The 72,089-nt window shown below is 40.9% G+C and overlaps 2 protein-coding genes across 3 annotated transcripts in view; both read left to right on the forward strand.

The window, feature by feature from the left end:
• Positions 1-6,121: 6,121 nt before the first annotated feature.
• On the forward strand, positions 6,122-47,297 carry shcbp1 (SHC SH2-domain binding protein 1). 2 transcript variants are annotated; one of them, XM_035155618.1, is made up of 13 exons: positions 6,122-6,454; positions 7,309-7,512; positions 7,624-7,739; positions 18,113-18,321; positions 18,756-18,851; positions 18,951-19,181; positions 19,297-19,474; positions 19,894-20,014; positions 21,449-21,580; positions 30,159-30,277; positions 44,870-44,956; positions 45,871-46,009; positions 46,356-47,297. In XM_035155618.1, exons 1-13 carry the CDS (start codon positions 6,322-6,324, stop codon positions 46,682-46,684), a joined length of 2,094 nt encoding a protein of 697 aa, XP_035011509.1. In that variant the 5' UTR covers positions 6,122-6,321; the 3' UTR covers positions 46,685-47,297. The 2 variants fall into 2 exon arrangements, with proteins under 2 accessions (XP_035011509.1, XP_035011510.1); XM_035155619.1 differs by having other exon boundaries at positions 46,446-47,297.
• Positions 47,298-65,485: 18,188 nt separating this feature from the next.
• The window catches only part of LOC118106041 (anoctamin-9), a 207,854-nt gene continuing 201,250 nt past the window's right edge, over positions 65,486-72,089 (forward strand). Inside the window, exons 1-2 of the mRNA XM_047339454.1 lie at positions 65,486-65,709; positions 65,820-65,925. Coding sequence (XP_047195410.1) covers positions 65,905-65,925 — 21 coding nt within the window. The 5' untranslated portion in view covers positions 65,486-65,709; positions 65,820-65,904. The remainder of the gene's footprint in view (positions 65,710-65,819; positions 65,926-72,089) is intronic.

Genomic DNA, 72,089 nt, shown 5'->3' on the forward strand with positions numbered 1-72,089 from the left:
AAAAAAGAAATGCCGTTTGTATCACAAAAAGATGATGAGATGAATGAACGTGAACGAATGACAAATGAATGAGAACGTACACATAAATCTGCTCGGAAAAAGTCTTCTTTGTATCCTACAATGCCTCAGTGTGTCAGTGTGTGGACTACGATCTCGACTTGGTCCTGTTCCACCCAAAGAAAGTAGTCAATTCATACACTCCATTGGCGGTTCTGGCAAAATTGTTAAAGAAATATATTCTGTTCCTTTAATGATGGAACATTAATGATGATCGAACTCATGTTGTCCTATTAACTTATTAGGACGAGACCTTATGTGCTGTCTAGGGATAGGATTAATGTTAAAATCCTGACGGCCTGCAGGTTGTGACAAATTTGGATCAACTAAATTGCAATTTGTTCAACAAAAGGTAACTTTTCTAGCTCATGTGATCACAGCAGAGGGCAAATCCCTCTCATTCAAACGTATTGAGACTATACAAAACAAAGCAGACCTCTAAGTTCCTATGAGCAAAGAGAAACATAGATAATGACCTTTGACTGGATCTGTTTGATGCATCCTCCAATGTTTAATCCCATTTTTTCTTAATAAGGCTGATTACAGACGTCCAAGTATGTAAGTGTGGCTGATGAGATACCCGACCCAAAGCCTGACACTGATTGTATGTTTCACAGGTAAAGGTAAAGGTAAATTAAATTAATCTTTCTGAGAAGATGAGGAAGATAGCAGGACTTCACCCCTGTGGGTGGGGCCATCAATGTTTGTCTCACCTGAGACAAATCCCTAATGCTTTCATGATTTGTTACAAGTGTGAATTCTAGTAATCAGACAGTGAATTTTTAGTCTACTATTATTAGTGTTTCTGTTGCTTTAACAACAGAACCCTAATAAGAGATAATTAAGACTTTCTAAATGATTTACAGGACTTACCTTTTTGTGATTAATTGTATATAATAATTTGTATTCAATTCAAATATTTGATTCCCAGGTTAACTTTATGTTTGAGCATATCTTTTGATTTAATAGATTTTTGTGTTCCTATTTGATGTAATTATTAAAGTGTTCTTATCCCAAGTGTGAAGATCTAAAAATCTCCAGGTCAGTTAGTAATTGTCCCATAGTTTTGTAATTGTAGAATATTAATGTTTAGATTTTAACGATTCAGAGAAGCAGTTTACTGAGCTGGTAACATATATCCTGTGTCAAATGTTTTATATGTATTCAAGAGCAATGTTTGTTAACAGGGCTGGAAAGTCTGTTTTATCTGTTGTTTTAGTTGTGAGTGGTTTGACTGGTCGGATTGAATGTTCTTAACAATTAAGTTAATTGATCTTTGAAAAGGTTAAATTGCATAATTATGTAAATGTCATGGTCACCATTTCCTGCTGCATGTTCTATGTCACTTCCTGTTTTATTTTTATACTCACGCTTGTCTCTGTTTCTTCTAGGTATCTTCACTCCTACTACTACTGACTACACTAGTTTCATCATCTAAACCAGAGGTCACTAACAGGCGGACCGCGGTCCGGGTCCGGACCCAGAAGCCGTCCCGTACGGACCCGGACCTACAGCCAAAACAGAAGGTTATGATTTAAAACCTGACGGGGCGCTTCTATTTGTAACCGGCGCAGCTTTTGTAGTCTTTACGGTAGTGGTTTAGCGGATGAGGAAACACACAGACCAATTGCATGCGAGTTAAGCCATCCCACGTGATACCACTCAGCCAATCAAGTCTGTGCATTCCAGGCGGTAAACATTGCGACTCTACAGTGCAGACAGATGAGAGAGTTAGAGGCAAGTTACACATGAAAAGACGGTAGAAAGAAAAAGAAAGATAGAGATACAGGTAGAGAAAACAAAGGGAGAGATACAGAGGAGTGAGACGGAGAGGGTTGAGAAACAGAGGAGTGAGACGGAGAAAGGGAGAGAAACAGGAGTGAGACGGAGAAAGGGAGAGAAACAGGAGTGAGACGGAGAAAGGGAGAGAAACAGGAGTGAGACGGAGAAAGGGAGAGAAACAGAGGAGTGAGACAGAGAAAGTGGAGAAACAGGAGTGAGACGGAGAAAGGGAGAGAAACAGGAGTGAGACGGAGGAAGGGAGAGAAACAGAGGAGTGAGACAGAAAGGTGAGAAACAGGAGTGAGACGGAGAAAGGGAGAGAAACAGGAGTGAGACGGAGAAAGGGAGAGAAACAGGAGTGAGATGGAGAAGGGAGAGAAACAGAGGAGTGAGACGGAGAAAGGGAGAGAAACAGGAGTGAGATGGAGAAAGGGAGAGAAACAGAGGAGTGAGACAGAAAGTTGAGAAACAGGAGTGAGATGGAGAAAGGGAGAGAAACAGAGGAGTGAGACAGAGAAAGTGGAGAAACAGGAGTGAGACGGAGAAAGGGAGAGAAACAGAGGAGTGAGACGGAGGAAGGGAGAGAAACAGAGGAGTGAGACAGAAAGTTGAGACACAGGAGTGAGACGGAGAAAGGGAGAGAAACAGAGGAGTGAGACGGAGGAAGGGAGAGAAACAGAGGAGTGAGACAGAAAGTTGAGAAACAGGAGTGAGACAGAGAAAGGGAGAGAAACAGAGGAGTGAGACGGAGAAAGGGAGAGAAACAGAGGAGTGAGACGGAGAAAGTTGAGAAACAGAGGAGTGAGACGGAGGAAGGGAGAGAAACAGAGGAGTGAGACAGAAAGTTGAGAAACAGGAGTGAGACAGAGAAAGGGAGAGAAACAGAGGAGTGAGACGGAGAAAGTTGAGAAACAGGAGTGAGACAGAGAAAGGGAGAGAAACAGGAGTGAGACGGAGAAAGTTGAGAAACAGGAGTGAGACGGAGAAAGGGAGAGAAACAGAGGAGTGAGACGGAGAAAGTTGAGAAACAGGAGTGAGACGGAGAAAGGGAGAGAAACAGAGGAGTGAGACGGAGATAGTTGAGAAACAGAGGAGTGAGACGGAGAAAGGGAGAGAAACAGAGGAGTGAGACGGAGGAAGGGAGAGAAACAGAGGAGTGAGACGGAGAAAGTTGAGAAACAGGAGTGAGACAGAGAAAGGGAGAGAAACAGGAGTGAGACGGAGAAAGGGAGAGAAACAGAGGAGTGAGCCGGAGAAAGTTGAGAAACAGGAGTGAGCCGGAGAAAGGGAGAGAAACAGACAAACAAAGTGGGGGAGTGGGATATAAGAGGGGAAGAAAGTGATTCTAAAACTGTTCAATTGTTAAGATGTGTTGAGATTTATTATCTGTAAAATTGGTTGAGACTTTTGAGTCAAGATGTGAAACAGAAAAAGGGAAATTCAAGCTTTTGCTCCCTTTATTTTATTTTTCTCAAGTTAAGCCCTTTATTTGAACATGCACAATTTTCACATTTTATTTATTTTGTCTTATTTTGAAATGCAGCCTTACTTTTATTTAGTTAATGAGAGAACATTATACATATCTGCAATCATACATATATGTTCAGTTCTATGTTACGTGACAATAAATATTGTCAAAATGTTTTTGAATCGTACTGACTTCATTTGATTTGACAGTCAGGTATTTAGTACATGCAGATATTGATACAACTACTAGGCTACTTAAATATATATCACACTAAATAGTTAGACATTATGATCTTCCGGACCATTGCTTCAAGAAATTTTCTCTAACTGGACCTCTTTAAATTTTAGTTGAATACCCCTGCTCTAGATAGTCAAGTTTGATCGTCTTCTCGGCGCTCCGCCAGGGCCGTTACCGACTCCGGCAGGGCCGATCCGAGGACCTCACTAAACCATCCAATGGGTAGTAGTGATGTGTGTACAAAAGGCGTTAATCAACGCGAGCACATTCCCCATCCATTTATTCCCTTTAGAATGATCCAGGTGCTCATGCAGGAGCTCGGTTCAGTTCAGTCTTTATTATTTGGTCTGAAATTTGGCCTGCAGCAAAACTAGATTGTGTCCAGTGATTTTTTCTTCTCTGTACTAGCACTGTGCAGGTTGTTAACAAAAGAGGAAAACTATCCTATTATGTGTGCCTCGAACTTGTTTCCTTTTGCTGAGTTCTCATAAGGGGCATTATGTGCCATTCCTGCTACTGATTAGAAAGTGAAAGGTCCATGTTTAGTGATATTTACAGTTAACAATTTTTTAGTGGTTATACTGTGGTCTATTAGTGTTCTTAGGCAGACACAAGAGGCACTTGTTTATTCTGTTGTGTTGGTTCTTTGTTGTCCCTAGAAGTTCAGATGCACTAGTCCATTACTATTTGAACCTCAGCATCTGGGGTTCAAAATTTGTAAAATTATACATTATATGTATATTTTTGTTATAGTTAGTCAGTTGAAATAAATCCTGAAGAGAACAATTTTGGGTTGTTTTGTGTCTGTCGAGGCCTACTATAAAAATCACTTTGCATTTTTATGTTTGGTACTTGTACTTTTACTTTTGATACTTAAGTACATTTCAACACCAGATACTTTTGATACTTAAGTACATTTAATATGAGCTACTTTAAGACTTTTACTCAAGTAATTTTCTTACGGGTGACTTTTACTTTTACCGGAGTCACTTTCAGGTAAGATATCTGTACTTTTACTCAAGTATGGCTTTCAAGTACTTTATACACCACTGGTTGTATTTAAGTGATTTCTTGATTCAACAGGTCTGGCAGTAATCAGGCCTGGGTGTGGCTAGTGAAATTGAACTCAGTTTTCCAAAAAATGTGGTTAATCACAGTTCATTCATGATTTATCAAGGGGGGGCAATTACTTTTTCCCATAGGGCCAAGTAGGCTTGGATAGCTTTTTTCCCTTAATAAATGAAATCATCATTTAAAAACTTAATTTTGTATTTACTCGGGTTATCTTTGTCTAATATTAAAATTTGTTTGATGATCTGAATCATTTAAGTGTGGCAAATATGCAAAAAAATAAAAAATCAGGCAAATACTTTTTCACAGCACTGTATATATATGAATGTCACTGAAAACACAAGAATGAAAACTTGAGTTTAAGATGCCAATTTTACGATTGTTATATATATGTTATATATACACTTAATTCATGCAGGCTGGAATCAAACAGCTAAAGATTACTTGTATATCACTCACTTACTCAGTCATTTGTTTCTGTAAATGTAATACTTGTAGTAACTATTCATTCGGTGTATATATATCCTTATTAGCTCACCTCTCGGAAAATGACCTCTGTAAGGAATAACTGCTTCTCAGCTAAAGTTCTGGGCACAGACAGGATTTTTTTAAGTCACTGGATAATGTCTTTTGTCTGCCATGACAATTAAGAAGAAACATGGAAATAACTGATTTATATATCATGCTGACAGTAGAAACTAACAACACACGACTTTGGCAAATTGTGAATTCATCCCTTTCTCTGTCTTCTGCCTAAAAGACTTGGAATCCAACTGAAGAGTAACACCATCTCTCCCCTGTTCATCAGTATTACCATGATCAAAAGGCTTCCACTCCCAAAACTGACAATATAATTGCTAAATAAATAGTTGACAATAACAAATTAAATATCTTTGAAGGAAATGCTTGTTTATGTGTGTTAAGCAGTTGTGTTACATAACTGAAAAACTAATACAGTTAAATTAATCTATTTCATCATTCTAATGTGTATGTGTATCACATTCCATTGTTTAGGATCATTTGACAACCTGGGATTCTTTGTGGAAAAAACAACAACAAAAATAGAATACTGTAAGTACCTTCATGTCATTAAATAGAGTGAAATGTTCTCTGTAATGTTTTTGAAGGGTGGGATCTAATCCTCTGTGTTTCCACAGATATATTCTGTTCGAGAGAACTATCATACTTTGCAGGTTTCTTTCTAAATCCTATAATATTGGGTTTAAATTCAGATGTTAAGTTTTTACCAGCCTCAAATCGCGTCAACTGCCTTTATAAATCTGTTGCAGTTTCTGTTGCGACCGGAAGTGCCTCTACGAGCTGCCGCTGCCACGATTTGAGCTTGCCCTTACTGCAACTTGGGGCTTACACAACATTGCTCTGATTGGTTTGACGCAGGACTTGTCTTGTTCTACCCATGCTCAACACCTATCTCATTGGTTCAGACGTCTTTAACTGTCATCAGGGGCGGAACATCCGGTGGATTTTGTGTTGTGATTGGTTTCGGTTGCGCAGACCGGGAATATTTTGAAAGGAATAGGGCGTGTGCCTTTCCGTTTAAGTTAATTTGTTAAACCGAGTCGCCACTGCAATGTCTCAGGCATTCAGTCCTTAATGATAAAATAATAATATAGTACTCGATACCAAGTAGCTCCTTTAAACTCTTCATAAAGCAGGAATCTCGGGAAACCACGTCTTTTTTAAGGATGGAACCCGTAAACACGATGTCGGACGCGCTGGGGGCAGATTTTTCGTCTTTCGTCCACGTTGATCTTGACGACGTGGAAAACAATAATAACGATTCTGGAGATGTACATTGTGTGTCGGCCTCAACTCAAGGTTTGTGTCAGCAATAACCTGTTGAACTTTTAAAATATGTAAAACGGGGTGGTTAATGTAATGTGTTCACTAACGTGGTTATGTTTATCCGTAAGCCTCCAAAAGTGGTCGGCAACTGTCAATAATATCTGGGCCACCAGATAATTTTGATCATTAGATTTTTGTTTCTTTCACAATATCCAACGGAAAAAACATTAAGGAGAGACGTAAGTGCCAATCTCCATCATGGCAGCAACATCAGTAGAATCACTTCCTCTTCATTTGTTTGCAAAGTAAAAGCACAACGTTCGTTTTTACTTGAGTGCTTTGTTACGAGCTGTGTTATATTGATTTTAATCCCGAAAAGCTGTGAACTACCGATTGAAGATTGTATTGCTTCCTTAACAGAGCTCGGAGTTGTGGTATGAAAAATAATACCAGTTAAGAAGTATATCATTCAAACTTATATAAACCATACATGTGAACATTGACAAAGTCAAATAACTGAAAATCATTGCAAAAATGAACATAAAGTTGCCCAACTTCCCTCTGCACACAATGTCCAACACGAAAACAACAACAAATCTTTGGTAGGTCTATATGCACATATGTTTTATTTTATTAACTAAAAGTTACCATCCCCTGGAATAATGTTACCTAAGTGTAGTATTTCCTGAGGTAACATTAACTTAAGTTAGGGTTAGGGGTTAGGGTTAGCCCCTAACCCCCTAACCATTTGCATCCCCCCCCCCTGTTATTTTTTTTTTTATTTTTTTTGTAGTTTTTCCTTACTCTTGTTGAGACAAATTGTGATTTGTGAATATAGGCTATACAAATATAATTGGATTGATTGATTTTTTTATTTTCCACAACAGCTCTGTTTCAGAATGATGAGGATGGTGAAGATGAGCGTGATACTGATGACAGTTGCACAGACAACTCTAACGTTGAAAAGTCAGGCACTACGCTGCAGAGACGTGAACGTCATGGAGGAGGGACTTTAAGTCTTCCCGACACCTTTCAGACAAGCCACCTGCTCTTCTATGAGAGGTTTAAGGCATATCAGGACTACATGCTTGGTAACAGCACATACATATCATCATGTCTAACTCAAATACCAAATTATAATTATACTCTGTAAGATTCATTAGACTGCTGCTCTTAGTTTTTGAATTTATATTTGTGTGCAGGAGACTGTAAGCCCTCTGAGGTAAAGGTCTTCACAGCAGACTACCTAGAGAAGGTCGTGGAACCATGTGATTGGTTGGCTTTGTGGTCAACTGATGTCTTTGATGTTCTTTTGGAGGTGAGGCTCACTTGCACCATACACGTTACAACATCAGTCCTGAGATATCCGTTCATACCATAGATTGTATATACAGATCGATGATGCATAAGGATGAAATTGTGACTGTTTTCATGATAAACAATTGCAAAAAGACAGATATGTTGTTGTACAGTTTCAGTCTTTAATTACCGTAATTAGGATTCGGGGCTAAACATTTTATCAAGATAAAAAATGTCACATCAGTCGATATTGATAATTATCACAATTCCTTTCTAGTATAAAGACTGCAGGGGCTTTCCACAATCATATTGAGTTGCAAGTGGGAAAAGTAGCCGACTTGAGGGTCCGAAGCATTCATAGTTTTGCGTGTGAGTGTGTGTGAGTCGTGCAGAAATTACACCGTGGAAACGCTAGTGGCGGTAGAGTTTTTATGGTGATCAACTTATTTCAACTTAGTTCTCTGGTGTCTCTGTTTACTTCAGAACAATGGCAAGTGTTACTAAGCGGATCGTGTTGGAGCTGATAGATGTTGAAGAGCAATTACGTTTTGCGTTGTCCGCTTTCGATCCTTCAACTCAATTCAAAAATGGCGTTGATCTCCCAGAACAGCTCTTGCGGTCTGCGTCGCCTCGCTTCGTAGTTACATTTTTGGGGAGGTGCATGTCAGGGTACGGCGCAGGCCTCTGCATTGGGTACGCATCTATGCATAAGGTACAGCATAGCTTCGACGCAGAAGCATGATTTGGGTTTAAGGTGGGGGCAGTAAACCAGCCAATCCCGTGCCTTGTTTAGCTTAGATGACGACACAGTCTCCTCAGGAGTAAACAATTGAAAAATGGCGGAGGCAAACACCGGTAACGGTGCAGCAGAGAATTGTTATCACAAGTGTGGGAACACTTTACATTAAAGCCTTAAAAGGCCGTTCGCTGCAAACTGTGTAAAGCTGATTTCACATGGAACAGCAGCACAAATTCACTGTGGTATGAACATGAAGAGAAAACGTGTCTCCTTCTTAACTCAGTTTACTGACAAATCATAAATGACTAGGTTCTCTCTATCTCTGACACATTCAGCAGGTGATGCCGTTTTAACAATAGTTAAACAAGTGTGATTATCCAGAATTGACTTCACATATATCAGTAATGTAATTTTGACTAGTCGTACTTTCACTGTGACTAGTACGAATTTTTGTATTATATATATATATATATATATATATATAACATCATTCTGACTGTCAAAACAATATTATTCATTCTGTTTTAACTACCAAAACTCCAATTTTCAACATCTGTAGAACATAGTAAGATTTAAACTACGTCTGTCATTTGTGTTTGCAGTTTCTCATTATTTATATCTACAATTCAGTTTAATTATTATATTTTATAATTATGTTATTTTATAATCTTAAATTCCAGTTTCAGATATCTGCAATTTAATTCTGACTCGTCATAATTCAAGTTAATGATATCTACAACACCACACTGCACTGATTCTTGAGACATGGGACAAAACACGTCCAGCAGTTAAAACTGATATTGGGTTTAAGAATGAAAATATTTTCAGTCGTAGATGTTATGAGAGATTAATGAGAGAATATATTCAACACAATTATCCCCTTCAATTTAATGCAACAATTATTATATAAAATCGATGATACTTACTGTCTTCCCACTACATCTAAAACGGCAATGTCCCCAGAGAAAGATTAAGTCATTCACGTGCAATAAAAAGGATATCAATATTTTTTAATGATTTAAAAAGAGCTTGTTAATAATATCTCATATTTATCTTCAGATTTTCAATGACGCATGCATATTACATAAGGTTTAAAAGTTGTGGACCCACTTTTTACCAACACCTTCAGACATTCAAATAAAATCAGGCAATATTAGGGGCAGCAGTCAGATACAGTAATTTTAAGCTTGCTGCACACGGACTGCCCCGCAGTGTACCTTGATGAGTTGACCAACTTATTAAGTTGTGGGCCACGAGATTTCAATCTGTTCTTTGCTAACAAGACCTGGTGAACTGAACTGAAACGTTTCAATTAATCACATGATGTAGCCTCTTTAATGAGCTTTAGTTTGAGACACACTGTCTGCACTGACTCTGATTGATGCCACACTGTTGTGCAAACGTTTGCAATTATGAGTCAATGAAAACATTGTAAAGGGAGCGTGACTGTGCACATTTGGCACTTGGTTAAAGGATGCGCCTGGCGCATCTTGAAACAAGGGGATATTGAGATGGGTGTCTTAGGGGCGGGGATTGACTTAACCAACCAGACATTGTTTTATACTTTCCTTATCCTTCCCTTAGAGTGTGCACTAAAAAACAAAACTTGCAAGCAAGTATGAGCGGGAAGTGTCGCGACCACTTCCCGGCCAACACGCTCACTAAGAGGCACTCGCTTGGGACTCAACAGGAAGGATGTTGGAGTGGGTCCATCGAGTGGCACTGGAGAATTCTTGCTTTTTATGTCGCATGATACAGCTACAAGGTCTTGAGCCGGCTGTGAAAAATGTAGGTTTTTCCAATGAAATTTTAACCAGAGGGACTACTTAGAGCATGTGCAGTGACGTTACAACTAGGGGTGTGCGATATATATCGTCTACAGTAATATCTTAATTGTTGTTTTAACGATGTGCGAGCTCACGCTATCGAGTATTATCGATAATGATGATCATGCGCCACGCTTTCACGCTCTGCATGTCAATATATTTGGCTGCTTTAGATGATAAATGAAAGACATTCAGATCATTGACGGGTTTTTCGATCAGTGAATCATTGTCGGAAAAAGATAACAAGAAGAGAATAGAGAGAAAACAGAGAATTTGAAAACAGAGATTTGACGTAGCGACGCGGCTCCGTCAAACCTCGCTCCGCCTCCTCCGACTAAATTCTACTGTGGAAACTTCTAGTGATCACGTTTGTCCCGAGTTAAATTCATCACTATGAGCGGTTGATTATATAAAAGAATTATGAAGCTTATTTATGATCCCAGAACCTGAGGGAAGTAACAGCGCACACACACTGACTCCGCTGCTCTGTGTGTGTGTGTGTGTGTGTCTCTCTCTCTCTCTCAGCTGACGTCTCTGACTCGCTAAAGTTTAAAAGTTGATTTGTTTGTCGCCACAATATCAACACTGCTCATCACATAATGATCGTTTCTTTTAATAATGAGTTAAATCTTTCTTCAGAGCAGCGCATTCAGCAGCCGCTCGCTCGCTCTTTTCCTCTCTCTCACACACAGAGATTCACAAACAAACAGTGTGATCGGGCACGTGTATAAACTCAGCCTGGGTAAAAACAACAGACTTTATAAATTTGGAGGAGGTGGCGGGGAGTGCTCCGTTTGGTTTGACACAGCACGAATAATGGAGACACAGAGGAGCAGTAAATTACTGTCAGAGCCGCTAAAGACTGTAAAAAACTTTTCACGGTCCAAACATGTGTGAAAAGACCCAAATTAACACTGTAAGTGGACTTAGTGGAGCTGTGCATGGCTCCCTGGTGTCTGCCGCGGACTTGCTGGCGCTGGGACCCGGCTGTGTGCCTTCTCCCGCTAGTTACAACTAGGGCTACACAATATTATGAAAACATGCGATATCGATAACATTGTTTAATATCGCGATGATGATATGACTGCGATAAATAAACAGTCCCTGGTTATGGATGCAGAGACCATACACAGCTCCACAGCCAGGAGATGGCGCACAGCCTGGTCGCAGCGCCACCAAGACAGGGCAGACACCAGGGAGCCATGCACAGGTCCACTAAGTCCACCTACAGTGTTAATTCAGGGCTTTTCTTACATGTTTGGACCGTGAAAAGTTTTAACGTCAGTAATTTACTGCTCCTCTCTTGTGTCTCATTAGCGCTGCGCCAACTGCCAACTGACATTCAGATCATTGGCGGGAAAAACCCGCCAATGATCTGAATGTCTTTAATTTATTATCTAGGGCAGCAGGGCTCCGTCTAAGAGGCCAAATATATTGACATGCAGAGTGTGAGTGCATGCTGCATGGAACACCAATTATCTCCGTTTTTGCTGTCATTTGTGATACGTCTATCGCACACATTGATATCGCGATAACAATAGATTTTCGATACATCATGGGACCTCAGCTACAACCACTTCCTGTTAGTTGCAAATTTCCCTATTGTTGGACAAATAAAGGATTATCTTATATATATATATTATTGATAGTTGGAATCAATCAGACCTTTTCATATGTCTTTCAGACAATGTATAATTCATATACAAATCTTCAGATGTCTATTTTACGTATTCTCATATAGGAGAAAAAATATATATAACTAGGGATTGATCTATTCTTTACTGTACGTTCATCGATTTGCGAAAATAAAATCAGGTCTATTGGGTGTTACATATTTAACCCATTTTTGCCTATATGACAAAATTTGTAGATGACAGATGCTGATATCTTATCCATTTTTTAAATGTCTATTGTAATGTACATCCATGTATTCAGAGTGGGATTCTCTTATGACAGGATTATCTTATCTTATCGTACCATCTAGGGTTGTCACGATATGAAATTGATTATTGTCAGAGGAAATATCACTATTATTGATACTATGGAAGGAAAAAGACACACGACAAGCAATATATAGCTAATAATATAGCTAATGAACTCAAATATATAACTATATCCAGTTAGTTTTTAAAGTGGCAATATGAAAGGAAGTAATTTTCCTTACAGTACAAACGCTGGTGCCCCTTTTTGCACAAAGCTTCACTGTTTACCTCAAAGTTCAGTTTGGAGTCCACAATAGTCCCAAGGTATTTATAAGATTCCACACATTCCACAGTTTGACCTTTGATAAATGTGTCTACGTGTGTTGGCAAGTTTTCTAAAATCAATTACCAAATCCTGGGTTTTTGATATGTTTAGTTGGAGGAATAACTCCTCGCACCACTTAACAAAGTGCTCAACAAGTGGTCCATGGCTGTTCTCATTTGCCTGAAGCAGACAGACTCACAATCACAGAGTCATCCGCGTACTTTAAAATTATCCTATCTTTAAATGAGCTCTGACACATATTTGTATAAAGGATAAAAAACAAAGGAGGGAACACACACCCTTGTGGTGAGACAGTGGAAGAGCAAACTTTATCTGGTAAAAATTCATTCACTCTCACTCTTTGTGTCCTGTTCGTTGGAAAATCTAAAATCCAGCCCACAAGATTAAAACTGACGTCAAAATGTTTTAAAATCCTACGGGTTAAAATGTAAGGTTGAATTGTGTTAAAGGCAGATGAAAAATCAATAAATAAAAGCCGAGCATGACAGCCCTTTCCCTCTAAGTGTTTGAAAAGCAAATTGAGCAGAGTGAGTGAGGCGTCCTCCACTTCTCTCTGAGGTCTGTAGGCAATCTGCAGTGGGTCAAGGGCGTGCTCAGTGTCTTAACTTTTCAGACTACACAGTTTTTTCTCCACTTTTCATTAAAATAGAAATTAAAGCCACAGGTCTGAAATCATTAAGGGTTTTTGGAGTGTTTATTTTTAGGTACAGGGAACACAGCAGCATCTTTCCAGACCGTGTGACCGTGCTGTGTCTCTAAAGATTTATTAAAAATTTAATTAAATTAAATTAAAGACTGGGCTCAGTTCTTTTGCACAATATTTAAAAAATATTTTCTGGCCCATGGCTCTTGTTCACCTTTGAAGAACGGAAAGCCTTTTCAACATATGCTGATTTTCTCGAAGTTTAAGACTCATTTCTAAAATCAATCACGTCAAAACGATTATAAAAGCAATTAAGAGCATTGGCAAAAGCAGTGTCTCCATCAAAACAATCTTAAGTGATTTGAGTGCTTTTAGTTTTTTCTTCTGGAGGCCTGCAATAGTTTTCATGCACGACCATGCTGAGCCAAGGTTGTTTGCAGCCATTTTCCTCTCCCGATCTGATTTAAAGTTTTGTTTTGTTCTTAAAATTCCTGTTTTAAGCTCTTTGGTAGCAATTTGCAGGTCAGACGTTTCCCCCATTTTAAAAGCAAGTTTCTTTTTCTGTAATGCAGATTTCACCGTTTTGTTGAACCAGGGTTTATTATTAAGGTACATTTTAACCCTCTTGCTTGGGATGGTCATGTCCCTGCAGAAATCAACATAACTGGACTGCTGAAACATCTCTCGGTCACTGCACTCATAACATTCTTTTAAAGACAGCACAGATATCTAAGACAAGCCTGGACTGGCTCTAACTATAAGCTTTATCAAAAAGGAAGGTTTTAAGCCTACTCTTAAACGTACAGATGGTGTCTGCCTCTGAAAGTGGGAGATGATTCCACAGGAGAGGAGCTTGATAGCTGAAAGCTCTGGCTCCTCCTCTACTTTTAGAGACTTTAGGGATGACAAATAAGCCTGAATTCTGGGAGCGCAGTGCTCTAGTGGGTTGATAAGGTACTATCAGCTCTTTGAGGTATAATGGTGCCATATTATTAAGGGCCTTGAAGATGAGGAGGAGAATTTTAAATTCTATTCGAGATTTAACCGGAAGCCAGTGTAGCGAAGCTAATATAGGAGAAATGTGGTCTCTTTTCCTGGTTCTTGTCAGGACACGTGCTGCAGCATTTTGGACAAGCTGCAGAGTCTTTAACGACTTACTGCTGGAGCCTGATAATAAGGAATTACAATAATCAAGTCTGGATGTAACAAAGGCGTGGACTAGTTTTTCTGCATCTTTTTGAGAAAGGACATGTCAAATTTTTTTGATATTACGCAAGTGGAAGAAGGCGGTCCTAGAAATTTGTTTTAAGTGAGAATTAAAGGACAAATCAGGATCGAAGATCACTCCCAAGTTCCTGACTGTTTCATTGGAAGCAAGGGCAATGTCATCTAGTGCAGCTATATCATTAGATAATGTATCTCTAAGGTGTTTAGGGCCAAGTATTAGAACTTCTGTTTTATCTGAGTTTAACAAGAGAAAAGTGCGGGTCATCCAGGTTTTTATGTCCTTGAGACATGCTTGGAGTTTAGTTAATTGATTACATTGTTCAGGTTTTATTGACAAGTATAACTGGGTGTCATCCGCATAGCAGTGGAAATTTACAGAGTGTGTCCTGATAATGTTTCCTAGTGGAAGCATATATAATTTGAATAAAATTGGGCCGAGCACAGAGCCCTGTGGAACACCGTGGTTAACTTTGGTGCGCACAGGGCATCATTAATTTGCACGAATTGGAATCGATCTGAAAAATATGATTTAAACCAGTTTAGGGCGGTTCCTTTGATGCTAATTAACTGTTCTAGTCTCTGTAATAAAATTTGATGGTCAATTGTGTCGAATACTGCACTAAGATCTAACAGAACGAGGACAGACACAAACCCCTGATCTGAAGCTATTAGAAGGTCATTAGTGACTTTTGCCAAGGCTGTCTCCGTGCTATGATTAGCTCTAAACTCCGACTGAAAGTCTTCATATACATTACTTTCCTGGAGAAACTCGCACAGCTGATTGGCTATAACTTTTTCAAGGATTTTAGACAGGAAGAGGAGGTTGGATATCGGTCTGTAGTTGGCTAAAACCTCAGGGTCTAGGGTGGGTTTTTTGAGAAGGGGTTAGATTACAGCAATTTTAAAGGACTGTGGTACATATCCTGATGATAATGACAGATTGATTGTGTTTAGTAACATACTATTAATTAGGGGCAGAATTTCTTTCAGTAATTTTGTAGGAATGGGATCTAAGATACAAGTGGTTGGTTTAGAACATGAGATTAATTTGGTCAGCTGATCAAGGGTGATCAGAGAGAAGCTGTCTAAATAATTGGTAAGATTCTCAGCAGTTTCTGAGATTTCTGTTCTTGATAGGGTATTAGTGCCAATTGAGGGCAGGAGATGGTTGATTTTATTTCTAATAGTTAGAATTTTATCATTAAAGAAGGTCATAAAGATATTGCTATTTAGGGATTGAGGAATACTGGGTTCAGTGGAGGTGTGACTCTCTGTCAGCCTGGCTACAGTGCTGAAGAGAAACCTGGGGTTGTTTTTATTGTCTTCTATTAATTTGGAGTAGTAGGCAGCTCTTGCTTTGTGGAGGGCCTTCTTATATGCTTTAACACTATTCTTCCAGGCTAGGAGATATTCAACATGGTTGCTGGAGCGCCACTTCCTTTCTAGTTTTCTTGACGCTTGTTTTAATTCATGTGTCTTGGAATTATACCACGGGGCTAATTTACTATGTTGTACACGTTTCTTTTTTAGAGGCGCTATTGAGTCTAATGTTAATCGTAATGACTTTACAGAGCTATCGACGAGATGGTCAATCTCAGTGGAGCTAGGGTTTTTAAAGAGTTTCTTGGTTATATTGATGAATAGTACAGGTTTAAATGTAATTGGAATCATTTTCTTAAATTTAGCTACAGCACTATCAGGTAGACATCTAGAAAAGGAGTTTTTTATTCGTGGCATATATTCTGATAATGAAAAATCGAAGGTTATTAAATTATGGTCTGATAGAATTGGATAACGCGGAAGTACTCTTAGATGTTCAATTTTGACACCGTATGATAATACAAGGTCAAGTGTGTGGTTACAACAATGAGTAGGTTGGTGTACACACTGACTGAAACCAATTGAGTCTAGTACTGAAATAAATGCTACGCTAAGGCTATCATTATTATTGTCAACATGAATATTAAAGTCACAGACAATAATAATTTTATCGGTCTTTAGGACTAGGTTTGATAAAAACTCAGGGAATTCCGTTAAAAATTCCGAATAAGCCTCAGGAGCACGGTAAACTACAGCAAATATGATTGGCTGTTGGTATTTCTTGGATGGGTGTGGAAGACTAAGAACAAGACTTTCAAATGAGTTGTAGCTTAGTTTAGGTTTAGGATTAATTGATAGACTGGAGTTAAAAATAGCAGCAACTCCACCTCCTCGGCCAAATTCTCGGGGAACGTGTGAATTTACATGACTGGGGGGGGAGTAGATTCATTTGCTGACATATTCATCAGGATGCAGCCACGTCTCAGTGAGGGACAATAAATCAATTTTTTGATCTGAGACTAGTTCATTTACTAAAATAGCCTTTGATGATAATGATCTTATGTTTAAAAGTCCACATTTAAAAGTTATGTTACTTGAGTTGTTGCAGAGGCTGTGTTAATTTGTATTAGATTTTTGTGTAGAATTCTCCCTCTGTTATTGTTTGATTCACATAATTTAATGGGATGGTGGACAGACACAATCTCTATGGGTTTGTGGTTGTGTGACTGATCCAGAGGGAGTGCAGAGAAGTGTTTAGCTCTGCGTCCTGGTCCCAACTCTGGGAATATAATTTCTGAGAGAGAGAAAAAACATAATCAAATAAAGACTTAAGTCCATTCCCATATAGTATATAATCAGGACTCTTGACAGATAAACAATGTAGGCCTACAGAATATAATAGGTGTGGACGCTCTATACTGCAACCTCAAAAACACAGAACGTGAAGAGACTAGAGGTTATGCTGAGGATCTGTGTCTAATAAGCTGTGTAAAAGTATCCTAAAGTCTTTTAATTAGGGCCCATGTACTAACAGTCCAAGGACCCTATTGGAATTGCTCCAATTATTAGGGCCAGAGCACTAACAGTGCGAGGACCCTATTTGAGGGCCTAAACATGCTGCCTAAAATGCAGCGCTTAGGGTCTCGTTTTACAGATTTTTACAGAATTCGGCACACGTATCATGTCCAAACAAACAAAAAAGTGAAATACGCAAAAGAGTTGACGTTGGTGCCTCTCTGTAAAAAAAATTGTAGATAGACAGCAATAATTTAATTTGATAATAATTGACCAAATATTTTAAATAAATATGAAATTGATGCCCTTTCCTCCTCATCAGCTCTATAAAAACCTGCTTAATTCATATTTATGTTTCTGGATAAACAGGGCCACTTCTTCTGCAACAATGAAGCTAAAACACTGCGTTAATCTGTGGAAGGAACTTCTCTTATTTAATTAGTTATTAATCGATGATGTCGGATCATGACTCCGGATCACTTTAACCCTGATGTCCTGACTGTGTGCATCATGTCTCGTGTTGTGTAGCAGATTTAAACATGTGAGTTCTCATAAACTCTGGAGAATCAAACAAACACAAAGTAAATGTCAGTCCTGTACGTGTCCTAATAACTTGTGATCAGTGGTGGTGTTTATTGTTAAAGTGTAAAGTGAGCGGTGGTCAGAGGGAGTGAGGAGAAGTTGAGTTTCTGTTTCAGAAATTTACTAAAACTGTTGTATTATAATGCTGAATTTTTTTAAAATGACTATTTGGAAGTGAAGATACACCTGAACAGGAACTAAAAAATGTTAATTACAGTTATGGGTGCTGAAGAGTTCAGGTGTGAGTGCTGAATAGCTGTTGATGATTTCAGGTGCATGATGTGGTCCTGAAGGATCTGAAGGCATGTGTTAAACTGGTGCTGCCTATGCAGTGTGACACCAGAGGATGTGAACTCAGCGAAGAAGCCATGAATTCTCTACTAGAGGCCACCCAGCACAAAATCCCACTGCAGGAGCTGCATGTCGTGTACGAAGAGTCAGGGGACTTTGATCAGACCGCCCTTGCTCTGGAGCACCTCAGGTGAGACTGCTGTATGCTGTACCTGGAGTTCACTTGTTTGTCCACATATTTTAAATTACCTGCCCACATGTGCCATTCCATAAAGCCAACAGTGTCTCTTTGGCCTCAAAATTCAAAGTTGACGAGACATTGTTTTATCATCGTGAGTCTTTGCTCACTTACGTTATAGTTACAGTTACAGTTATACATATTAATTTGTTACCAACCTCACAATTCAGCTAACTAGAACCAATATATTCAAACACTCCTTTATACCACCTACCATTTCCCTCCTAAACCCCTTTGAGGTAGTTATTTGCATAGTTATAATTAGTTGTTTTTCTCTTTGTATGTTCTGATTGTGTGTTTTGTATTATGGTGTCATTTTTTTGCCTTGTGTTTTATATGTGCTAATTCTATGCATCCCACTGCTGCATAACCAAATGCCCCTTCAGGTTTTTCTATAAGCACATCTGGAGGCAGTGGGATGAGGAAGATGAAGATGATGACTTTGACTACTTTGTTCGTTGTGTGGAGCCCCGTCTCAGGCTGTGAGTACACAATGTGGTTCCGTGATTTGTTTCCTTGTAATCAGTATTGTGTGTTTGTTCATTCCTATTAATCTTGCTTGAAAATGTGTCTTGTGTCAGGTACTACGATATCTTAGAGGATAGAGTCCCAGCAGGCCTGGTGGCAGAATACCAGTCCTTATTGGAGAAATGCTCCCAGTGCTTCCAGCAGTTCTCTGTTCTGCGCAGTGTCCTTAGCCCCGACTCAGACTCTGAGCTTGACAGTGTGTCAATGGTGGAGGGTCTGAAGCTCTATGACGAACTGGAGAAGTTCAAACGTAAACTGCACATAATTGAGAACCCTTTGTTGAGGTAGATCTGTGTCTCCACACTACATCTCACAAATACTCTGCAACATCACCACTACTGTCTCTTTGTCTCTCTCATCCAGCCTTTTTTACTTTTGCACATATCACCTCTTGTCTAGGTACGTGTTGGGCTATAAAGGTAATCCGAGGCAGCATTGTGTGGAGAGTCGCGGACCCAGAGCATCCGGTGTGAAGGTGATCCACGTTGTCACAGCCTCCTGCAGCACCGTCCAGCTCCAGTCCCTCCTCACTGCCAGACTACTGCCCCTGTGCTCCTGTGGGGACACTGAGATCCAGGTCACAGCATTTACTTTCTCGCAGATACTCTCCCATATCGCGTTTCTATCAGTTATATTAGTATTTCTTTGCTGTAGCTCATCAACATGTTTGTCTTCCACTAACACTTCCAATTCCATGGCATTAAATTTCGCTTTGCACCTGCGGTCACTCTGCTCTCTGTAATGCTCCATGGTGGAAACCAGTAACACTCATTTAAATACTACTGCCTGTACCATGTTTGCACCTGTTATCATTTACACAATTATTTTTAGTAGATCACCAGCAAAACACCCACCACCCAAACGTGCAATCTGTTATAATGCACACTCAATTTAGCACTCTTTATTATTTATATATAGTGCTAAGCTGTACTGTATGTATGATGGTGGGTAAGTTCTCTTTGTGCATCTGTCCTAACCTCTGAATTATGTGTTTAGTTCCACAGAGAGCCAGTATCAGCGGTGGACTCATGTCATCAGGGTGATGTGGTCATTGTTCTCCCAGGGATCTACAATGTCAATAGCTCCATATTCATACCAGACTCCATAACTGTAGAAGGTTGGAAAAAAACTTTATCGTATTTCCAATGAGATCATATAATCTTGTTCTTTTATTTTGTTAGTTCTCTTTTGTTATTTTCTCACACAGTTAGGGTAGTCAGGAACATGTGGACTAATGCCACATATGTTTTTTCTTACATATAAATGTATTCTAATCCAAAAATTAAATAGCTGCAATTATCAATTTTTTGTTTCTGTTTGATGTGCTCAATAGAATGTAGCAGCTTAATTAAAATAAGGCAAAACAAAGTCACTTTACCTAGTTTTAATTCTGTTTTAAGAAGGCATGAGATGAAGATGAAACATCATTCCAAATCCTGCAACATTACAATAATTATAGACCAAACGTTTTGCCATATATCTGCCCGTTATCAGATTTGAATGTATGCATGTATGCTCAGGTAATTGTGCAGAATGTTTTCACCAAGTTTAATCAGGATGCTCTACGGCATTTTGAGTTATGAGGAAATATGTAATAGGCCATGCCCAATGAATACAGCAACTAAGACTTTGGTTAAACTCATGAGAACCTGGAGTGGTCATAAAGGAAACAAATTATATTGAAGCCACATTTTACTGCATTTGAGCGCTTGAAATTATATTGTGTGTAGCAGTATGAAAATTGTGAAGACAAAAATTGCATCGTAATCCTAAGGTCACGGTGAAGAAAAGGAAAGTTTTGTTAATCAAAGAATGTTTAATTATTCTGTTCAGGTTGTGATATAGTTGGAGGATCATACACCATCTTATTGATCATACCACAGATTCACTGTGAAGCCACATATTGCACTTTCAATATTCAGGAAGGTGCTTTGATGTAGAAAAGGGTATAAGGCAAATGATACTGTCCTAGCAATGAGTAGTCCTTATTCTACTGCTAGATAATAAGCTAACAATGGGAATTCCTCCTATAAACACAAGGTACAACTTCTTACTCCACACTTAGCTGGTCTGCATAAATTAATTAAAAGGTGGGGACTTTTTGTGCCTGGGCAATAATATTTCAAGCACTCAGTGTAGTAAAAACTGGCCTCAATACATATTTGTTCTCTCTATTGGCCACTTCATGATTTCATAAATGTCTAGTGAGTATTTAAATACGTTTGTAATACGTTTATTTTATCCTGATCAAAATACTGGAAAAACACTCTACTTTTATGAGACATAATCCGTCCTACTTTATACTTTGCTGGTTAACTGCATCGAGGCATTAGCATTGGGAGAGGAAGGCTGTTGTCTGCCGGGGTACAACTCCGTCTGTGGCTTGTGACAGTGTTGTACAAATTACTTACTGTTACAGTGTTTCAACCTGACAAATATGTTTCGCTCACCGTTCCAGAAAAATCAGTAAATGACAGAAAATATGTGGATATACCAACCTTTGCCATATACTGACAGATTTATTTGTTCCTGTGTTGAATGTGTGTGCCAGGCTTTGGTTTTCCTGACGATGTGGTGATTGAGAAGACAAACAAGGGCGACTCCTTTGTCGAATCCTCAGGAGCGGATGTCAGACTGTCCAACATTAAGTTTATCCAACATGATGCTATCGAGGGCATTCTTTGTGAGTATAGATGAAAGTAAACGCACATCCATCACTACGATGGCACCTCACTGAAAACCTGTGTAGAACACTGATTCAATAGTCCGATCAATACCCCAGTGTAATCTGAATCATTACACGGAAGTGACTACTAATGCTTGAAAAGGCGCATTTTAAAGTCACTCCTAGGGAGCAGACACCTTATCTCAGCATTGAGGAGATAAGTCCAGTGAATTGTTTATTTCCCTGTGACGTTTCCCTGGAGCTGCCGGTCTTGACAGAGTTGAAGGCTGACGCCATATGCCCGTCTGTCTGACTGACTGACCGTCGACGGTACCATGAGTGCCCTGTACATACAGTATATTGTATATAAGAACGCTGTTGTTATTTAACTGCAACACGAGGGATTATATTTCTGTTGAATATCCTGATCTGTTGTTTTGTTAAGATCCACGGTAAAATCCGGAGCTGTTTGTTTTGTCTGGATTTTTAACTGGATTGGTTGCAGCAAGTCTTAACTGGCGTCTTACATGTCATTATACAGAGATGTTGAAGGACATTTAAGAGTTAATGACCACAGTCGTGCAAACAGTAGATCCCCTGCATGATAATGTGTGGAAATTGTCTCAGAGTACAGATTCAATGTCACAGGAAATGGTGACAATGAAACAAACACTGAACATATCTGCACTTCTAACTGTCCCTGTTCAGGCTGCCCCAAAGCTTGATGAGCTGGGGGAGGCTCAGAGGCAGTGCCTTCAATCGACAGTAATGGTGGATATGGCAGGTGTGTTACAGTCCCCTCAGGATCCTCCTGTTCTTCCCTCAGGCAGAGGACGGTTGATACAAAAATGCACTGTCATCCTGGGCCACCCAAACTTCAATGCTCCTTTTGTTGTCTATACTGACACCAGTGAGATGGGGCTTAGTCATTGCTTTTGCCAGACCCAGCCTAAATCCAGCTGAGAGAAACTTAGCAGCCACTGAGTTGGAATGCCTGACTGGTGTGGGGCAGTGTAAAAGTGGAGGACCTTTCTGAATTGTTGACTGTTCTCTGTGGTGACCGATCATGCTTATCTTCTGTGGGTGTTTAAGAACACCAAACCCAGCATTTGGCTCATCAGGTGGGCGCTCAGGCTTCAGGAGTTCACTTTCTATGTCAAGTACAGTAAAGGAAAGTACAACACTGTACCAGATGCCCTATTTAGAGCCCCAACAGTTGAGCCAACCATACCTGTGTGTGTTACCATCAAGTCTGATTCCCCAAAACATTCAAAAGAGCTTCCCATCTCCATTGAGGCTGTGTGGACGGCTCAGCAATAAGACTCTGACTGCCAGACCCTGTACCAAAAGATTGTAGAAAATAGAAAAGTTGTCATCAAGTTAAACACCTCCTTCACCATAATGGAGGATCTTATCTACCGTGTTGTCCTGGTCTACTAACTGAAGCTGAGCTGGGTGGACAGCATGTACACAACTTCTAAATTTGTCAACTTTATTAACAAAAAACAGGCAAGTAAACCTCAGCAATTCATGTTCTAACAGCCCTGGGAGATGTTTTTTTTTACTCTCGGTGGGTGGAACTGTTCCCCTTGATAAATGCCATTGCAAAACCACACAATTTTTCTCTCCGGTCTTCGAAACCATGTGCCGAACCTGTAAGGTGGGTCACAAATTGACATGCGCCCATCACCCCCAGATTAACCTCACAGAAGCAGTTTTCAGACATGACCTATGGGTAAAATACAGAGAATTGGCTACGGAGTTTACCCGTAGTCAGGGACGTACACAGACATTTTGGGGGGCAGGGGCTCAAGTGAGAAAAAGGTCACTTCTCATATTTATAAAAAAAAGTTATAATTTTAAAACAAAAAGTTGAATATAGTAGAACATCTCTGACTTACTTAACAATTTATTTTATTACCCTCATACTCACGCAATTGTTAAATATTCAACAGTTCACACAGAGACCATGGTCTTCTTTAGTATTCACAAAGGAAACAACGATGCAACTTGATTTATTTCAATGTATCACATCCACAATTTCCTACAATACTGCACATGGCTGCTTTTTTCATCAGTTAATATCAGTTAAGAAAATCAGTCGGACAGGGTTAGGGTTAGGGGTTAGGGTTAGGGGTTATGATATGAACTCTCTTTTTTTATTTAGAAAGTGCTTTAAAAAGTATTATAGATTGTTAATGTTATTACAAGTGTGCCCACTTTTTTCAATTCATAAATCAGACTACAACAGTAAGTGTATGACAGTGGTCAGTGTTCTCCACACTGATTTGACATTCATTCAGTTTCGACTTGTGTGCAGAAAAGGACAAATTCTGATTATAGCCTTTACTGTATCAAGTTGGCCCCCCTTAGCAGTGCCACTGCACTGAGGCTCATAACTCAGGGGTCAACAAGTGACTCTGCTCTTCTGTTGTTTTCTAATCATCACACTAAGAACTGATCTTTATAAAAACATGCTGAACTCATATTTATGTTCCTGGATAAACGGGGTGTTGCTTCTTCTGCAACAATGAAGTTAAAACTCTGCACTGCGTCTTAACCCTGATGTCCTGACTGAGCGTCACATTATGTCTCGTTGCTGTGTAGCAGGTTGTAACATGTCTCATAAGTAGGGATGCACCGATATGGAAATTCTTGGCCGATACCGATACCGATATTTAAAACAACAATCTAGCCGATAGCCGATACCGATATTTGTTTATTACTTGAATAATATGAAAAACAGAAAAAGTGACAAGTGTAACTTTAGATGCCATGTTGAAATCCTTGGTGGTATTACCCCCTCTTGAAATGTCGGCTGAACATGTCTTTCTCTGAGACAGTGAAGAAATCCCACACAGCCGACGCTGCCGACATTGTCTCTGCTGTTTGTATGTAGTACCTGTTGCGCATGTGCACACCGGACCCACATTTCTCCGCGTCGGTCAGCCCGCGATTCTCCGCTTGTTGTTGTATGTAACCCGTTCAATGTCGGGTGTCGGGGGTAAATGACGTATTCTCCAAGCAAGCCTTTAGCCCCCTCTCTCTCTTTTTATCTATATGACTGCTTGTGTGGCTGTAGTGGATGGGCAGAGGGGGACATTTAATTATGTGATTGGGATAATTGGGAAAATTAAAACTCCAGGACAACAGAAGGGAATACAAAGTATGGGATGCATATTTGATCATTTATATCATATAAAATATGTCATTTATATCGTTTAAAATCATTTTTCAGTCTGTTTCCTGGCGCGATACGCTCGCTCGCACGCCGAAACCATCGGTGAAGGGCGCTGGCGCGGCCCATGTGAACCGCACAAAGGTTTAACAGGGGGGTGGATGGGAGGCGCCTGGCTTTCCTTGACACTCTGACACAGGACGGCCGGACCTTTTAATGAGCATCTGTCCTGAAGCAGCTTGTGTAATTATCCAGAGTTCACGTTTTTAGGCGGGAGTTGGAGCAGACAGGTGCGTCAGACAGAGACAGGAAGCGACGTATTAATTACCATTATCTTGCAATATTGTTAAAACTAAGATCACATGTCCCTAAAATCAACAAGTATATTTTTGTATATTCTGTATATTTATTAAATTTATTCTGTGTAGAATATTACAGCATGTTATTTGATTTCCTTAATTATTTATAAAAGGCTGAAATCATACTTTGTTAGATTAAATGTTTGAATATATTCATTCAGCTGTAACCAAATCGAGACAGTGCTTTTGGCAGAAGGGCAATATATAGATCAAACAATTGAGACAAGTTTAGAGATTTGATGAATACCTTATAGTCTGACCCAGCAACAGACTCATAATTTTGATGATTTGCAGTTGGAAAAAGTGTCTGTAAAACTGAGGTCAAAGTTTCAGGTGTCTATTCTACTTTTTGAAATATTTACTCAACAGCATTTATTATTTCAAGTTTCAATTTCAAGCAACACAATAGCCCCAATGGCATGGGCAACACAATCGACTCAAAGTTACACGGTGAAAGCACAGAACAGACTTTCCAGTCTTTACCTACACAGTAGTCAAGTCATTACAATAAACACAAACATCTATCCTGTCTCTGCCTAGACAAAAGCGTCTTACTTTTCCTCTGGCAGTTATTCTACAAATATAACGACAAACTGGTCCTCGGTTTGGCAGCGGAGGAAAACGGTGAATTGACTGGGGTGAAAAGAGAGTGGGCTTCATCTGCAGGCGGCTGAGATCACTTGTTGTCCTTGAAGGGAGAAAAGAAAATCAACAGTCTGTTGCTCGTCTTTTCATGTTTATCTGTTGAATTTATACCACAAACATAAATGGTTGCAACATTTTCCGAAAGAGTTTCAAAATAAAAGCACTCCAGCATTTCTTTTGACCGAATCCATTCTTTTGTTTAACAAAAAGTTTTTTTTATTGTGAAATATTTGCAGGAGCAATAGATGCCCGGTTTCATGCTTGTTAGTGTTGTGCATGAATGTCGTTCATTGAATGTGTTTTTTATTTTTTGTGAATGCTGAACTGAACGAATCAGTTTACAAATGATGAACATGTTCTACGACACTGTTTTACCACACACTGCATGACGTCTCCACAGAGACGTTCCAAGATGGCTGGTGTTAACGGTATAGATGCATCTACTACTGCTGAAGCTAGTTTGTTTGCGACTGGGAGCAAGTTAACTCGCACGCACACACTCAAACAGGCCCCGGGGCCCGCCCCCCACTCACTCACACAGAGACACACACGTACCCCTGAGTGCAGTGTGCAGTATACGGTGCTGGAGTTTCCTGTTTCCTCCCTCCACTGTCCTGCTGACCTGCCCTCACTTTAACTAATAAACACCAACACTCATCACAAGCTATCAGGACCTGATCAGTACATGAAGTTTACTTTGTGTTTGTTTGTTTGGCTCCAGAATTTGTGAGGCTGCCTTTAATCATTTTGTGCGCACTCAGTACAACTCGAGACGTGACGCTCACAGTCAAGACTCAGTGGTAGAGTGACAGGAGGATCCAGATTCATGATCTGACACTATCGATAATGACTAAATACATGATCGTAAGTTTGCTATCTAAATCATAACCATCCCAATAAAAAAAAGGAACAAATTAATGTGAACTAGTTCATTTTTGGAACTGTGAACTTACAAAGAGCTGTACAAAGATCTGTTAATTCAAAGTTCAGAGGAGCTTGACTCAGTATGCAGAATCCCAAAATGGACAATCTGTTGATGATGTTGTCGTGAACACACTGTAGTCATGATCGACATTACTTGCAATGATGAGTCCCAGCCCCGAGATTGTTGATATGTGAAATGTAGTTAAGAAAAGGGGAAACTCAAACTACTTTTTTTTTTTTTTATTTGAAAATTAAGCACTTTATTTAAAGATGCCTTTTTCAAAAGCTCTTTATTTTGTTTTTAAATGCAAATCTTATTTTACTTAAAACGAGAAAAGAACATTTTATTATTTTATTATTGGAGTCAATGTGAACATTTTAAATAAATATTGATGAAATACTTGAATTGAACTTTCTTTATTTTATTTGACAGTTAGTTTTTGACTTCATACAGACATTGATACAACTACTAGGCTACTTCAAATGGCATTAAGTCATAAGTATGTTAGACATGATGTTTCAGACCTTTGCTTGAGGAAATTCTCTCAAACTGGACCTCTTTGAATTTTAATTGATTACCCCTGATCTAAAGTGTGGGACTTTTTAGTCAGAGACCGGTTTTCATTAGGGTCCGAGCACCTCCGGTGGGAGGCCCTATTGTTTTTCGAAGGATTTTTATTTCCCTTTTGGGGCTTTTTCAGGGCCTAGACATGCTCAAATTATCACCCAAGTTAGCAGGAAATTCAAATACCTAAAAAGTATTTGAATTCTGGAGTAATTTAAAATGGGCGTGGCAAAATGGCTCAACAGCGCCATCTAAGGAAAAGCCCCTCAGTTAGCTTTCACCGATCTTCACAAAAATCGGGACACCTGTGTATCATGACCAGACGCACAAAAAAGTCTAGAGGTGCATTGTGAAAAACACAACAGGAAGCCCGCCATTTTGGATTTAGTGGCCATTTTGGCCATTTTTACTTTGACGAACTTGTCCCAGGGCTTTCATCAGATCAACTTCATATTGACATGAATGTCATCTCAACAAGATGGAGATATAAACTACCTCGGTATATACGATTTCATAACACGGTGTGACCGTGGCGTGGCGTAGAATCTTGAAGATTCGCCAAGAAAGAGGGAATTATTATAACTCCTCTGTGAATTGTTCTATCAGCCTCAAACCTCATTCACACATTCACAGTCCCGACCTGATCAGATCCCTGTGTCAATATTCACTCATCATTACAGCGCCACCTGCTGGCGAAAGGAAGTGACATGTTTTATACTTTGATGCACTGCTCCTGGCTGCTTTACAATATGCAGCTCAAAAGAGCTCAGTCAAGTCATTGGACCATGGTCAGAATTGTGACATTTCCTCAAACCGTGTAAACATTGAGGTGCGGCAAAGGTTCATCCTTCGCCAAAGGACACGATGTTGTCGTAACTCCACTGTGAATTGTCCTATCACCACCAAACTTCTGTCTCTTGATCAAGCCTGAACAGCTACATGTGTCAATATTTCCTCAGTGTCATAGCGCCACCTACTGATTCACCATGAGACAGGAAGTACTTTGTAAATCCACAATTATCCAACCGGCCCCCAAATTCTGACCTATGCTCACAATCCTGACCTGAACAGCTCCATATATTAATATTAGTGCAGGGTCATAGTGCCACCTACTGATCAGTGTGAAAATTAAGTTGTTGTAACATTGTCCAATCGACTTAAAATTGCTCACGCTACATCAGAGCCCCTACTTGAACAGATCTATTAGTCTGTATGTAATAATAGTGATGGCGCCACCTATTGGCAACAGGAAGTAAGCTTTGTTTTACAACTATTATTCGATTTACATACAATTTTCACCGTGTGATCTGCAATTGATACCGTGGACCGTAATGCGCATTTAGCAGGCAAGGATCGACGTCTCGTGACAGACGCAGGAAGTGAAGCATTTATCCTTCCCGCAGTGCGCAAAGCGCATGCAACGCGGAGTCGTGTGCCTGCTCGCCGATCGCTCTCTCTACCAACAGCAACAGGTCCCGAGTTCCGTGTGCTCGGGCCCGTTCAGTGCTACAACGTAGCCCTAGTTTTTTATTTGTTGTTGGACAGCTTAATCTAGATTGATGTATTCATTTTACTTAATGGAAAAAGTTCTTGCACACATTTTGTATGGAACTGTAAAATGCAGATTAGAAGTTCAGACTGGGCTATTTTTTGTGGAATAATGCCTTGCAGTGCATACTTGCTGTTCATTTGTGTGGCTTATACAACTGAATGCTTTTAAAGCAGTCTGTTAAGCAATCAACACGATCTTCAGACCCGCGTTAACAACCTTTCAATATAAAAGCTCTGTAATTTAGCTCAATTTAAAGCATTGCAGCATCCTCGTGCAATTTACAATAGACATGCCAAGTGTGAAGCAATTTAGATAAACGATTCATGAAATATGTGTTTGACATACAGACAGACGTTTGTGGAATTAATAGGTCGATATGTTTCCTTTAGTCAGTGACTAGTACAGTGCCCATTCAGACCTGCCTGAACGAATGTGCTGGCAGATCGCTGATTGCAGGGCCTGACTGCTTGGCCTGTGTTAACCCATCTCGCACTGGACACTGCGCATTTGATACTGCAAGAGTTGGCTACTCCACTCCGCTCAGACAGTGTCTGAGTGACTCCATAGAAAGTGCTCTCATTACTATGTTCCACGTGTCTTAAATCTGCCATGAGCAGCCATTGGAACCCTTTGCTTTCCACAAGTACCGTAAGATGTAATTCTTTTTAAAATTTTAATCAGAACCACTCATCCAAAAAACTGTGTCAATGCTCTTGCTTGTGTGTTCAGCAATACTCCTGCTAAGTTCTAAGTTGGCTCAGATGAGTAATTATTGAGAGAGTTAAAATATGGACAATTCCTCCATTTGTAAATCATGAATCCATGGTAAATTAATGTAATGCCATATAATATAAAGATCTGTATCCACCAGGAATTTTGATCTTCCCGACATTAACTTTTGAAAATTAAGGTACTCTGTTTGATATTGACTGTATGACTATGGAAATAAATCTGTCTCATAAACTTTTGATTTGGCAAAAGGAGGAGTGAAACTCAGAAAAGCTGCCATCAAACAGGTTATATTCCCAGTAAGTTACCATAGTAACTGTCATGGTAACTGAGTTTAAGTATTCTCAGTGTCCCACCTTTCATGGTTGGCACATTTAACCCGTAAACCCCCACTTTGGAACAGGCCTTAGATAAGTGTTTAGAAACTGGATAACTTTCACACAGACTACCTTCGTCTTTGTACTGCAATCAACACAAACATTTTCTGCTGCCACTGTAGCTGGAAATGTGCTCAATTTGTGGCAGCACAAGTGATACAGCAGGCACTACCTTACAGTTATGTTTCTGTGTATTACAGTTTAAATAAGTAGTTAAACAGTGTCTTAATTTGGTTAATAAACTTGTTTTTGTTTTATAACTGCCAGGTGTCCGACAGGGATCTCTGAACATGGAAAACTGTGTGCTGCAGTGTGAGACTACTGGAGTTACTGTCCGAACATCAGCCCATCTAAACATGAACATGTGTGACCTGTATGGATCCAAGGTATAATGCTGATTACAAGTACAAACTTGTCTGAGGCTCAACCTAACTGTCTTTTAACATCTTAAAGCTCATTTTGTAACTGTTCAGACAATGATTTCACTGTTCTAGTTAAGTCACCAGCAGGGTTCCTGTGGCACCTTAAAAAGTCTGACGGGAAAATGTCTTACCACAAAAATGTCTTTGGTCATAAAACTGCCAGTTTCATGTTTTTACTAGCATAACACCGATGGGTGTTGATTTCTTCTACGCTGAATATTTAGTGTCCATGTGGGCAGAGCTGGACACAGTGCCACACAATTCTTAGTTTTGCAAATCAGTTGTCAGCTATGGAACTGCAATGAGCCCTTTAATGCCTGACAGTTATGTCTCGATGTCGTTTGTAGTGTGTACTATTAAACAGTATAGTTTCTTAACACAATCAAACATCTGCAAATTTAAGAAAGAAGCAGTGTGGAGCAGTTAGACACAGGGATGTATCATTTATATTCCTTTATTTCCTTACACTGTCGTTTTTGAGAAAACATCACCGTTAAACGGGAGAAAAAGAGATCTGCTGGTTGTAGGCAGCACACAGATGCTAAAGTTAGCTGACGAGGGCTGCTGGCTAGCTTTTATGAACATTAACATTACCGTGGCACTTTTGGTAGGTAGCCTGTGTTTATTCCTCATGCCCACTGTGGCAAAACAGAACTTTCTTGTGTTGTCATGAGGTGTATGTAAAGGATAAGTGAGCAATAGATTTTTGCGCAATATAATGTCATGTGATCGAAAACAAGTTTTATGTTCAAGTCGATGAAGCTTTATTGGCAGACATGTACAATAAACTAATAAACAAACAGACCAATAATAATATAATATATACAACAACAATAATGGTTATAACAATAATAAGTGTAAATGAACAGGATATTAACAAAAAAAGAACTTCCACGTCTGTGAATGTGTATATATATTGTGTTGGGAAAATTATACCTTAAGCATTAAATGGTGCGCCTTTGGGCATTCGATAAATTTGGTTATCAGAAAAGAAAGAATATTAGTATTAATATTAAATATCAGTTTAATTGATTAATGTTACCTCGGGGCACCACCCTTCAAAGGAAGGGACAAGATAGCCAATTTATTGATTGAGTCTCATGAAAGTACTAACTACAAATTTGGAACTCTAATCAATAATTAAATTAATAACTATAACCAAAGTTACCACATAAGTAGTTAGCAAAGTTGAAGGATATGGAGTTCTTGACAGTGTAGAGCAGGGGTCTTCAACTAAAATTGCAAGAGGTCTAGACATCAACCCTCCTCCCCTTCTGGGGTCCGGATAATTAGAGACATACAAATATGGGCTCTGACTAAATCAGCTTAATTAACATTTTTATTGCACAAGGTTGCTTTTGTAACAATACAAAATCAAACACAAACTGGCAAAAATACAATGCCTATTCTGGAAAAACATGAAACAAAGTGCAATAAACATTTTGTCTTGGAATTTGCATATAGGCCTACATTCCTTTCAACCATAAAGATGTAACTTCCTCAAAGACAAACATATAAAGTGCTTTAAGTTGAACTGAGCTTAACAACCACTTAAAGATTGAAGCAAGTAGGTGTGTAAATGTAAAAGAATGTCATTCTTGAACGGTATTTGGTCTTAAAAATGTTAAGTGTTGAGAATGCTGATTCGCAACTGTATGTGGAGCCAAACATCGTCAAGGTGAGTACTGCCACTTTACTGAGACAAGGGAAAACTTTCTCAGGTACAGTCTGTAGCCAGAAGCTGGCAGCATTACTAACTCCACACTGCTCTTTCAGTACTACATTTGCTTGCAGATCAACAAGTTCCATCTGTAGAGATGCCATATCTACCCACTTGAAAGTAATTTTAGCCTCCTGTGAAAATGTGGTCACATTTTTGACAGAAAAGGATTCTGAATGAAAAGGAGGACCTGTTCTTCCAGGCTGAAGTCATCAAAACGATCACTGAAGTTTCCAATCAGTTTTTGTATGAACTCAACATGAGAAGAAATATCTCTCTCACCCTGAATTTGCTTCATTGCTGGAAAATGTGTAAAGTTGTCTTGGAGATCCACTTTGAAAATCTCCAACTTCCGCTGGAAAGACTGGACAGCTGCTACCAAATCACACACAGAGTTGTTCTTGCCCTGCAGTTTTAAGTTGAGGTCATTTAGGTGTGAGGTTATGTCAACTAAGAAGGCCATAAAATCATTTTTTCTCTCATCTTCCAAAAAATGAGCAAACTGTCTGGCCTTATGATTCTTCTGTTGTTCCAGGAACATTTTTATTTCATTTCGATTGGCCCAAATGCGTGCTAGAACTCTGCCTTTGCTCAACCATCTAACATTGCAATTCAGCAGTAGGTCATTTGAATTTGCATCAACTTCCGTCAGGAATTCTCGAAGGAGGCGATGTTTATGTAATGACGATTTCATCACAGTATTCATAACCTCTTCATACTCTTCTGAAAGAGCAGAACAGACTGATGGATAATGCAGTGATATCATGGAGGGAGCTCCATTGGTGGTGATGGACACAACATCTTTCATACTGATACCTCTCTGTGTTAACATTTCTTTTATAGCTAAGTATATGTCTTCCCCTCTGGTATGTGTTGTAAGTGCTGTGATGCCTAAAATGTCCTCACAGAAATCGTTCCTCTCTGCGTGGTAAAATCTGACATATACCAAAAGTTGAGCATTGTCACTAATATCAGTTGATTCATCAACTGCTAAAGCTATGCACGGTGCACTCTTAATAGCAGCAGTGAGCTGTGACTGAACATCCTCTCCTAATATTTCTGTGTGTCTTGTGGCTGAGAGAGGGATTTGTTGAATTTTTTCTGTCAGTTCACGTCTTTCTTTTCCATCCAGAAGTGTTTCGGACACAGCATTGATGCACTCTTTAACGATACTCCCATCTGTAAAGGGCTTTTTATGTTGTCCCAAAATGTATTTTGTATTCTCAGCGAACACTCGTATGTCCGCTATTGTGCGGAGAGGGAATGAGAGAGGACCCGCGTAGATCGCTCACATTGGGCTTTGAGCTCATTTATTTTCCGCGTCCTTACCTCGGACTGCTGCGGGTAGGAGTCTTCAAAGTGTCTGTGTTTGGTTTAATAATGGCGTTTTAAATTGCCGCTTTTGACAACCACAACAGACTCAGAGCAAATGAGACACACCGGTCTTGTTGAGCTCACTGCAGAAAGAACAAACACATACTTTTCTGTCCACTCTGCTCGGAAGACTCGGTTTTAAACGTCAACTTTCCCTAACTTTTGATAACGCCATATTTTGCCTTCATCTCCGTCTGCGTGCTTCTCTCTACCTAGCAACCCGGCTACACAGTATATGATAACAACACATAGGACCCAAGCGGCTCCACTGGGCTGGCGTCATTATGCCTGATTAAAAGTCTCTTAAAAGTCAAACAAGGCCGCCGATGTATTTATACTTTTTTTTTTTTTATGGAGAGTCGCGGTCCGGATTTGGACCAGAGTCCGCCAGTTGGTGACCCCTGGTGTAGAGGTTGGCAAAATTCACACTTGTGTACTTGCTATATACAGATGTGTATGTGAGTATGCGCGCGTGTGTGTATTTGTGAGTGAGTGTGGTTTCAAAATAGCGGCTGGCCACCAGTGTTAATTTTGGCAGCTATTTTTGATTTAGTCTTAGTCTTAGTCTTTAGACGAAAATGCATATTAGTTTTAGTCACATTTAGTCATTTTTATCCTTCTTAGTTTTAGTCTAGTTTTCGTCGACGAAAACTAATTACATTTTAGTCTAGTTTTAGTCACATTTAATAGCCACAATAAACTCCTTTTCTTCCCTTCTCAGGCCCAGGGACCCCCTGTGTTGTGTCTACAACTGCATAATAGTCTAGCTTGCAGTACTTAGGTTGTCCATTAGATATCCCTCCTAGCATAGGTCTATAGGATGTGACGTATGTAGGAGGAAGGGATGAGTTATCTAACACATAAATGGGCAAATCTCTATGTCTGTATCTCCGTTTCCAACAAAAAGAAACAAAACAGTCTCTTTGTCTACAGTCGGTCTATTTATTTTCTGACACATAAAACATAACACATATTAACACATCACACATATATCAAACTTTTAACAGATTGCGTGTGCTTGTGCGCATGAACAGTGTTTATATGTGTGCGTACAAAAAAATAAGTTTTGTGTGTGTATGCGTGCGTGAGTATGTGTGTGTGCTTGTTGTTCGTGTATGTGTGCATGGATGTGTGTGTACAAGACATAAACAGAACAGTGTAACAACTTAACACACACAAAAAAAACCACACACATGCTTTAACAATCAGATGTTAGTCTGCAGTCTTAACAGCAACATGAACCCCCCACCTCGAGTCAGCAGAATGAGGCTACCGATCTCTCTTCAGTTTGAGGAAAGCACTTCTCTCTAAAATGAGCCTTGCTCTATTTCGCCGACCACGAGTGAGGTCGCCTGTAATACTAAAAACCCGCTCAGCAAATGCTTGAGATGCTGGCATTGCCAGAAGGTCAAAGGCAAATGGTTTTAGGGTCTGAACCTGGACAATTGAGTCCTTTACTTCGAGAAGGCGGGAGATCATCTAGTATGAGCTGGACCATCTAGTGAGGCAGTCTTTGACCAGAGTAAATCCACACAGCTGGAGCAGTCGCTCAGTTGCTACAGACGACTTGCGGAAGAGCCTGACAAGTCCCCTTACTTTGTCAAAGAGTCGTTTGACACTTTGTTCCTTCTGCATCAAGTTCACCACGAGTTGCAGCGTATGTACAACGCAGGGTGTCCTCTTTATGGCTCCGTACCTAGATAGATAAGACAGACAAACATAGAGAGAAGACAGGCAGTTTATTAATCATCCAAGGGAAATTAAATTGCCATGAGCAACACAATGCAATCACAATATACAATGTATTAACACACATCATCATAACGCCATAGAATAAATAACCAAATATAGCTCAAAGACATTATCTAGCCTACTACTAAAACAGCTACAAACTAAAATAATTTACCTTTGCTCTTCTTCACCCTCCTGAGATTCTTCATCACTGTTCTGGACTTCTTCATCCTCAGAGCTGGGCTCATCATCATCTTCGTTTTTGAAGGCTGCAACCATGTTGCTCCCGTTATCTGTTATTACAGTCAGAATTTTTTCTTTTGATATTCCCCAGTCCTCTGTGCATCGGTCAACACATGACGTTTTTATACACTCTGCAGTGTGTGGGTGGGAGATCTGCTCAAGCCTCAGCAGTATGTGTTTTGCCCTGTTTTGCTGAGTACAACAGTAGCATGCACTAATGGCAAGGAATGCTGCAGTGAGCCCTTTTTTTGTCCATATGTCCAGCCCAATTGTGATTTTGCGTGCTGTGGTGAGTCTTGTCTTTAAATTTCTGCCTTTCGGCATTGTAAAGTTTATCAACTAAATTAGTTATTTTTGCTTTTTTGGGTATGGTCAACCTCTTATCAATGGTCAGCATCATTTGAACAAAATCTTCGTCCTCAACCGAACGGGCAGGTAGGCCAGTGCGTCCAATCCACTGGGCAATCGTCTCTTCTTTACTTTGTTGTTCGGCTGGGTCGGCTTTATACTTCGATGGTGAAGAGAAGAACGCTTGAATAGTTGACCCCATCCTCTCTGAATCAGGCTGCTGTTTTTCCGGTCTTGTTGTGTCTGGGATCTAGGTGAAAAAATTGTGGATACAATTAGTCTCTAGGATATATACAGATCTCCTAGTATATGCCTACAGCTGAAATCCAATTAATTAAATGTAAATAATCATTTTACGGTGCCAATGATAATAACAATTGCCCAAATAGACAAGGATATGTAAACCAATCGCATATTCATTAATTTTTTCTTGATTAATGCAATTAAGCTTACTAGCTAGTTATCGATAGCTAGTTTAAGTTAGCTATGCTACCTCATCGTTAGCTAGCTAAAACTTTTGTCAATCATTTGCCAAGGCTAACGGGAGGCTTCAATCGATAATTATTAGCTAGCTATCCAAGTTGACATCCTATACACTCGACTGCCCCTTTTGAAATTGACTTAACGTTGGCTAATATATGCTAATAACTAGTTAATATTAGCTAGTTATTATTGACAGTTACTAGCGAACTTACCGTGGCATGAACTGCAGGATGGTGGGCTTTCAGGTGCCTTTGGAGGTTCGTTGTGTTCTTCCCACTCATTTTAAAACCGCATGATTTATCTCCCGTTATTACGGTGCATTGGGTTTTCTTTTCCGTCACAATATAATTGAAGTGTGTCCAAATATCCATTCTTTTTTTCCTTCCAGACGCTTGACCTTGTCCTTGAGCCATCATACAATGTTGAACCAGTCGTTAGGGCTTCACTTGCATGTCTGGGCATGTCAGGGAGGGCGTGGAGTATGGATACAGAACCCGGCAACATTCAACCAATGATGTTAGGTGCATGCAAGTTTAGAATTTTTTTTTTATTGTGAGTTAGTCCAGGGGTTCCCAAAGTGGGGGTCCCGACCCCCCGGGGGGTCGCGAGATGCCGTCCAAAAAATAAATACAATTTTAAAATAATTTAAAATGGAAATTTAACCCATTATTGTATAAATGTATAAATAAATATGAGTTGAAATTAGAATAAAACCATGCAATAAAAACATTTCCATCAGTTTTTTCCTTTTCTTTGTTGACCCATGAGGTTATTACTACACGGATTAGCGGAACGAGTGAGAGTTGCAAGGCCAAAAGATAGTCCTTACTAAACAAACAGACAATCCCAGCCGAAGCTCAAAATGCATCATATGATGTGGCATATTTAATTGCACAGGCAAAAAAGCCACACACAATCGGCGAAACGTTAATTAAACCCGCAGATGGACAGATAAATAAGACAGTGATCTGGAATCAGTGCCGCTGTCTAACGGGACTACCCGGCGCATCACCGACATGGCCCAGGACATAAAGTGCCAGCTGGTGGATAGAGTTAAGAAAGGGAAATATGCTTTACAGTTAGATGAATCCACAGATATATTAAACTCTGCCCAGCTGCTTGTTTTCATCAGATACAGTTTTGACGGAAAACGTAATCCTGTTTTGCTCCGCGCTCCGCACTCCGGAGTGGACATGCACAGGTGAGGACATTTTTACAAAACTAAAAGAAGAGGGACTATCTTCAGAAAACTGTATTGGTGTGTGTCGGGACAGGGCTGGAGCGATGCTGGGGAAAAGAAAGGACTGAAAGCGAGTGTCTTACAAGTGGCGCCGCACGTAAATTTCACACTCTGTATTATTCACAGAGAATCTCTTGCAAGCAAAACACTTGAACCAGAGCTTAAACATATTCTTGACATTGCAATAAAAATGGTCCACTACATAAAAACACGTCCACTCAATATCAGACTTGCTCTTGCGGGGAAATGTGCTGAGCCGCCTGTGTGAGCTGCGGGACGAGGTGCGCATATTTCTGATGGAGCATGGATCCCAGCTCGCTGACCACCTCACTGACCCTGACTGGTTAACAAGGCTGGCGTACTTGTGCGAAAAGACTTTCTCAGCCCTAACATACATAAAGAATAAATACAGAGAGCGCAGCTAAACGTGGAGAATAATCTGAGTTGCCGTCTCCAAAATAAAGCCGAGAATGGACTTGCTCTGCTCCATGCATATTGCCCACCTATAGTGAGTTTAAGAAATTAAAGTAATGTTTAGGCTAAAATAAATAACCCTAAAGTTTTTGCACATGGCAGCAATAAGGTGTCTGCTGCTCGTTTTGCATACAGACGCACACAGACATCACCTGCGCACTTTTTTATACTTACAGCATGTGCTCACTCAGCCCTGCTGTTTATACAGGGAGTTTCCCTGTATTCTGGTTATATTCTATTTCTTAAATTGCTATAAAATAATATCATGGCTGTAAGGCTGCTGTTCTTTTGCTTTGTACTAATGCCCGTGTTTGCATAGGCCTAATAGTGCGTGTGCGTGGCTGTGCGCAACATTATATACCACATCCAGGGTAGGTGGGGGTCGCCAGTCTCTGGCACCGTTATTTTGGGGGTCGCGGGCTGTAAAGTTTGGGAACCCCTGAGTTAGTCAACCACCAACATTTCCGTCTCGTCTCGTCAACGAAAGTTAAAATAGATTTAGTCATAGTTTTTATTTTCAAAGATCCGTTTTCGTCACGTCTTAGTCTCGTCTTAGTCATGGGAAAAAGGTCGTTAACGAATATTTTTCGTCAACGAAATTAACACTGCTGGCCACTATGAAGACAAAAGACCCCCTGGAGTGTTTACACCATGTGGTTGAGGTCACATGTATGTAGTTAGTTGCATGCAAAGAAAGACTGTGAAGAACATAACATAACTAACATTAACTTTCAAATAACTTATCAAATATCACAACAACACAAATCAAACTTATAAACATCACATGAATAGAATTGAACAGTCTTTGCTTAGTGTAATTATTAAGCCCAGTTGTGTTACCTGTCCATGAAAAGGGGAAAAAAGTTTGATGTACTGTTTAAAGTCCAGTGAAGTGGTCTTGCTGGTTTGGGGCACCTGTTGTTGTGGTTCTGCTGTGCGATGCTGCTCTTGTGCTGAAGTTCTTCGGCAGGCTCTCGCGTTGCTGCCTTTTGGAAGGTTTCAGCAGTCTGGTTTCAGCAGTCTGCTCCCGGCAGGCCTGCTTGAAGGTTGGTAGAGCTTGGGCAGGGATGAAGTTTCCCTGGCTGGGTGAGCTGGAGAGCTACACCTCTCCTCCAGGTGAAGTGAGTAGAAAGAGAAGAAGAGAGAGGGAACTGGGCTTATATTGGCCTGGTGATCTTATGGGTCATGGGGCCCAGAGTGACCAATAGTGGTTGAAAGTTGTGTCCAGGGGCAGTTTAACACCTGGGTGTGAGGTTGAAGCACCCTGGGAGACTGAGTTCTGGAGGCTCTCCTTTGTCTCCAGAACAAAGAAACATGTGGTTGCATGCTTTTGCTAAACATGTAGGCCCAACTATAGTTCACAAATACTAGGTCTCAACAATTGTGTGTGTGTGTGTGTGTGTGTGTGTGTGTGTGTGTGTGTGTGTGTGTGTGTGTGTGTGTGTGTGTGTGTGTGTGTGTGTGTGTGTGTGTGTGTGTGTGTGTGTGTGTGTGTGTGTGTTACTATAATGGCGATTTGTCCTCAAACTTGATTAGAAAAAGCAAAAGAAGAAAAACTAAAATCAAAGAGCCTGAGGGGTAAATCTTACTCAGAGAATAACTCCATTGTCCAGGCAAGCGTCATGTTTTGTGTAGCTTATTTTTTTTATTTTTTGCAAACAAACAAATGGCAATGGCGTCTGCTGTCTCTCTTGCCCTTATAGATAAAACATGAGCCCATCCCGGTGCCTGCCTGCCTATGCCCGCCTAACCATATATACACTGCTCAAAAAAATTAAGGGAACACTTGATCATGACAGTATTACACCAAGTCAGTTACACTTTAGGGATATCAATCTGTCCATTTAGGAAGCACAAGTGATGTGATTCAATTTCACCACTTTAGTGCAAATGAAAGTGACAACAGGTGCAATGGAGTGGCAAAAGCAAGACAACCCCCAAAAAGGCAATGGTTTTGCATATTGTGGCAACAGACAATTGCTCTCTCCTTATCCTTCCTGACTGATTCTTCTCTAGTTACTAGTGTCCTTGTCACTACTGGCATGAGGAGGTACAGTGCCTTGCAAAGGTATTCACCCCCCTTGGACTTTTCTACATTTTTCTCATGGTATAATCACAGATAAAAAAGTATTATAAAAATCTGAAAAGTGTTGAGTGCATATGTATTCACCCCCTTTACTGTGAAGCCCCAAACAAAGATCTGGTGCGACCAATTGCCTTCACAAGTCACATTTGCAAGTCACATAATTAGTAAATAGGGTCCACCTGTCTGCAATACACCTGTTCTGTGACGGACTCAGAGTTTGTTGGAGATCATTACTGAACAAACAGCATCATGAAGACCAAGGAGCTCACCAAACAGGTCAGGGATAAAGTTGTGGAGAAGTATGAAGCAGGGTTAGGTTATAAAGAAATATCCCAAGCTTTGAACATCTCACGGAGCACCATAAAATCCATCATTAGAAAATGGAAAGAATATGGCACAACCGCAAACCTACCAAGACAAGGCTGTCCACCCAAACTGGCAAGCCGGAAAAGGAGAAAATTAATCAGAGGAGCAACCAAGAGGCCCATGGTAACTCTGGAGGAGCTGCAAAGATCCACAGCTGAGGTGGGATAATCTGTCCACAGGACAACTATTAGTCCTGTACTCCACAAATCTGGCCTTTATGGAAGAGTGGCAAAAAGAAAGCCGTTGTTGAAAGTGAACCCTAAGAAATCCCGTTTGGAGTTTGCCACAAGCCATGTGGGAGACGCAGCAAACATGTGGAAGAAGTGGCTCTGGTCAGATGAGACCAAAATTGAACTTTTTGGCCTCAATGCAAAACGCTATGTGTGGCGGAAACCCAACACTGCCCATCACCCTGAGCACCCCATCCCAACAGTGAAACATGGTGGTGGTAGCATCATGCTGTGGGGATGCTTCTCTTCAGCAGGTACAGGGAAACTGGTCAGAACTGAGGGAAAGATGGATGGAGCCAAATACAGGGCAATCCTTGAAGAGAATCTGATGCAGTCTGCAAAAGACTTGAGACTGGGGCGGAGGTTCATCTTCCAGCAGGACAATGACCCTAAACATACAGCCAGAGCTACAATGGAATGGTTTAGATCAAAGCAGGTTAATGTCTTAAAATGGCCCAGTCAAAGCCCAGACCTAAATCCAATTGAGAATCTATGGCAAGACTTGAAAATTGCTGTTCCATCCAATCTGACTGAGCTTCAGCTTTTTTGCCAAGAAGAATGGACAAACATTTCCATCTCTAGATGTGCAAAGCTGGTAGAGACATACCCCAAAAGACTTGCAGCTGTACTTGCAGCGAAAGGGGGTTCTACCAAGTATTGATTCAGGGGGGTGAATACTTATGCATCCAACAGATGTCAACTTTTTTGTTCCCATTATTGTTTGTTTCACAATAAAAGGTATTTTGCACCTTCAAAGTACTATGCATGTTGTGTTGATCAAATGGGGAAAAGTATATTTAAGTCTATTTGAATTCCAGTTTGTAACAGTACAAAATGGGGAAAAGTCCAAGGGGGGTGAATACTTATGCAAGGCACTGTACCTGCAGCAAATCAGTTTGCACAGGTAGTCCAGCTCCTTCATGATGACACACCCATACGTGTGGTTGTAAAAAGGTTTGCTCCCTCTCCCAGCATAGTCTCAAGAGCATGGAGAAGATACCAGGAGAACGGCCATTACACATGGAGAGCTGGAAAGGGCCGTAGAAGGGCATCAACCAAGCAGCAGGAACGGTATCTTCTCCTTTGTGCAAGTAGGAACAGGAGGAGAACTGGCAGAGCCCTACAAAATGACCAGCAGGCTACTGGTGTGCATGTTTATAACCAAACTGTCAGACTCCATGAGAGCGGCATGAGGGTCCAACTTTCATCTACTGGGACCTGTGCTCACAGCCCAGCATCTTGCAGCTCAATTGGCATTCAGACATCAGAATTGGCATGTCCGCCACTGGCACCCTGTTCTCTTCACAGATGAGGGCAGGTTAACACTGTACATGTATTAATAGTACATGTTACAGGCGTGAAAGAGTCTGGAGATGCCATGGTGAACGTTATGCTGCCTGTAACATCATGCAGCATGACCTGTTTGGCAGTGGGTCAGTGATGGTCTGACTGCTGTTAGGTAACGGGATGAAATCCTCAGATCGATTGTGAGACCTTACGCTGGTGCAGTGATCCCTGGGTTACTCCTGGTGCAGGACAATGCATGTGTCATGTGTCCAGAATGTGTAGGCAGTTCCTGGATGACAAGGGCATTGATACCATTAACTAGCCCTCATGTTACCCTTACCTAAATCCAATTGAGCACCTATGGGTCATTATGTATCAGTGTATCCGACGCCACCAAGTACTGCCACAGACTGTCCAGGAGCTCACTGATGCCCTGATCTAGGTCTGGGAGGAAATCCCCCAGGACATCATCCGCCAACTCATCAGGAGCATGCCTGTTATGGAAGTTTTCTGGAAGCTGGTGAAAGGAGAACTCAGGCAACAGCTGTTGTCTTATGCAGAAGATTTTAATATAGACTTGATGCATCAAGGCGACCCGAAGGTGAAACGATGTAAGAACGCCAATAGAGTAACATGAGGAATTGTCGCCCCCAAGTCTGAAGATGTCTCCCACAGCATCCCCATATATCCCCATATACCTCTACTTGCGTCACCCATTCTAACAGGACATCCATAAATGGCTAGAATTGCTGTCACTCTCTATGTTACATGTAGGTGTTCGCATCCTATTGTATATTTAAGTCTAAATATTCATTCCTAAATCAAATTGTGTCCTTACGTCTTGCAACTGGTGAAATACGCAAAAGAGTTGAAGTTGGTGAGAGTTGAAGTTGGTGCCTCTCTGTCTGGCGCCACTATATACACAATATATAGTGGCATATACAGTAATGGGATGTGGATGGTCAAAAATTCCTCAACAATGCCCAGACATTGTCAGGAGTGCATACTGAGGCCATACGCACTACAGAGTCACATTATGAGTTGCCGTGATGAAAGACACGCAAGTTGGATCAGCCTGCGATTTTAAGTTTTTCACTATGATTTTCGGTGTGGTTTTAAAATCCAGCCCCCAATGGGTTGATAATTTTGGTTTCGATTGACCGTTGTTAGGTCATTTTGTTCTCAACGAATTATACAATGTACATCAGTAAGGATTTTCAACTTGAACAAATTGTTAGTCAAGATCTGTGTGTTATTTAAGTGTTCCCTTCATTTTTTAAAGCAGTGTATAATATCACCTGGTGCTTAGTACCTTCAAAACAAAAGCATAAACTACCAAAACTAACTAAAACAATATCACTATTATTTTGTATTATTATTATTCTAAAGGCATAATCTAACTAGTTATGTGAAACGAAACAAAAAACTAAATGTTTAACTATTAAACACTAAAGAAAACAGTAAATAGCTCAAACAGTTACCCCTACTCCATTTATTTTTCTGATATCTTATTAAGGTTATTATTAGATTTATATATATATTTATAGTCAATTTATTGAGGTCTTAAAAAGGTCTTCAACATTCAATTTGACTTTTAAAATGGTACAAGAACCATGACCAGTCAAATTGTTGTTTTTAGCTACAGCACCTGTTTTCAGAGAAACAGCTTTACAAAACCGGTAGACATAGTTGAGAACAGCTGGTAAACATAGTGGAGCAATTAGAGTGGAGTTCAAAAACAGCTAAAAGGGATGCTCATGTTTTATTTGTATCTGCTGTATATGGAAATAAGCTTCTGTTTGATGTTCAATCTATCAACTTAAAGTTAGACATGTCAGCCTTTGTTTCATATCTCATATCAGGGTGGCTTAGTTGTGCATTGGTTAGCACTGTTGCCTCACGGCAAGAAGCCTCTGGGTTTGAACTTGCCTGCTTGCTGGGGCCTTTTTGTTTAGTTTGGCATGTTTATGTGCCTGTGTGGGACCCTAAAGGTTCTCTGTGGTTCCTCCACAGGCCAAAGACACGTAGGTTAATTAGCTAACTAGCCTGACTGACACTTCACCTGCCTAATCCCATTTCACCCCTTGGCCCTACCCCTTAGCTTTGCGCATTCATGTGTAGGGGTAGGCTGTCCCAATACCTGTTGGGACAAAGGGGTAGGGCCAAGGGGTGGGACTTTATAGCCTCGAAACAGAGATTTTTCCAACCCTCACTTAAAACCTAGGGGTACCCAGAATGCCTTGTGAATCACCGGCAAGCTGGGAGAGAGACCAACAAATGTAGCAATTTCTCTATTAATACGGATTTAAAAATTACGATAATGATTGTAATACCTCAGTTTAATATCATTTCAATGTATTGTCGTTTTTTTCACAAAACCTTAAAACTAAATATCGCGTTAGCATGCTAGTGATCTTTTTTTTGCATGATAATCCCGTATTTTCACATAACTTCATGTTATGTGTAAATACATAACATTGAAGACACGCGATGCTGTTGATTGAATCCGCATATAGCATCAAACAAAGCATCCTGGCAGGATGTGTGCTTTTGAATCATAAGTGAAATAATGCAGAGCATCCAAGCTTTTCAATTTCAAATATAATTGAATATTATAGGTTTGTCACTTTAGTAACTGCAATCAATAGCATTGGTATATTTAAGATCTCAACAATGTTATTACAATGACATCCCCAGCAAAACTGTCTCATCTGTTTATATTGACGACTACTGATGACGTGTCGGGTTTTCGCAACAACTACTGATGATGTAACGGCTTCTTGAAGGGCTGTCCTAATTCGTGGGGGAAGATTTCAAACACTACCCCTTGTGACTCCATTTCAAGGGGCAAGATAACCCCCGAAAACAAGGGGTAGGGGAGGGCCAAGGGGTGAAATGGGATTGGGCCTTACTGGCTATCATTTACAGTGATTCTTTGATTGTTCTTAGTTATGGTGCTGTGTTTTCTGTACAGGGGGCTGGTGTGGAGATTTACCCTGGCAGTGTTTGCAGTCTGATTAGTAATGGCATCCATCACTGTAAAGACGGAATCCTCATAAAGGTGAGAAGAGACTTAAAACTGAATTTAACACTGTTCTCAGTGTTTACAAAAGCTTGTATTTGAAACCATGTTTGATAAGATAGGATAATCCTTTATTGGAACCACATTGGGGAAATTTGCAGTATTACAGCAGCAAGAGTAAAAAAGGCATCAGCAAATAATAAGAAACATAAGAACAAATGAGGCGCTGAAAATGATAAAACCTTTATCACAAACGACATCTAAGTGCTCATATAGGTAATCAAACTTAATTATTATTCATTGCCTCCCAGACAGTGAATGTAAACTTTAACGCTAATACATTTAAATATATAATTGATTATAATGAAATTACTGGCCACTTGAGATCTCTCATGATTTACAATAAAATATTTTTCAAATAGTAGTTTTTAAATTGAATAAATAAATTAACAAAACCTCAAAATGATGATGTGTTTAGTCCTTTAGAATGAGTACTTGTGCCTGTTAAAGGACATCTGGTGATGATGATAAACAATACAGTCGTGGTGAGTAAAATGGCCACTGAGCCAAAATCTGCTGTTATATTTTCACCAAGATTAGCAGGTATAAGCAGGTTTTTTGAAACACTGGTAAACCTGCTATACAAAAGCCAGTAAGTTTTTTTCTTAAGTGGAAAAGGGGCTTTAAATTCACAGCAGCCTTGTCCTGATGGGTTCTTACGTTCAACACTGTTGTAACAGAATCTAGGAGCTGATTTATCAGTTTAGCCAACACTGTGGTTAGATGTGGAAACCTGGCCGCATTTATGAATCACATGTTTAACACACTTAGAAATTAGACTATAGGCAGCACTTAAAAGCAACTAAAGTGGAGTCCTATTCCTTATATCTGAAGAACCAGTGTCATTAATCAATGTGTCATTTAAAATCTAAAATGGTTGTGTGTGCACACAGGATTTTGCTGATGAGCTGGATGTGATGCCAACCATCACCATGGAGAACAATGTAATCCACAACAATGAAGGCTATGGAGTTATTGTCGTGAAGCCCAACACAGGGGTTCAACACAGCATTCCTCGGAACAGAAATGAAGGTAGGCAGTGTTCCGTATACAGTCACAATGTATCGTTAAATAAATGAGACATAAGGAAGCAGAGGGAATGTTAAGTAGTCTGTATTTATGTAAAAGTTTGCCATTTACCCATTCAAATACACATTTGCATTCAGTGCATCTATGTGCTGCACTTTCTCGATCACACATCATTCACACACAGCCTGCACAGCCATCATGCGCAATTTGGGGTTCAGTGTGTAGGAGACTGGGATCGAATCCCCGACCTTCTGGTCAGTGGTTGACTCTATTTCCTGATCCAAAGCCAGCAGGTATGTTCAGAAGAAAAATGAATACAGAATCAGTTTAACTGATGCTTTGTTCCCAGACGACCCTGTAAAAGACTCTGCTGGAGAGACAGCTGAAGATGGACAGCAGGCAGGAGTTTCAGATTCTCTCCTTGTCTCAATATCCTTAGCAAGCCCAACCTCCAGCAGTTCAGCAGCTCAGCCCAAGTCAAAAGAGAACAACAGCACAGATGGTGACATAGCCTCCTTCTCAGGCAGGAGATGGCAATTTAGTCGTCAGCTGAGCAGAAACAAGGAGACTTGCAGTCGAGCGGTCCAGGATCTGATGGACCACCAGATTTTCATCTCCATTCAAGGAAACCAGTTTAGACGTAACGGCATGGGAGACTTTGGTACCTTTTTTTACTGACAAATATGTTTTTTTCATCCATAGCAATAATTTAACTTCATATTTTATCTTAATTCCTTTGTAAATTAAGCTGATTCACATTAAGTGGAGATGATATGACGGGGCGAACTGTGATCAGTTGCAAGCTGCCTGTGTATGTTTTCAGCTGCACTTTAACCTTGAAGGTTCACCCAAAAAATGAAAATGTACTCATTATCTACTAACCACGATGCCGATGGAGGGGTGGGTGAAGTGTTTGAGTCCACAAAACACTTGTGGAGTTTCAGGGCTAAACAACTTTGCAGCCAATTCCAACACAATTGACGAAAATGGTGACCAATTCTTCAAACGTCAAAAAAACAACAGAAAATGCCTCCACACTGCTCCTGTGGTGTCATCCAAGTGTCCGTAACCCCCGCCAATAAAATTTGACTTGAAACAAGGTCCTGTTACAGCATGTTTTTAGCCTAAATGTCCGCTATAATCCTTGCTTGAATGCGGCTCCATTGGAGGATATCAGAGGACATTTAGGCTAAAAACATGGCGGAAATGATGCCGTTTCGAGTCAAATTTAAATGTTGGGACACAGGAACAGTATGGAGGCATTTTATGGTTTTTTTTCCAGTTTTTTCCACGTTTCAAGAATCAGTCACCATTTACTTCAATTGTATTGGAATTGGCTGCAACGTTTTTTACCCCTGAAACTCCAAAAGTGTCATGTGGACTCAAACACTTCACCCACCCCTCCATCGGCATAGTGGTGAGTAGATGAGTAAATTTTCATTTTTGGGTGAACTATCCCTTTATAATTCAGTAACGGTGAGTGGATCTACATTTGAACTTTTATCTTATTTATTCATCTTGCCTCCTGAAGCTAAATGATTTAAATTTTTTAATGAACTATTAGTTTGAAATCCACTAGTTTTGGTAGTGTGATGTCAGATCTAATAAATGTTAAATTGAAGGTGGGTGGCTTGTTGAAAGTTGAGCACCAATGTTGAATTTATGTTGTGATTTCTCACATGGTGCATCTGTTTTGTTTTTTGTGTGTTTTGTTTTTTAAGGTTTATTGATGTGTTTTATGAAATAAAGAAATGATAAAGTCTCAAAGTAGCAGTGTGTAAGATGTCTAAGGTTTTCTAATGCTCTCTCTCCAAAAAAACTGGATATAATCCTCATATCTAAGTTATATTAACTCTGTAGTGAGCCTAAAATAAAAACTTTGCGTTTGTATTTCAATAGAATAAGCCCTATAAATTCGTAATATCTTTTTTTCGGCGGTTGGCAAATAACCATTTGGTGCATTACCGCCACCAGCTGGTCTGGAGTGTAGACACTTAGAGTGAGTGTGCGTTTGTTTACTTAAAGGGGACATAGCATGCCCATTTTACCACAAGTTGATATGGTTCCTTGGGGTCTTAATGAAATGTCTGTAACATACTTTGGTCAAAATACCACAAGGATCATTTCAAACAGCACCCTTTTTACCCTGTATAAAACAGCCCTCCACAGAGTGACCTGTTTTGAGTGCCTGTTCCTTTAAATGCTAATGAGCCAGCTCCCCCCTCCCCCCTCTCCCCCCATGATTTTAAACGATATAAATTACATATTTTATATGATAGAAATTATCAAATATACATCCCATACTTTGTATTCCCCTTCTGTTGTCCTGGAGTTTTAATTTTCCCAATCACATAATTAAATGTCCCCCTCTGCCCATCCACTACAAGCACACAAGCAGACAGACAGAGAGAGAAAGAGAGGGGGGGGCTATGAAGACCATCATTTACCCCCGAACCCCGACATTCAACGGGTACAACAACAAGCGGAGAAAGCAGAATCGCGGGCTGACCTTATATATACAGTCTATGGGGCTGACCAGCGCGGAGAAATGCACGTCCCGTGTGAACAGCCAGGCGGCTGCGCGCTTGAGAACGGCGCTGCGCTGCCTCGCAGCGGCGCTTCCGCATCCGGTGTAAACCCGGCGTAACGAGTGGGGGGGCTCTGTGTGTTACAGTTGTTGTGCCATAATGCATCAAACGTGATACCATAAAATGGTGTGCCTTTTGGCATTCAATAAATTTGGTTATCAAGATAAACATTTTAAATATTAATATTTTATTATTAATATTAAATAATAACTTTAATTGATTAAAGTTACCTCGGGGCACCACCCTTCAAAGGAAGGGAAAAGATAGCCAATTTATTGATTAAGTCTCATAGATAAAGGTTCTAACTACAAATTTGGAACTCTGATTAACAATTAAATTAATAACTATAACCAAAATTACCATATAGATAGTTAGCTAAGTTGAAGGATATGGAGTTCTTGACAGTGTAGAGGTTGGCGAAATTCACTTATGCAACATTAATGAAAAAACATTTGTGAAAGAAAAACATTTATTATGAATATAATAAAGTATAAAAACACAAATTACTAACGGTCTAATTGCTAAACAAAGATAGGTATGTGTGTATACATGTGTGTGTGTCTGTGAGTCAGCGTGCTTTCAAGATGGTCGCTGGCCAAAGAGATAACACCCTCCCCCCACCTATTGGAATGTTTACGACCTGTAGAGATAATGAGGTGAAGAGTTATGCGTGTGTCTGTGTGTGTGCCAAGTTAGAGAAAGTTACTAGATTGGATGCAACGAAAGACTGTGAAGAGCATAACAGACTAACATTACTTTCTCAATAACTTGTACCCAAAATATCACAACACCACAAATCAAACTTATAAACCTCACACAGAATCGAATAAACAGTCTTGCTTAGCCTAGTATAATTATTAAGCCCAGATGTGTTACCAGTCCGTGGAAAGGGAAAACGGAAGTTGCTGTGCAGTTCGCAGTTTTGTGTCGTCTTGCTGGTTCCTGTTGAGTTCAGTTCAGTTGCTGGCTGAAGTTTGCAAGCAGGACATCGAGTCGCTGCTAGGACGTTGGTAGAGCTTGGAGGGCGAGGAGGTTTCCTTGGTGAGATGAGCTGGAAGCTGCACCTTTGTGCTCCTCTCGAAGAGTTGGATGGGAAGAGAAGATGTGAGCTGGAGAAGAGGCTCCACAGCCTTCCCTCCTGTAGGAGGATTGTAGGAAGAGGCAGGAACTGGCTCGACAGCCTTCTCTCCTTGGAGGGAGTGTAGAAAGAGAGTCAGAAGAGGGGCAAACCTGACTTTATATTGGCCCGGTGACCTCACAGGTCATGGGGTCCAGAGTGACCAATGGGAGTTGAAACCTGTGTCCCTGGGGGGGGTTTCCACCCCTCTGTGTGAAGTTGATGCCCTCTGGGACATTGAGTTCCTTGCTCTGGTTTTTAATGGCCCCTGGGAGACGGAGTCCTGGAGGGACATGCTGCTTCAGGCTTTGATGGCACATGTAGGCCGAAGTGTGGTTTCACACAAAACCATGGCCCAACACAGTAGTGCTGAACACTACGGAAGTCTTCCACACTGTTGGCTGTGTGGCGTTGACACAAATTCCAGCTCACGCATGGGAGAGCGAGCGGTCGCGCCCGAGCAACTGCTGCAGCCTCCCAGTCCCAACGATCCAGACAAATGGCCAAGGCCATGTAGGGAGACTTCCAGTGCCTTGTTACGACACAAAACCCAGGAAGCTCAATCGAGTCGCTCAAGCATGACGTTTCTGACTTAGAGGAACCATAACAAAACGCACAAGTGTTTTTTTCCCCGAGTTTTTGGGTTGGTAGACATGCCAGATACCCACATTAACGTGTAGAAGCACTAACAAAGTGGAATTTGCATGCTATGTCCCCTTTAAGAAGCTGCATGAACAACCGTGCCCGTAATAAAAACGTAGAAGAAGAAGTGGGAACGGGAGGTTGTTATGAAATGTCTGTAGGAAGATTGCGAACAGAAAAGACGGAAAATACTTATAAATTGACCACCGGAAATCCAAAGGAACGGCACAGGCTTCATCTGAGAAGTGAAAGTGAGGCATCGTGAAATGGGACATGAGACAGAAATGAGGATAAACACCATGTTGCCTCCAGTATTGAAAACTACTGAGAGTTTCTGACGCTGAAGTCTCCAGTTTTTTGTTGAACAGGTAATTTGCCACATCAATATAAATTCAATCTATTGTTTAATAGATTAGTTTTATTACTATGCACCATAAATACAATGTGTGTAGTCAGGCTGATGCTGTTATAGTAACATTTACATTGTTACAGTAGATTCATATTGTTAACTATTCATGCCAAAGATCATTGTAGTACCTGTAGTACCTGAGACATCCTAGGGGTATTTATTTGTTTAGTGAACTTCCCACCACCTCAGGATGTAAAATAATATATTTCAGGAGAAGACAACTGTCATGTATCACTTATTTTCTTACTGTTCTTTTACAGTTTCTGACCCTGATACATCAACTTCAATGAAAGAAAAAACTTTTTCAGATCCGGCTTTGATTAGCAATGGAGTTTTCACTGGAACACAGGCAAGTCAATGCATTGCAAAAAATTGCAATGTTTATTATCTGATGTTTTATAAACAAAAAGTTTTTATCTTCCATTCTTTCTTATTCTCTCTCCTTTCTGACTGCCATTTTACCATATCTATTTAAAAAAGTAAGTATTATAGTATTTGTTTGTTTCAACAGTTTGCATTTGCAATTGATCACTCACATGCACAGTCAATGTTCAAAGTTGTTAACATATATTAGATATTGAATGGTTGAAAACTGGGATTTCAGTTTCAGAAGACTACAATTTTTTTAAATAAAGATATGCATTTTTTAAAATAAAAATATGCATTTTTTAAAATATGCATAAAAGATGATTTTTTTATTAGTTTTTTTGTCATTCTTGTGGAATACAAACCCTGCAAGTCATACTCATATTAGCATTGCTTTTGCAAAACTGGATATAAATTTCAAATATTATATTAATAAGTATTGTAACTGTTTTCAACAGGACCACAAATCCATGCAACTCTTGATGTGGAATGATCCAGATGGGAGGTCGCTATTCGTCCTTGAAAAGCAAAGCTGAATTATGGTGCCTTTCACGCACACCAACCTGTGTAAAAAAAATCAGTTTATGTATATAATATATATACAAAATAAATACAGCAAATATGTTTAACGTCCCTTTCATTATTGCATTTTCATTAGTGTAAACTCAATTGAACAAATATTTATTGTGGAAAATATGAATATATTCATTAAAAAATAAACAATTTCAAAGCAAATGTGTGACAATAGTAATAGAAAAACAATTAAATTAAAAAGTTACAACAGAAGTAATAGTAACCCTAATTATATCGTTATGCACCTAAATGCAGGGGTGTGAATACTTGTGGTACTGTATGAAAATTCCAGAGGGACAAATACAGCAGCTGGGGATAACAAGACCCAAATCCTGTCCTAAAGAGCCATGTTGCCAATAAATGAAATGCTGATATGCTGCGGTAACAGTGTTGTCATCCCCACGCTCTCTTCTAATATGGTCCAACACCGTAACATCCCCCTGGTACTGCCTGTGAATATGTAAACAACTTCTAGGCAGTACTGGGAGAAGTATGGTGGTAGACTCACAGTTTTCAGGATCCTGTCCACAGCATTTCCTCTGGCTGTCTGAAAGGTGTGTCCCTACAGTTCATAAGAACACCATGGCACTCCAGCAGAAGCCGGGTCACCATGTCTGCCGCTGTTGGCCCCTGTGCTGCTCCATGCTCTTCAATAAGTGTCTGAAAACATAAACAAAAGAGAAACTCAGATAAGGCTTTATTATTAGCTCTATATTATGTTGGTTATATGATAATGTCAGTTATTAGGGGTTGTAAGCTGTAATGTTTTGTATCCCATTTATGTAAAACAACAAAATATTCCTGTAACATACAGTATTCATGTAATTATTATTCAGTGGTGTTAAGTCAGTAACTGACATGCACTGCACAGCTTGTTACAGTTACATTAGTCAGTAAGATGTTAACACAGAGCTGTGGTATAAAAACACTGTGTTGTATTGATCTTGTTGATATCAAACAGAACACGGAGTAATAGAATAAAAACACAAACCTGTGTAGCTTCAGTCTGTTCCCTCTGGTTCATTCTCTCCTCCTCACTGCAGCAGCTGCAGGATCTCCCCCTCTTCTCTCGCTCACCTCAGTACAGCTCTCAGGTGTTTCAGTGTGTAAACGGAGAAGACACGCGTCTCATGCTGATGCCGTCTCCCTGTTATCACGCTAAACGACTCTGTTTGCTAACGTTAGACCCTACATCAGTAATAAAGCACTACCACAGCGTGGTAACATATTTTCTACATGTAAACTACTGTTTACATACGAAATACACAGGTGACATTAGTAAATATATCGATCTATAGACAGGTGTAAAGTAACGGAGTTAAAGTACTCAGTTACAGTACTAAAGTAGTTTTTGGGAGGATCTATACTTTACTTGAGTATTTATATTCATCAGGACTTCCACTTTTAATCCACTACATTTTAAAGAAAAAATATATACTTTTACTCCGTTACATCGACATTGGACACCTCGTTACAAATTAAAATCTGAATATAAGTCCAATACTATTTGAACCTCAGTGCATAAAGGCTGCCTATCCGCAGCGCATCGCGGAGGTGCACGCAGAGCACAGGAATGCGGGAGCAGGCGCTGCACATCTGCGGCGGGAGCGAGCATTCAGCAGAGGATCGCGCTGAGCGAAGTCCGAGCAGTGTGTGGCGCAGAAGTAATTGAGAGCGGTCAGAGACTGGTATTGTTCAATGTTACGTACAACAGTTGATTGACATGTAGGTTTAGCCAATAGGAAGCCCCTATGTTGGTATGTTGTGGACCAATAGGATGAGGCTGTGAATGTGGGGTGCGGGGTCAGACACGGAGGTGGGGACCCGAATAAAGATGTCAACGTTAGTACACAGTCTGTCTCACGTGCATTATTAAGCAAACTCGACATGGTGTCAGAAGTGCTGTGTAGCTAAAGCAGGACATGTAAAAGGTCTACTACTGTAGGGGCGTAGGTAAAAGTTCGGAAGAAGTGTTCGGTGAAGTTAGATGAGTGATAACGAGCAGGACCGGGAAGCAGCTAACCTTAGCATGGCGGCTAACGCTCCCAGCGCTATGTTTAACATCCAGCCGCCGGAGCCCTTTGACTTTTCCAAGCCGAGCGACTGGACAAAATGGATTCGGAGATTTGAGAGATTCCGTCAGGCAAGCAACCTGTCTGCAAGCCCCGAAGACAACCAGGTTAACACCTTGATATACTGCATGGGAGACGAAGCAGATGACGTCTTGAGAGGCTTAAAACTAAGTGCTGCAGACCAGCATGAATACACAAAAGTGAGAGACGGATTTGAGTCTTTCTTCATTGTTAGAAAGAACATTGTATATGAGCACGCACGTTTTAACATGCGTAAACAGGAGGCAAATGAAACAGTTGACATTTTTGTAACTGCCCTACATGCATTAGCAGAGCACTGCAACTATGGGACATTGCATGACGAGCTAATCAGAGATAGGATAGTAGTGGGACTGGCTTATGCAAGGCTCTCCGAACGCATGCAAATGGAGAAGGATTTAAACCTGGAAAAAGCCATGGCAAGACAATCAGAGGAGATAAAAAAGCAACAAAACACACTGAGGAGTGATGCCAGTAGTGTAGTGCAGATGGATGCCGCAACTGTGGACAGAGTGTTTGAAGGCAGAAAGCAAAGAGAAAAGCCCAAGTTCAACAAATACAAAAGTGATGGAGCAAAGCCACACTTCAGCAGCCAAAGTAGAAATCCACATAGCTCCCAGTGCTACAAATGTGGTGGCCCACCCCATCCTAGACACGAGTGCCCTGCCAACGATGCAAAGTGTCATTCATGTGGAAAAAAAGGTAACTTTCAGCGTGTCTGTCGTGCAAGCGAAAACGTGGACGGTATTGAGATGGAGGAGGAGGATGAAAGTTTCTTCCTGGGTTCTGTGACGTCCGACAAAGCTGCATGGACCGCTAACATAGGAATAATGAACACCACAATCAAACTCGACACCGGAGCGGATGTCACAGCATATTTTCCGGTGCACAGCAACCTGTTCTCCAGAAAGCAGAGAGACCCTTGCTGGGTCCGGGACGGATCCCGCTGGATGTGTCAGGGTTCGCCAGACTGCAGCTGAGGAGTGGAGTCAAGCAGACCATGCAGAAGGTTTATGTGGTCAAAAATCTGAGCACGCCCTTGCTTGGATTTCCAGCCATCACAGCCCTTGGCCTGCTCAAACGTGTTGACAGCATAGATTTGGACTCTCTCAAGTCGACTTACCCTAGACTGTGCAGCGGGTTAGGTGAGGTGAAACGGGCATATCACATAAAACTTAAACCAAACGCTGTGGCTTTCTCACTGAAAACCCCTAGGAGAATTCCCCTGCCGCTGGTGGGGAAAGTCAAGGAAGAGCTCCAGCGAATGGAAGAGCTGGGCGTCGTCAGCCGTGTGGAGGAGCCAACAGACTGGTGTGCCGGTATGGTGGTTGTACCAAAGAAAAACAGTGCACGCCTGAGACTGTGTGTGGACTATACTGGCTTGAATGAGTATGTGCGCCGTGAAAAGTACATTCTGCCGTCTGTGGATCAGTCCCTCGGAATGCTTGCCGGAGCTAAAGTGTTCAGTAAATTGGATGCTAACATGGGGTTCTGGCAGATCCCCTTAGCCGAAGAGTCAGTCAAGTACACCACATTCATAACACCCTTCGGGCGGTTCCACTTCGTCTTCCCTTCGGCATCAACTCAGCACCAGAACACTTCCAGTGCATGATGGCTAAGGTCATAGAGGGATTGGAGGGTGTGGTCTGCCACATCGATGACCTATTGGTGTGGGGGCGGGACAAAGGAGAGGACGCTCGACTCCATGCCGTGCTACAAAGATGGGAAAGATCAGGCATCACCCTGAATGTGGAAAAGTGTGAACTCTCCAAGAGCGAGATGGCCTTTTTGGGCCACATCATCGAAGCCATGGGCATACGGCCCGATCCGAAGAAGACTGAGGCTGTCATGGAGATGAAGGAGCCCACAAATGTGAGTGAGATGAGGAGTTTTCTCGGCATGGTCAACCAGCTGGGAAAATTCATTCCTCAGCTGGCGGAAAAAGACAAAGCACTCCGTGATCTCCTCTCGAAAAAGAACTGCTGGGTGTGGGACACAGACCAGGTAATGGCGTTTAAGGAGCTGTAGGAGGCACTTGCTTCTCCTCCAGTGCTGGCCATGTATGATCCAAACAGAGACACTAAAGTATCAGCCGATGCATCATCATATGGCTTGGGAGGCGTTATTCTCCAGAAGGCGGACGGTGAATGGCGTCCTATGGCTTATGCATCGCGGTCACTCTCTCCAACTGAACAACGCTATGTACAAGTGGAAAAGGAGGCTCTGGGCCTCACATGGGCCTGTGAACGGTTCCGGGATTTCCTCCTGGGAAAGCATTTCATCCTGGAGACCGACCATAAACCTCTTCTCAGCCTACTTGGAGCCCAGGCACTCGATCTTCTGCCACCAAGAATTCAGTGCTTCAGAATGAGGCTCATGTGCTACTCATACACAATTGTACATGTGCCAGGGAAGTCACTCTGGACAGCGGACACACTGTCACGCTCGCCTGTGAAAGCGAGCATGTCCCCAGATGAAAACGAACTGATGGAGAGCACGAACATATACGTGGACTGTATCATTGAAAATCTGCCTGCCAGTCCCTCATACATAGAAAATCTGAAAGAGCAGCTCAAAGCTGACAGTGTCTGCTCACGGGTCATGACGCTGTGCAGAGAAGGATGGCCAGCACATGTAAAACAGGAATCAGTGCTGAAAAACTACTGGCTAGAGCGAGCCACACTCACAGTGGAAGACGGCTTGCTACTAAAAGACTCACGGCTGGTAATACCTGCAACACTGCGGAATGATGTGCTAGCCAAGCTTCATGAAGGACACCAAGGTGTCGTGAAATGTAAAGCACGCGCACTCCAGTCTGTATGGTGGCCGGGACTCGGTCAGCAGATAAACGACATGGTACTCAAATGCAGAACATGCATACAAGAGAGACACAATTGCAATGAGCCGCTCATGTCCTCAGAGCGCCCTGACCGACCATGGCAAAAGTTGGGGGCGGACCTCTTTGAACTGGGAGGTAAGACATACTTACTTGTCGTCGACTACTTCTCGAGATATATTGAGATTGCACTCTTATCTCACACCAGGTCCACCGACATCATCACTCATCTAAAATCGATCTTCGCTCGCCATGGCATCCCAGAGGTAATGATGTCAGATAACGGACCTCAGTTTTCTGGACAGGCCTTCGCCTTGTTTGCAGCTGCATACGGATTCAGACATGTCACCAGCAGCCCGAGGTTCCCGCAAAGTAACGGCGAAGCAGAACGGGCGGTCCAGACGGTGAAAAATCTTCTTAAAAAAGCAGATGACCTGGCTCTACTCGCTTATAGAGCCACTCCTCTTCAGAATGGATACAGCCCGGCTCAGCTTCTCATGGGCCGATGTTTACGCACCACGTTGCCAACTGTTCCCTCTCATCTGGACCCTACACTGCCTGACAGCAGCGCACTGGCTCGGAAGGAAAAGGAGAAGAGGATGTCAGATGCTGCACACTACAACAGGCGTCACCGTACAAAAATGCTCAGTGACTTGTCACCAGGAGAACGTGTATGGGTCACCGACGCTAAGACATCTGGAACTGTGATCCAGAACCACTCTACTCCGAGGTCGTATTTGGTGGATCTACCTCAGGGGGTGGTGAGACGCAACCGCCTGCATCTGATACCTCTACAGACGCCTACACTAGAGAGGACTCCACCACAGCAGCACATGTCAGAGCAGGCTCCCATGTCACCTGCCGTGACACCTCCAGTCTCACCTGCAGAGACTCCCACTCTCAGATCTACGTCTGGGAGAGGCATCATTGAGCCCGCTAGGCTTAACTTGTGAACTGAAAAGAAGTGAAAGAAATTTCTGAAATATATGTTGACTTATTGTTGTGTTATGGTGTCATGGTTATGTGAAAGCTTAGTTGAAGCTAATAGGTGTAGTTAAAACACTTTATGTTACAACGTGAGAATTCAGGGAACAGCAGTTGTTTAATTAATGCACTTGTTTCATACAAGTTCCAATGCTCACTAAAGTGCCTAACATTGTTTTCCTTACATGGTTCGAATGGTCTAATGCAGGGGTATTCAACTAAAATTTAAAGAGGTCCAGTTAGAGAAAATTTCTTGAAGCAAAGGTCCGGAAGATCATAATGTCTAACTATTTAGTGTGATATATATTTAAGTAGCCTAGTAGTTGTATCAACATCTGCATGTACTAAATACCTGACTGTCAAATCAAATGAATTCAGTACGATTCAAAACCTTTTTGACAATATTTATTGTCACGTAACAAAGAACTGAACATATATGTATGATTGCAGATATGTATAATGTTCTCTCATTAACTAAATAAAAGTAAGGCTGCATTTCAAAATAAGACAAAATAAATAAAATGTGAAAATTGTGCATGTTCAAATAAAGGGCTTAACTTCAGAAAAATAAAATAAAGGGAGCAAAAGCTTGAATTTCCCTTTTTCTGTTTCACATCTTGACTCAAAAGTCTCAACCAATTTTACAGATAATAAATCTCAACACATCTTAACAATTGAACAGTTTTAGAATCACTTTCTTCCCCTCTTATATCCCACTCCCCCACTTTGTTCGTCTGTTTCTCTCCCTTTCTCCGTCTCACTCCTGTTTCTCAACTTTCTCCGTCTCACTCCTGTTTCTCTCCCTTTCTCCGTCTCACTCCTGTTTCTCTCCCTTTCTCCGTCTCACTCCTGTTTCTCAACTTTCTCCGGCTCACTCCTCTGTTTCTCAACTTTCTCCGGCTCACTCCTCTGTTTCTCTCCCTTTCTCCGTCTCACTCCTGTTTCTCAACTTTCTGTCTCACTCCTCTGTTTCTCTCCTTCCTCCGTCTCACTCCTCTGTTTCTCTCCCTTTCTCCGTCTCACTCCTGTTTCTCAACTTTCTCCGTCTCACTCCTCTGTTTCTCTCCCTTTCTCCGTCTCACTCCTGTTTCTCAACTTTCTGTCTCACTCCTCTGTTTCTCTCCCTTCCTCCGTCTCACTCCTCTGTTTCTCTCCCTTTCTCCGTCTCACTCCTGTTTCTCCACTTTCTCTGTCTCACTCCTCTGTTTCTCTCCCTTTCTCCGTCTCACTCCTGTTTCTCTCCCTTCCTCCGTCTCACTCCTCTGTTTCTCTCCCTTTCTCCGTCTCACTCCTGTTTCTCAACTTTCTGTCTCACTCCTCTGTTTCTCTCCCTTTCTCCGTCTCACTCCTGTTTCTCTCCCTTTCTCCGTCTCACTCCTGTTTCTCTCCCTTTCTCCGTCTCACTCCTCTGTTTCTCAACCCTCTCCGTCTCACTCCTCTGTATCTCTCCCTTTTGTTTTCGCTACCTGTATCTCTATCTTTCTTTTTCTTTCTCCCGTCTTTTCATGTGTAACTTGCCTCTAACTCTCTCATCTGTCTGCACTGTGGAGTCGCAATGTTTACCGCCTGGAATGCACAGACTTGATTGGCTGAGTGGTATCACATGGGATGGCTTAACTCGCATGCAATTGGTCTGTGCGTTTCCTCATCCGCTAAACCACTACCGTAAAGACTACAAAAGCTGCGCCGGTTACAAATAGAAGCGCCCCGTCAGGTTTTAAATCATAACCTTCTGTTTTGGCTGTAGGTCCGGGTCCGTACGGGACGGCTTCTGGGTCCGGACCCGGACCGCGGTCCGCCTGTTAGTGACCTCTGGTCTAATGGAAACAACAGTTTACTCTTTGTTATCTTAAAAGGGAAGATGTGGTATTGTTCAATGTTACGCACAACAGTTGATTGACATGCAGGTTTAGCCAATAGGAAGCCCCTATGTTGGTATGTTGTGGACCAATAGGATGAGGCTGTGAATGTGGGGTGTGGGGTCAGACACGGAGGTGGGGACCCGAATAAAGATGTCAACGTTAGTACACAGTCTGTCTCACGCGCATTATTAAGCAAACTCGACAGAGACTGCTGTCTGTTTGTGCGTGTGCGTCCGTGAAAACCGTGAGTGTGCACTGTGTGTTATTAGTTGCTTCAGTTAAGTAGGTTAGAGTTCGTTATTAGTTAACATGCACTGCTGGGGCTGCACGGTCAGTGCGAGTGCAGCGCATTATCTGCGTCATTGTATTTCTGGGTTCCTTTACTACTGTTTTATATTTATATTGGTGGGTTCCTCGCTAATATGTATATACGGGTAGATAAGGATATATATTGTTCACACGGATATGTGTGTAGTCTGCATGCATGTGCGTTTACGTAGTGTGTATGTTCAGCCTTCATGTTCTTTTGATTCTATAGTTGGCACTGTCTATCCCTTCCATAATTCTTATCATCGTTGTATTTTGTATCATTTCTTCTTGTAGAACCCCACGCATTCCCACCCATATTCTGCCCTGCCTTTCAAAGGCATATGTGGTACTGAGCTGTTGCCAAATTAAAGGACATTAAGAGAGAGAAGTCGACAGAGCCGTGTTTTAGCAAACACCGCCGGAGCGGAGCTGGAATCAGAACCGGCTAAAAAGAACAAGTTCCTCATATACAGTCCTTACATCCAACCCTCACCAACACTCATCTGGGGTTCAAAATTTGCAAAATTATACAGTATATGTATATTTTTTGTTATAGTTTTTCAGTCACCTGAAATAAAGATTGTTTTGTTTGTGTGTAGGCCTACTATGAAAAGCACTTTGCATTGTTAATTGTGGTACTTGTACTTTTACTTTTGATACTTAAGTACATTTCAACACCACATACTTTTGATACTTACTATGAGCTACTTTAAGAATTTGACTCAAGTCATTTTCTTACAGGTGACTTTAACTTTTATCGGAGTCACTTTCAGGTAAGATATCTGTACTTTTACTCAAGTATGGCTTTCAAGTACTTTATACACCACTGTCTATAGACTCCTCATCACTGGAGAGAAGACAGCTCAGTGAGGTCGTCTGGCGTTTTGACGCATTAGGGCAACCATAGCTCTCCTCACGCTCAGGAAGGGAGGGGTGAGTGAGGAGCACTCAGTTTGATATGATGTTACCTGCCCTTTACACACTGAACATAGTAATTGTAATTAAATTTCCTGCGGATTTGAAAACCTCAGTTAATTATAGGTGCATCATGTATATTATGCATAATGTCATCTAGACCGACCTTGCATCACACACATTTCCCTGTGGCCCAGTTGTCAATTCCCGGGAACTTGTAATGTGTTTGAACCAACTCAGATGAATCAGAGGCTTTTAAACTTTAACACCAATATCTCATAAGCTCCGATTCACTGTCCTCCACAATCCCCAAAATTTAATATTATGATTACAAACATGTATTAAATCTTTTCCCCTGATTAATCATGACAACCACAGTCAATCAGACTTATCAAGCCCAGGTGATCAGAACAGTAGAAAGACGACATGAGTGACCTTGATTCATCAGACAGGACAGGTTGTTCTGCTTTTAAATAGTATTAAGTTTACTTTAAAATGTTAAATTACATTACATTTAATTAAAAGGGTCATCATGGTGGATTTGCTGACATGACCTCTGGAGGATGGCGGGACAATTTGGTCCAGACACCTTCCAGAGTTTGCCTTTCACAAATGCACATGCACATGAATGCAATAGGAGATTCTCCGCACATATGCGCTCACAACATAAATCTCCGGAGCATTCAGCTGAGGGGTGGCGCAGCATAAAGAGGCAGGATGTAACAGATTAATTCTGCAGCAGAGATCACGTGTTTCTGTTGATAGCACATCAACACCAGCATCGGGTCTTGACATCATTTTAGGTGCCTTCTACATGTATGGCACCTCTTTTTCATGAGGAGATATTTATTTTATTTTTGTTTGTTTTCTGCGTCTGTTGCATGTTGTAAATGTCATCAACACACCCACTTGCTCACAGTGAATCCTTCGGAGGATCTTCTGCTGTGTTGTCACATCGGCTCTTCCAGACTTTCCGCTGACTTGTCTCACATTATCTCGTGTAAACTGTCAAAACGTAGTCTACTTATTCCAGAAGTCTGTCTGTCTGTCTTTGGCTCGCATCTATTGAGGACCATTCATCTCATCGGCTTAACGCTTGATATGTGTATTGTTAAAGGCCCAAGAAGATGCTGTGTCAAATTTGGTGCAATTTGGCCTTGTGATATGTTCAATATTAATAAACTTTGTATAAACAGGAAACTAGCATTCTGTAGCAGCAGCACCTGGGACTCATCAATTCTTCATGACAGCAATGATAACTGATTCTATAGTCCAGGGCTCTTTGTACTGAGTCTTGCTTCACTGAACTTGTGTGTGTTATAATGTAACACACACACACACACATTACCTCATCTCTACTCCAGAAACACTTATTTCATCATTACATTATCATACACATCAATTAAACTGCATTGTGTTTTTTTCTGTATGTCCTTTCATTATGTACATATATCTGTGTCTTTTATATATCTTGTATAGCACTTTTATTGTCACTATTTCACACACAAAAAAACATGACATGTCAAGTGGTTTTCACGCATGGGTACACCCACTAAAGTGCAGCCCCTGCGGCATGTTTTACCAAAATGCATGGAAGTCATTGGGCATATGTATCATGCCCAGTTTTAGAACATAGGACAAGATGGTAAATATCCCTTTTATGTTTGAAGGTCTTCTGTGCAATAGATGTTAGCAGGTGTAAGTGGCCACCAGCGGATGTTAGGGACATAACTTCAGTTGTGCACCTTATCGTCATCAAGTATTTTGGCCTTGTAATCAATGATGCAGGTCGAACTTGATGGTATGATGAGGCTAAAGGTAAATCTGACTGGCTACTGGCTTGTATGGCAGAACTATTAAAGCCATGTGGCCCGCTCAGTAGATCAGAAATCATTACCTCTATGCCTTTTTAAACTAAACACTGAATATCCCTTGTATGTTCTACCATACTAATTAATGCCTACCACCAGTTGATGTTAGCGGATGTTATGGACATAATGCATGTTGCTTTTCCATTTTTGAGTTAATTTATTTGCAGTGGTGCAGCAGCTAAAGAGGTAATGGCTTTTTAGTTTTGTTATTATTATTATTGGTTTATTTTTTGCAAAGGTCTTTATGTTCAACAAGACTGCTTGATATACAATATGTCTACTCAGATACTCTATCATAACTGACAATAATCCATGAATTAATTTACCTTGCATTATACTTCAAACTGTTTATTCTAATCAATGCTGTAAATACCCTTATCTTTCTGATGTTCTCCTCTACACGTGGCATCTATTGCACTTCTGTCCGTCCTGGGAGAGGGATCCCTCACATGTGGCTCTCTCTGAGGTTTCTACGTTTTTTTTTGTAGTTCTTCCTTACTCTTGTTGTGGGTCAAGGGCAGAGGACGTCACACCTTGTTAAAGCCCTATGAGACAAATTGTGATTTGTGAATATTGGCTACACATATAACATTTGATTGATTGATTGATTGATTTGATGTCTTCAGACATCCTCTTCTAAGGCAGGCCGACCACAGGTTGATCAGACCTGAGTGCATGTCCCTAGCATCTTGGATCTTTCCTCCTGATCCAGAGCCGTTGGCTGTAGCGTTCTGAAGTGTGTGATGTTTATTTTATGGTCTGGGGCAGGGTTTGTCCTTGGATCCCCAGATCATTGAGCAACCTAATGGTGGATGGCAAGGAAACCCCTACAGCCAACCTCCACAGGGCAGACTATTGCTTTCCAACCACGTTGCTCTGCCTTAAATGCCATATCTGCATACCGCAGCCTTTTCCTCTCATTTGCTTCATCAACAGCATCCTCCCAGTTCCAGGGTACTGTCAATGCTATTAAGTAGACGCGCAGGGTGTTGGACCAGAGTGTCAGGTCTGGTCTTAAGGTGGTAGTGACAATATGTGATGGGACTGTAAGCCACAGGCCGGCGTCCAAAAACATATCCCAGTTCCGGGCTTGCTTCTCAATTGAGAAGTGGCTTACGCATCTTTCAGATCCAGTTTTGTGCGGTTAAAAATGAGGCCCCTTATATGCTTAATTCTGCACAATTTGAAATCTCAGCATTTCCATCTTCCTTTCTCAGACTTTTATAGTTTATAGTTAAATGGACTATATTACTAGTATCATGCTAAATAGAACATTATTGTCAAGTTTATTTAAGTATTTCCTAAAGTATAAAACTAAGCTTAAAAATAGAATTTAAATTTTCTAACCCCTACATTGAGAAAATGCTTATCTTAATAATAAAAGACAACTGACCCAAGACTTCACTACTGCTGAGGGGTGGCTCATAGAAAAGGTGCTGCACATTATTAATGTGTCTGTGAATGGGTGAATGGCACACTGTAAAGCGCTTTTACCATTTACTCATCTTTTATTTGCAGAAATTAAGTAATCAGATGGTCATCATCAGAACAATATTTCACATGTAATGTCTTCAAAAGCTATTGCAGTTTTGGAAACTTAAATGTCATTGTGGCAAAGGACCATGCCACAGGGCTCTCCCACACACAGCCAGAGACGGTTTGGTTGCTTTTCAGAATTTATTCCCTTCATACACACGTGATGAAACATAAAGTCCAAACCAAACATAAATCTCAGCACTTTCTGCTGGCGCCTCGGCTTTGCAGCTCTGTCTCTCAGTGTCTCTCCATGAGACTCAGTCCTGAGTGTCTTTTGTGTGTCTCTATGAGGCAGCTCCACTGCTGCCTTTTAAACCTGAGGATCAATCAGCTAACTGCTCTCACCTGTGCTGATTGATCCTCTGGTACAGGTGAAGGTGCTCTCCCAGCCACCTCCACAGTCATGTTTGAAATTATAGCTTTCATCCCATCAACCTTATTTATTAATTTATGAATGGCTCATGTTAAGCTTTGCCTGGTACACTACTTCTGATACATGTAATGTGATGTCATGATGCTGATTAATTTGTGATACTGATTAATTCAGTTACAATACAAATCTACTCTAAGCCAATTTGCTAACTGATTGCCTTTAGTCTAAACAACTGATAATAGGCTAACTAAACCATTAAAATATAATATATAATATTTCCATAAATTATGCAAAATGTAATGTTTCCAAACTTAGTATTGCAGTATTACCAGCAGGAGACACTAGATGTGTGACTTGATTTTGGTGAGAATACACAGTATTACAGTGAAGTTATTGAAACCCTAACCCTTTTGTAACATCTCTTTTCGGTTCTGCACTTTGTAGACGGTCCCTGCGCACTCGTCTCACAGCCGGCTGTACATAGAGACCAGTGTTCTGTGTCCAGCTCGGAGGACCGCTCATATTGATGTTGTCTACCTTACTACAGTGGGAAAGAGGCGGCGTTTGTGTTTTTACAACGTTTCGCTTATGACTTATTGATCCGAGTAATCTGACTTCCGGGTCACAGAAATCAAACAAATGAAACACAAAATCAGGTTCGGCACATGACCCGTTTTTCATTTCCTATTTTGGACCTGAGCAAAAAATCCAAACTATGAAAAACAAACCATTATTCGTTTTTTGGTATCACATTCAAAAATGAATAACAAAATAATGACTTGTTTTTTTATCTCCCGATTTTGGTTTTATAATTGAATATGAAAAGAAGGAATGATACAAGGATTCACGGACATAAGAAAACGGTCAGTTTTTCGTCTCTGTCTTCTAGTCATTTTATTTTTTGGTTATACTCAATAGAAGATAAAATCTAAAAAATGTTTTACTTCCGCTCAATCCCATTTGACCAGGAAAAATAAAAAAAATCCAATAACCACTCGTTATTGGTTTTTGAATACCCATTTCTGAACGGAAAATCCAATGACCGAAAGATACACGGACCCCCACACCCTGGCCAAGAACAGCTGTATTTTCTATCTTTCCCACAGAACATAAACGCATCATCAGATTCCCCCGTCTTCACGCCAGCGGCTTTACCTGTTCACACAGGTTAGGCACACAGGTACCTGCTCACACGAGTGTAGCGTTCACTAGTAAGTATGCGGAAGCAACATGTTTTTTATGAGATTAATGCTTAATTTGGAAATAGACAGCTTTTGCAGTGAATAGCGGAGGTGTAATGGAGGTCTAACGCTCATGACAGGGACACAGCTGCATGAATTATCCTGTATCACCGAGGTGTTGAAAGAAGTTTTCGCCTGTGAAAGAACTGTGCAACAACCTCCGACATGTTCTTCAAGACTCCCGAGGTAAGCACACTCTATTCATCTCCATTCATTTTACAAGTAAAACATATGACATGTTATTTTGGATTGTGGAGGTTAACAAACAGACCAGTTTACTTTACAAACTCATGTCAAACAGAAACGAGTTTTTACTCTTCTGTGTTTACCCTACAAACTTCGTGTGTGTGTGTGTGTGTGTGTGTGTGTGTGTGTGTGTGTGTGTGTGTGTGTGTGTGTGTGTGTGTGTGTGTGTGTGTGTGTGTGTGTGTGTGTGTGTGTGTGTGTTTATGATGATAGATCATGACTCCGGATCGTTCCGTCACTTTAACCCTGGTGTCCTGACTGTGCGCGTCACGTTAAGTCTCGTGTTTTGTAGCAGGTTTTATGTGTCTCATAAACTGTAAAAGGGAATCAAAGAAACACAAAGTAAACATCTGTCCTGTACGTGTCCTAATAACTTGTGATCAGTTATTGTTAAAGTGTAAAGTGAGCGCAGGTCAGAGGGAGTGAGGAGGAAATAGAAAAGGGGCACAGGACTACCGGACCTTTAATGTGCGTCTGTTCTGATCCTGGAGCAGCGGTGTTATAATTATTCAGTGGAGTCCACGTCGCGATGCATCTAAGAGAAATGTCCACAGCTCTAGTGCTCAGCACTGTGCAGGACTAAGCATTCACGCCTCAGTTATTACAGCCCAGGTAAAAAAAAATGTTAAACTTCGTTACTCTGGCCGACTCGCCACAGAATAGTGTGTATGTTGTGGCTTCCTCCTCCGACGCCTTAAATTTCTGCTGTTGTGAGATTCTTGTGTTTTTTACCTTTTGGGGCCGTCTCTTATAACTTCAACTGTTCAGCACACCGCTCTCTTCATGACAATCGGATGTCCTTATATGGAGAAATAGAGGCGTGGCAGTATGTTAATTGCAGAGTGACGCGCGTGTCAATTTAGAATGATTCATATTCACAAACATATGCATGGTGGTAAGAACAAAATCTTCTGGTGCGCACGTGTCATGAATCCGGTGGCGATTTTGCTCGCGCACTTAGTAAGAACATTTCTGCGCACATGTTAGTAAATGTGGCCCAGTGTGTCTTGTGTTATAAACATTCTCAGCAATATTCAACAGTAATATTAGTATTTTCAGATGAGAGGAATTCACCGATCTCCCTTCGCAGCTCAAAAACAACATTCAGCACCGCCCCACATTAATGCCAGTGCACGTTGGAGTGAAGCAGTAACCCCTTGAACCTTGCGCCCATCTCGTTACACAAAATAGCGAACAGCCGGTGTTTTAAGGGCCGGGCTTTTATGAAATTCACTACTTGTATAATGTCCTTTAGTATCTGATGATAGTAAATTATGCCTTCAAGGCCCGCTCAGGAACGCCGGCTTGATGCTTGAACGTAGCCGACTGCATCACTAGGTGCTCTTCTTTTCTTTTAAAAAAGTCTACTGATTTATTAGCTTCTGCTGGGTGCTCTTGTCTCAGGTGTGGTTGAAGTTTAGATGGCTTTAAAGACTTGTTAGTGAGTTGGCGAGTCTCGATGCAGAGAACACAATTGGGCACATCACGGCTGTTCTTACTTGCAGTAAAGCCATACTTTATGTATGATGGCTCATCCCGCCGAGTTTTAGATGCCAATGTGGTATTCCGTGGTTGTGGCTCATTTGCAGCTGAGTCATCTTCAGTCTGGTTGTCTGATGGTCTTTTTCTTTTAAACAATGTGTCCATTTTAGCCTTTAGCAGGAGGTAGCTAGCTAGTTTTCAGGCGCACAGCAACATTCTCATGTAGAGGCTGCTCGATTCTGATTGGCTTGAATGGTGTGTTTTTAATTTTTTATTAATATTACTGGCATTAGAAAAAAAAAAGTGGCATCGAAGGACACATAGATTTCGATAGTCAGTGATTAATAACATCTAAAAAACGTATATTAAATTTGTATTGTCACATTGTCCCACCTTTTTCCCCTTAAATTTTCCGTGACCCCCACTTTGAAAAACAGTGCTATGGAGCCACTTGTTACCCCTTGTTTTAACTCTGACGATGCAGTTTTAATTAACTGGCCGTATTTGTTTACATTTCAGCATACCAGAATGAATTACAGATGTTCAATTGACAACACTTGAACCCTAACCCCGAATCTTTGAACCTTCCACATATGTTTTGTTTCCTGTGTCACACATGTTAATTTTCGGCAATAGGAACTCTAGCAAGAATTAAAGTTATAAGCCAAATGCCTTTCACGGTGAGCTGTATTAATACAATGATTGTAAATTGTAAACTATTTGACACAGAAATGGTTTGACCACTGACGTCAATCATGTCAGGCCAAGATTGATCGGAGAATTGTATATTGTCATGATCTGTAAATAGGTCCGAAGTGGCATACATCAAGCTTAAAATACTCCACAAAGTATTCATTGTAGACATTTATTAAAGTCGAGCTAAACCAAAGCTCTTGTAACTGGTGTTTGTGTTCTATGTGACAACTTAGCAGTGTGAAGTTGATCAGCAGCTTTTATCTCTCTACCCTGTTGCTTTATTTTGTTCTTGTTTGGAATGTAAGTCTGTTTACACATAGTTTTTTTACTGTATTTTGTCGAGCTGTGATGTTGGAATGTTGCAATTTGTGTTGTGATGAGTAGATGTTTGAGAAGATCATCAAAAGAAGCACATCATGTCATAGATCAAACTCTGTCTAAACAAATGTGAAGGATGTAGCTCACAGTAAATTTAAGATGCATGTCGAGAATAGCAAAACAATGCTATACAACTGCAGACACAATCCGTTAAACACAAAATTACTTAATAGAGTGATTTGGCATATTTGGACAGTGGACTGTATGTACTCCTTTAAATAATACTACAAGAGTTGACTGACAGAGGTTCAGTGGATAAAGCTCCCACAAAGCACACACACTCTTCTGACAGGAGAGAAAAAAGAAATACAAGGTAGTTCAATAACTTAGACGTTGAATAAGTGCTCTGGACGGGCCTATCCATTGTACGTTTGTCATGTTGACAATACATCCGACACAGTCGGCACAATGTCTGCTAACTATAACAAACAATGAGCAGAGAGTACATGAAAGCTTAATACATCCAATTAAAGAAGGTTCACTTACTTCACTCACAAAGATGCGTGAGCTTCCATCTTGTTGATGCGAGTGATGTTTTCACATTACCAGTGACATGACATGTGTTTGGTGTATGCATGGTAATGACCTCTATGTACACTCTTTAGCATAAAACAAAAGCAGTTTGCACAGAGCTGTATCAAGGACAATAAAGTATAAATTAATTAATACATGATTAAATGCAGAAATAAATAATTGAATTCATAGATAAATTTAAAAAATAAATACAGTTTGCAATGAAAAAGGCTATTTCTGTATTTCTACATTTAATTTATTTTTGTATCCATATGTTAATTAAATAGTTGGGCTTAACTCAGTTGAAAGCCTGATTGGTATTTGCGGTGTGATCATCGGTTCTAATACTGTCTTGTGTTGGCCAGTACACAGGAGCTTGACACAAAAGATGCCTTGACTTTATTTCTGGCGCATGCAGCCTTGCACCGGTGACCCTACCGTGACTCTTAACATCAATCGGTGCGTGCAACGACCAGTCCATCAAGCATAAACATAGCCCAACCAGCCTTTATGATGAAGAAGAATACACTTGAAGATACCGGCTTAGCTCATGCTTCAGTGCTTTCAACACAATCCAGCCATCACTACTCAGGGGAAAGCTGGAAGGAGCTGGAGTGGAACGCCACCAGGCTGCATGGACCATCGACCACCTCACCGACCACAGACCACAGTGTGTGAGGCTTTGTGACTGTGTGTCAGATGTGGTAGTTTGCAGCACAGGAGCCCCACAAGGAACAGTGCTTTCTCGTTTCCTGTTAACCATATATACAGTGGGGCAAAAAAGTATTTAGTCAGCCACCAATTGTGCAAGTTCTCCCACTTAAAAATATGAGAGATGCCTGTAATTTTCATCATAGGTACACTTCAACTATGAGAGACAGAATGGGGGGAAAGAATCCAGGAAATCACATTGTAGGATTTTTAATGAATTAATTGGTAAATTCCTCGGTAAAATAAGTATTTGGTCACCTACAAACAAGCAAGATTTCTGGCTCTCACAGACCTGTAACTTCTTCAAGAGGCTCCTCTGTCCTCCACTCGTTACCTGTATTAATGGCACCTGTTTGAACTCGTTATCAGTATAAAAGACACCTGTCCACAACCTCAAACAGTCACAATCCAAACTCCACTATGGCCGAGACCAAAGAGCTGTCAAAGGACACCAGAAACAAAATTGTAGACCTGCACCAGGCTGGGAAGACTGAATCTGCAATAGGTAAGCAGCTTGGTGTGAAGAAATCAACTGTGGGAGCAATTATTAGAAAATGGAAGACATACAAGACCACTGATAATCTCCCTCGATCTGGGGCTCCACCAAGATCTCACCCCGTGGGGTCAAAATGATCACAAGAACGGTGAACAAAATCCCAGAACCACACGGGGGACCTAGTGAATGACCTGCAGAGAGCTGGGACCAAAGTAACAAAGGCTACCATCAGTAACACACTACGCCGCCAGGGACTCAAATCCTGCAGTGCCAGACGTGTCCCCCTGCTTAAGCCAGTACATGTCCAGGCCCGTCTGAAGTTTGCTAGAGAGCATTTGGATGATCCAGAAGATGATTGGGAGAATGTCATATGGTCAGATGAAACCAAAATAGAACTTTTTGGTAAAAACTCAACTCGTCGTGTTTAGAGGAGAAAGAATGCCGAGTTGCATCCAAAGAACACCAGACCTACTGTGAAGCATGGGGGTAGAAACATCATGCTTTGGGGCTGTTTTTCTGCAAGGGGACCAGGACGACTGATCCGTGTAAAGGAAAGAATGAATGGGGCCATGTATCGTGAGATTTTGAGTGAAAACCTCCTTCCATCAGCAAGGGCATTGAAGATGAAACGTGGCTGGGTCTTTCAGCATGACAATGATCCCAAACACACCGCCCGGGCAACGAAGGAGTGGCTTCGTAAGAAGCATTTCAAGGTCCTGGAGTGGCCTAGCCAGTCTCCAGATCTCAACCCCATAGAAAATCTGTGGAGGGAGTTGAAAGTCCGTGTTGCCCAGCGACAGCCCCAAAACATCACTGCTCTAGAGGAGATCTGCATGGAGGAATGGGCCAAAATACCAGCAACAGTGTGTGAAAAGCTTGTGAAGACTTACAGAAAACGTTTGACCTCTGTCATTGCCAACAAAGGGTATATAACAAAGTATTGAGATGAACTTTTGTTATTGACCAAATACTTATTTTCCACCATAATTTGCAAATAAATTCTTTAAAAATCCTACAATGTGATTTCCTGGATTTTTTTTTCTCATTTGGTCTCTCATAGTTGAGGTATACCTATGATGAAAATTACAGGCCTCTCTCATCTTTTTAAGTGGGAGAACTTGCACAATTGGTGGCTGACTAAATACTTTTTTGCCCCACTGTATATATATCAGACTTCAGACACATCACTAACAGCTGTCCTCTCCAGAAGTTCTCTGATGACACATGGTGATAGACCTTCGCAGGAAGTCACCCCAGACCACAAGGGGGAATGTCCAGGATGTGGGCATTGAGATCGTGAAGGACTACAGATACTGTACCTGGGTGTTTACCTCAACAACAAACTGGACTGGTCCACAAACACAGATGTCCTGTACAAGAGGGGCCATCTGTCGCTCCATCTGCTGAGGAGACTGAGGTCCTTCGGAGTGTGCAGGACACTATTTAGGACGTTCTATGACACTGTGGTGGCTTCCGCAGTGTTCTACGCCATTGTCTGCTGGTGGTGCAGATGCACTGAGAGGGACAGGAAAATACTTAATAAACTGGTTAGGAGAGCCAGCTCGGACTTGGACTGCCCTCTGGATCCCACTGAGAAGGGTGTGAGGAGGATGCTATCAAAGCTGAATTCAATCATGGACAACACCTCTCACCCCCTACATGACACTGTGGAGGCCCTTAGCAGCTCTTTCAGCAGCAGACTGATCCACCCACAGTGCAAGAAGGAACGCTCCTTCATTTCAACTGCTGTCAGACTCTACAACACCACCCGGAATGTAAAATAAATGCTGCTCTGGTCATGTTACTTACTCTTTTTTGCACTATTTTT

This window comes from Hippoglossus stenolepis, chromosome 1 (genome assembly GCF_022539355.2).
Source record: "Hippoglossus stenolepis isolate QCI-W04-F060 chromosome 1, HSTE1.2, whole genome shotgun sequence".
Taxonomy (NCBI): domain Eukaryota; kingdom Metazoa; phylum Chordata; class Actinopteri; order Pleuronectiformes; family Pleuronectidae; genus Hippoglossus; species Hippoglossus stenolepis.

Excerpts from the sequence above, each read along its gene's own strand:
- shcbp1 (XM_035155618.1), top strand. The coding sequence starts at position 6,322 with ATGGAACCCGTAAACACGATGTCGGACGCGCTGGGGGCAGATTTTTCG. Across the intron at positions 6,455-7,308 it reads TGTGTCGGCCTCAACTCAAG|CTCTGTTTCAGAATGATGAG; the intron begins GTTTGTGTCAGC and ends TTTCCACAACAG. Across the intron at positions 19,475-19,893 it reads GTGGGGACACTGAGATCCAG|TTCCACAGAGAGCCAGTATC; the intron begins GTCACAGCATTT and ends TTATGTGTTTAG.